The sequence below is a fragment of the Tenrec ecaudatus genome, chromosome 12 (genome assembly GCF_050624435.1).
Source record: "Tenrec ecaudatus isolate mTenEca1 chromosome 12, mTenEca1.hap1, whole genome shotgun sequence".
Lineage (NCBI taxonomy): Eukaryota > Metazoa > Chordata > Mammalia > Afrosoricida > Tenrecidae > Tenrec > Tenrec ecaudatus.
Genome location: NC_134541.1, coordinates 3,078,663 through 3,149,450, shown reverse-complemented (window position 1 = coordinate 3,149,450; position 70,788 = coordinate 3,078,663). Strand labels below are relative to the sequence as shown.

General features: G+C 53.5%; 1 protein-coding gene and 1 pseudogene across 1 annotated transcript; both read left to right on the top strand.

Annotated features, from left to right (window-relative positions):
* The first annotated feature begins 15,582 nt into the window (after positions 1-15,582).
* On the top strand, positions 15,583-16,393 carry LOC142422278 (small ribosomal subunit protein uS5 pseudogene; annotated as a pseudogene).
* Positions 16,394-41,366: 24,973 nt separating this feature from the next.
* Positions 41,367-63,426, top strand: EDN3 (endothelin 3). The gene is made up of 4 exons (XM_075527684.1): positions 41,367-41,418; positions 41,983-42,232; positions 62,447-62,623; positions 63,306-63,426. Exons 1-4 carry the CDS (start codon positions 41,367-41,369, stop codon positions 63,424-63,426), a joined length of 600 nt encoding a protein of 199 aa, XP_075383799.1.
* Positions 63,427-70,788: the final 7,362 nt, after the last annotated feature.

The following is a 70,788-nucleotide window of genomic DNA, read 5'->3' as shown; positions in this document are numbered from 1 at the left end:
TCACACTACACATGCTGGTGTGGGTCTCCATGTGGCTCCTCCACCTCCAGAGCTCTGGCTCCATCAGCCTCGCTCCTTGTGACTGGTCAGCAGGACTGCCTCGCAGGAGAGTGTGTCTGGCCTCCAGTGAGCTACTTATCTCCAACGCGCCTCCAAGGGAGGTCATCCAGCTGCGACCTGCTTGACAGGCTAGACTCCCCCCCTTCCTCAGGTTGAGAGTAGATTATGTGACTGCCACACAGTTGTCAGTGTCATACCTTATGGGATACCCGGGGCAAAACACTACTTTTCTGGCTTATTTGGGAGCACATGGTCAATGAGCTGGGTCCTGATGGCATTCTAGAAGCTGCCAGTCACCTCTGAAATGCCTCCCTTTCTCCCCAGCTCCTCATTCAGACAGGACGGCGGAGAAGAGTTTCAGGACACGTCTGCTGCATGCATCTCCGTTTTGGAAGACCAGGCTTTAGGAACGACCGGTCTTACTCAGAGAAGCCATGATGGAGTAGTGGTTACCCACATGGTTGCCGGTTCAAAACCACCAGCAGCTCCTATTTTCTATCCCCATAAACAGTTACATTCTCTAATCCCCGTGGGTGTTCGCTGGGAGTCAGCATGGACTTAAGGGCAGTGAGTTCGACTTGGTTCGATCTTGCCCGGGGCTCACCCAGAACCCCAGACCCACCCATGGGTGCTGCTTGACTTATGTGCGGGCCCGATCTTTGTTTAACATGAATGCAAAGTTTGAAAAGTTTAACCTTTCCAATTCATAGCTGGGCCTCCCCCCAGAGAGGTCATCTGAAGAGTTAGCCATGTCCTGCGTGGCCTTCATCTGGCCAGGAGCACGGACAGGGGGAAGCGCCCTTCAGGAACTACTGTGTGCAGGGCACTGGGAGAGAGCACCTCGGGGCTCAGAGCTGGGAGCAGAAGGTCCAACTTGGCCTTTAATTAAAGGGACTTGTTGAGAATGAGCAGCATTTAATGTGGAGGCAGCAGGAACCTCACGGGTAACAAGGGTGGCTTTGTTGGCCCAGATCTCCTGCACCTGTGCTGTGGCCTGTATGGCCGGCCCAGAGCTACCTGCTTCCCAGCAGGGGCCACTCCGTTTTGAGCAGTGGTAGACCCCTCCATTGGTCTCATCAGAGCTCGATGAGAAAGCCTCGGGGTGGGGGGTGGGGGGGGGAGAAATCCGTGGCTGTGGCAACGTTCAGGGTCCGAGGAGGGAGCAGAGCCGCTCCAAGCACATGTCATCACTAGTTCATCTAGGGAGAAGGGAGAGAAAAGTCCCGTCCGATTGCACTTTGATTTCATAACCAGATTGCTGGAGATTACTGACAGATGGAATGGATGGATATGCGCAGGGGCGGCAGAGAACGTGCAGGTGGAAATGTCATTGACTTTCTGCCCCAAGCCTATGGTCTCCACCACCCGCTAATTCTTCACTAGTGGGTGCTTTCAGAGGCAGGCCCAGGAAGTCATTTTCAATGGCGCACAGAGGAATGTCACACAGCTCCCTGGTGTCCCAGAGGGAGAACTGTAGACTGGGGGTTGCAAACTGTGTGCGCGTACCCTTAAGTAGGACCAGACCATGCAACCAGAGGATGCAATTCTAGAGCGCTGGGAGAGGGCCAGGGACGCGTGAGGGCCCGGCCTGCAGCTCCCCGCCCTGGCCGTTCTGTGCCCCAACCCTGCTTGCTCCCTGCGAAGCCCCAGCTGGCCTTGGCTGAGCGTGCAGTACGCCTTTGAATAGGCAATTGCTCCAGGGCCGCGGCCATCCTGGGAGATGGAAGTGAGCTAAGGTAGCTGGTATCTGCTGCCAATCAGATGTGAGGAATTCACCAGGATCCCGGATGGGGCTGTGGGCTGAGCACCTGGCTGCCAACGGAAAGGTCGGCCAGCCTCTCTGAGGATGGGGCCATCTGCTGCTCTAAAGACGGCCGCCTTGGGAATCCTACAGAGTGGTTCTACTGTCTGACGGGGTCCACTGGATGGCCGTGCCTGGGGGTGCCTGGGGTTCACCAAATGCAGAGGTCCCTTTGGGGTGACTTCTAATAAAGGTGGGCTCTTGGGGCTCCAGTATTGAAACACACCAATGACCTTTCAAAGTTTTCCTGATGTTTTGGGTATTGGAAGTTCAAAAGGCAGAGTTACTAAGATAGGCTTGAGTTGGAGAAAGTGTGGAGACGTGCTTGTGAATTAAGCAAACTTCTTTGTTTCACGGAGAAGAAAAGAGCCAGAGAGACCCAAACAAACCCCTTGTCCATGGAGTGGATCCCGAGACCCCTTGTGTTCCAGAGAAGTATGCCCCCTAGCATTTTCAATTGCTGTCGTCTATTGGAAGTATATGAGGGGGTAACCCCCAAACCGGAATTGAGCTAGGCAGAGCGGAGTTTTCATTGTACACATTTTTCCTGCTAGGAGAACTTTGAGCAACTCACTCTGAGTTAGTGCACCCAGTGGCGTCTCCTGAGAAGGTTCTCTCTGGTCACAGTGAATTTTTTTTGTAAAAGCAGTTTTGCTCGAACCTTGTTTTTTGTGATGGCCCATTAAGAGACCAGTGTGAGGCTGTGGAATTTTGTTTCTGCTTGGGGAAAATGCCGCAGAAGCTGTTGTGATGTTGAATACAGCTTCCAAGGACAGCGCTGTGGAAAAACTCAAGTGTACAAGTGGTTTTCTCGTTTCAAAAAAGATGAAATGTGGATTGATGACAAACCTCATCTGGATATCTGTCAACTTCCCGAACGGATGAAAATGTCCGCTCACAGTGCATTTGGAATTTGTTCCACCAGGTCAGACTGTTCATCAAGCTTTCTATTTGGAGGTTCTGAAAATCTTGTGTAACAGTGTGTGACCAAAAAGGCCTGATTTGTGGCAGACAGGGATCTGGTTTTGCCACCACAATGCACCTGCTCACACAGCCACCTCAGTGTGCCAGTTTGGGGGCAAAACCAGCATGGCTCTCTTGCCCCTCACACCTGACTCACCTGACTCGCTCTGTGCAACTTCTTTTTGTTTCCACAAAGAAGAGGGACAAGAACAGACAGCAATTTGATGAAGCGTCAGAGGTCAAGAAAAAAACTGAGGGAGGTGCTGTCAGCCATCCAAACAGATGAGTTTGAACAATGTTTCCAAGAATGGAATCACAGATTTGACAAACATATGAAGTGTCGTGGAGAGGAGATTGGGTTGTTTTGTAAAAAAAAAAAAAATTAGATTCATAGCTTGGGGGGATTCTGTTTTTTTGGGGGGGTACCCTGTGTAGGACCAGGCAATTCTTCTACTTAAGAGTCATCTGGGATGGTTTATTTTGCATGGAGTAGTTAGCAGGTCTAGTCTGTGCTGGGGAGTGGAAAGCACTGGAATTACAGAGAGGTGTCCCTGTGTTGGGGTAATGCCGTCTTAGCCACGGCACAAATACCATTTGTAGAACTGTGCTGTGTCTGCTGGAACTTCAACAAGCCTTCCTTCAGGGGCTTCCAACATGCAGAACTGCAATCAGCCAACCTGTAGAGGGAGCAAGGACTTGAGGGAGGCCAGCAGCTGGTCAAGTGCAGAGGCTGTGGGCCCACTGGACTGAGCTCTGACTCTGCTCAGGCTGGCTTTGGGGGAGGGGGGGTGCCTGCTGTGCCTCACTTTCCTCTTCTGTACAATGGGGACAGTCACCTCCCAGGCGCTGTGTGTGGAGTGGAACACCCACGGCTAGCCTCTGGGCCCATTCCGGAGCACTTTGTGATGTCGTTTCAGGATTCCTTGAGACCTGAAAAAGGATGGAGAACCCCAAAGATTCTGTTCCAGAACCCTGAGTACAAAATGCCGATCAGTATTTACCAAATTATAAGTGGAAACAGAGAAATAGAGAGCATGAATCCATCAGTTCATTGAAGCTGCACATAGTCATTACATGTGAACACAAAAAGCATATATATATATATATATATATATATATATATATATATATATATATATATATATATATATATATATATATATATATATTTCCAAACCAAAAGCTATGTATGAGAAGGGCCCCGGTTTTCTGGTTGGCACATCCATTTTGATAGCAGCAGCAATATCACGCCTCATGAGCCTCTGGAGGCTGGGCTGAAACCCAGGGTGCACTGGTAAGAGGAAGGGAGTTAAAATGGCCCATTAACAGTGTGAAGAGAATGTCAACCACCTCTGAGAGGGCCTAGTGGACCCCAGGAACCAAGATCTGCAGGCATCTCCTCTCCAGTCTCTGGGGTAAGTACAATCTGCATCCCCATTGTACGCATGAGGCAAGTGAGGCCCAGAAGGGCAAAGGCACGTGCCCCAGGCCACACAATTCAGAGCTGCAGAGCCAGCCTTTCAACCTGGAACCAGGTTGGGAGAGTCTACGACCTTCTGTGCAGAGGACCCAGGGCAGTGCCAGTCTCAGGGAGAAAAGCCAGGAGACACTCTTCCGCTAAGACCCCCCAGGGTCAGTTCATGTCCACCTGAGCCCCAGAGAGAGCCCTTGGAGAAACAGTTCATTAAGCATCTCCCCTGTTCTTGAAATTCCTCCTCTGCCAGGGACTAGAAATATCTGTGTCCCATCACCCGGCCGGCAGGGCGCTCTCCCCGACCCCACTCCCAACCTCTTCCCCAAGTGGCTAACCTGGTGGAAGACAAGCCCCCACGCCAGGCCCTCCTGTTTTCCTCTGGGATCCCAGAGACAGGTGTGGGATTCGACGGACCAGAGGCCAGGTCAAAAGCAAAGCAGCCGGGTGTATTTCCCCCTTTGTGGCTGCGCACCCTCCCCCAACCGTGGCCTCACCTGTTCCCACTTGGTGGCTACAGAGCCAAAGAGCAGAGGGGGGACGACACGCATTAGCATTCCTGGGATGGAATGAGATTGTGTCTGAGACACTGTCAATTGGATTTCTTTGTTTTATTAGCATAAGTGAATTATTAATGCAACACAGAAAACCCATAGATCTGTGTCACATAAAAACCCATCGATACCACCAGAGACCCTCAGCAAGCAGCCTGGTAATAATACCTCGCTGACATTTGCATAATGCTTTATAGTTTGCTCTGCCCTGCCGCAGACTCTGCGGGTTTGATTTTGATAGCGGTGTGGTGCGGGGCTTTGGCGCTGGCTGGAGGGAGCAGCCTGGCGGGAGCAGCCTGGCGCAGGCCTCATTCCTTTCCATCAGGGCCCCTCTCGTGCACGGCGGAGTCCTCCCGACTCAATTGGAAGCACCTGGAGGCGGGGGAGTCATTAATATTTAACTTTTATTATTAATCATGATCATTATCGCCTTCCCAAACTCTCAAACTTTTCTTCAAAGTTGCTTTAGAGAAACCGAGATGCCCAGGCTTAGTTGGGAAGAATTATCCAGTGAGAATTTCAGCAGAGCTATTTTCCACAGATAACCAGGTGAGATCATTTGCCAGGCAACACCTCCTACAGGTGTGCGAGCAATGAGCCCAGTTTTAGCACTGCAAGTCCAGTGCCCCTAGAACCTGCTCCATCCTGGACAGATTGGGAAGTGGCTTACCCCACCACTGGCCCAATGCTGGGACGTCCCACACAGGCCCATCACTGCTGCCTCACTCTCAATCTCTGCAGTGTGATGGCGGCGGCTGTTTGCTTTGGCAAGCTGTTGGACGGGGCAGGACGCACCGCCTGGACCGCTGGTCTGCTCCTGTCCACCCTTACCCATTCATCTACCAAAGCATTGAGGGCAGAAGTGGTGCCAGCCACCCAATGCCCTCCATCTGTGGGGCAAACCTCCTTTGTGTGGCCTTTGTCTGTCACCTCAGCCAAGGAGGGCACTTGATAGAGGTCCCTGTCCAGGCACTTTGACTCAGGTCTGCATCCTGACTTGGTTGATTTCATATGCCCACCCAGGACCCTGACACCCACTCCCGTCCCAGGGAGACCATCCGCACCCGCTCCTGGCATGGCAGTGGTTTCCTGTGATCAGGGTGCCAGGCCAGCTGCTTCGTCCCCACCTACAAGTTCTGCAGCAAGACCTGGAGGCTTCTCAGCTTCTCCTGGGGCTGGTCTTTTTCTTGAGACCAAGTCCACAGCAGTGCTGTCAGTTCTGTGAGCTAATCCGTGTCTTCTGAGACATGTCTTCTCTACCTAAGCTGGTTGGAGTCTGCTTCTCATGTCGACGATGTAGACCTCTGCCTGTGAGAGTGAGTCCAGAGTGGGAACATGTTTCCTTTTCCAACAGGCCTTAGCTGGCTATGTATCCAGCCCCCCCCCCCCATCTCTCCATCCACCTACCCATCCATCCATTCATCTACTTATCCATCCATCTTTCCATTCATCCATTTTCACATCCATCTACCCCTCTATTCATTCACCCCTCTACTCACCCACTCATCCTTACATCTATCCATCCATCCATCCATCCATCCATCCATCCATCCATCCATCCATCTATCCATTCATCCTTCCATTCATCTATTTAACTATCCATCCAGACCTCCATTCATCCATCCATCCACCCATTCACCTTTCCATTCCTTTTTATTGCCCTACTCCACACCCCTTCCTCCCTGCATCAAATTGACAAAATGCAAATGTATTTATAACACCTCTAAGTATGAGCCTCCCTAGACTGGACGACAGTGAGCTTTGTTCTTCTTAGATCCCCACTAAGAGGACAGTAGTGATTCTAGTGGGTTCCAAGCTGTCAGTTTGAAAGCAGTGAGCTGTAAGGGCACCCCTTTTGCACCACAAGAAATGCCTGATGCCTCTGTAAGTTTTTCTGAGGGACAGCCGGTCTAGATGTTCTAAGAGGATTCCTCTTTTGAGTGTGTGTGAAATTACACAAAACAAATTATCTACCCATTCAGCCATTTTTACATGGGCAGTTCATTGTCAATGGCTAAGTGCTTCATATTGTATCACAATTCTCCCTAACTCTGACCATATCATATCACCCCCTCAAAGCTCCCAAATCACTCTACTGTTGTCCATTCAGAAATCCCTGGAGGTGTAGTGGGCTGTGCGGGGGGCTACTAACCACAAGGTCAGCAGCTCTGTGGGAGAACAATGAGGCTTTCTATTCCCATACAGAGTTACAGTCTCAGAACCCACAGGGGCAGTTCTACTCCATCCTGCAGGGTCGCTGTGAGTTGATAGCTACTCAGTGGCAGTGAGTTTGGGCTTTTACTTTGGATGGCCCATTTAAGCTCATGTAGATAGCTTTTTCAAAGGGTGTCTCTGAGGGGTAGCTTTGGTTCATGACTTTGTCGTTGTTTATAGGCCATAGATTCAGGAGTTTCTCTAGTCTCAAGGTATCCAGAAAGTGTGGCTGCCATTAAAAACGTGAAGATCTGTTCCATAATTGTTCCTCCTGTGGATTGAGATCCAACTGTTGGCACCTTGGTCAAAATGGTCCGTAGCCAGGCACCATCTATTTCTTCCGGTCTCATGGTAACAGTATGCAGGCAGTTAAATCTGCAGCTCATTTCTTTCCCTGATTCCCGGGCCTTCCTCTTCTGCTCTTCCGGGGGAGTAGAGGCCAGTCTTGTGTCTTGGTAACGGGTTGTAAGCTGCTAAGATCTCGGGCACTGTTCACAGAACTGGGAGGTAGGACTCCCTGCCATCAAGTCGATTCCAATTCATGGTGACCCCATAAGAACAGAGTGGAATGGTCCCTGTGGGTTTCTGAGACTGCTGGCCTCTGGTTACCAAGCCAATGCATACCTCTAAAAGAACGTTGGACTATTTGATGGAACAGATCAACAAAACCATGACCCTAAGCTTTCAGCCCCAAACAACTAATTCCAGGAAGTGTTCCGTTGTACCGAAGTTGGATCGAAAGGCACAGGTCTCTTGTTTTTGTTTCTTGACTACTGTTGTAAAATTATATACAGCATTTTATTTTCCATGTCACTATTCCCCCCGCCCCAACCCCCAGGCCTTGGTAGACAACCTCACGGTAGCAGCTGCATTCGTCTTAGCGCGTAACTATTGGTGCAAACTTTCCCATCACCCTAGACAAAGCTCCACTACTTCTCGGCTCACCCATGTTGTAATGTGCATCCAGACTTCATTCTTCCTTTACAATCGAGTAGCACCCCATCACATGTAAGAACCACATTCTGCTTATCCAGCCAGCTGCTCCAGGGCCCTGGGCTCCCTCCACCTTGACACCACCCTGAATCGAGCCACAATGGACACGGAGGCACATATCACTGTGTTGACTTGCGTCCCTCCTTGTAAGTCCCTAGGGGTTATTCCTAAGGGTGGAATTGCTGGGTCACATGGTAGTTGCATTTCTTTCTTTCTTGCCTTGGTTTGTTGGCGAAATCGCCATACTCTGTCCCCCCTCAGTTGTACCTTTTCTCTTCCTACTGGGGTGGACAGGCATTCTGACTTCCCACGCCCTGCTCAGCATATGCTGTCTTCTGTTACTTCGACCACTGGTGTTCTCGAAGGAGTACAGTGGTGTAGCCTTGCAGCTGGGGTGGTCCGCACCCTGATGCTGGACGGGCAGCAGTATCTTTTTCTCCTTGGCTGCTTCCATCTGCTCTGAGGAGAAGCGTTAGTGAACTTTCCACCTTGTTTTGATTGGGCTGTCTTTGTGTTGTCAAGTTGTAGGAATCTGGTGTTTATTTTGGATATTAAGCCCTTGTCGGCCATGTGGTTCCAAAGGTTTTTCCCCGGTCTGATGATTGTCTTTCTATCCTGTCGATCGAGTAACTATTTAATGTTCATGAGGTCTCCAGGATCTATTTTTCCTCCTCCTGTCCACACAGTGGCTGTTGTATTTGATCATGTTTCACTGAAGAAAACTAGGTACCAACACATCATCCCTTTGCCCCTGTGGTGTTCTGTGTTGTTTTGTTTCAGCTGGATCTGTTCGGGAGGTGTTTTTGTGTATGGTGTGATGTATGGATCCTGCACTAGAAAATCACATTTTGCCACCAGCACTTGTTGAAGAGACTGGCCGTTCCGTCACTGAATGGATTTAGCTCTCTGGTGGGAGATCAATGGTCCATAGATGTGTGCTATGATTCCCGGGCTCTTGATTCTATGAGGTCGACTATTAAAACTGTACCAGGCTATTTTAATAACTGTAACTTTCTGGTATGTTTTTAAATTTGGGTAATGAGACCTCCTACTTTGTTCTTCTAAGAGGTGTCCTTTTAAAGGAAGCCACAAGGTGCAAAGCAGGCGTTAGAGACCCCCCCATGCTTGGTTTGTCTGGAGCATCTTCAGTGCTTTGTCACTAGGCTCCATGGTCACAACCCCTGGGCCCCAGGGGGACATGTGGCCTCAACGCTGGGAGGCATGATTTGGTCTTTTGTTTGGCTTCAGATGCATTCGATTTGTGAGTTTGTGGTTCTCTCACATGTGGCTGTCATGGAAACACACTTTCCCTGCAGACCCCAGAACTTCAGGGACAAAGCCGATCCCAAAGCAAAGGCCACAGAAGTGCCGCTCTGTCTGTAAGGCGCTGACCCACCCGAGAGCTGCCCGGCTGACTTCGGAAGCAGCAAATCCTCCTCCTCCTGGGCAATTTTGAGAAGATCAGGAAGGTTCTACTGAGGGGGATTAGAGCAGACGAAGTTGACAGAAAAAGAAAATAAATGAATAAAAGAAAATAGTCACGGTCCTCCGGGACACGGCAAGAAAGAGGCAAACATAATCCTGATTTCACAATAATGCAAACCAGATGGAAGAGGGCTTCGCAGGCAACCCCGGCCCGGTGCTTCTGCTCCCCAAATGATGAGGGTGCAGAGACAGAGCCACTGGTAGAGTGTGCCCGGCTCCGAGACACACGGCCGTGACGGGGGGAGGGCAGGAGCCCATGGGCAGCTCCCGGGTCTCTAGGGCAAGTCCAGACTTTGCATGATATGGGTTGGGGCACGTTGCTCATCTCCCTTGACCTTGCACTCTCTCCTCTTCAAAGTAGACGTACCAGTTGTCCCTGCGCCACAGGATAGAATGCGATCATCATGCCCACTGAGCTCTAGATACTAAGAGATGGGGAGAAACCCGGCAAGAGTGAGCGCTTGGCGCTGTGTTTATGGGTAGGTCTCCTCCAGGGCGGTGACCACAGGGAGCCTGGGTGTCACAGCCCATGAAGCCTACACATGTTGTGGTTATTGGTGACAGCAAATGACGTGTCCACCTCTGGACCTCTGTCCGCCACGACATTAGAATGCATCCTGGTTGGTACCGGTGACCTAGTGGGGACAGCCTCAGTCAGTATCCACCCACAGACCAAGGTCAAATAAAGCATAGCATGCCACGCCTGGGGAGCTGCTGTCTACCAAGGAGCGGGAGCGGGTTGTTGTGTGGGACAGGCAGTGCGTCGTGGCATGTACAGGCCGCTGCAGTTCTGTAAAGACGAGTAAGCAATGGCGGGTTTGAGCTGAGTGTAGAAGGGGAAGGGGGTAGGACACGCCCCAGACAGCTGTTGGCAAGTTTCTCAAGGGAAGTCGGCATCCTGAATGGTTATTTAGTGTTAGGTGCCACCAGGCCGGTTTTGACTCAGTGGCAGAGCATGACAGCCCCCACAGGGTCGGCCCAGTGGCCCAAGCGCCCCGTTGCTAACAGGAAGGCCACTTGCTGCTGTGCAGGTGAAACACAGGGCAGTCTGCTTTCTGAGCAGCAGTCAGCCTTAGAAACTCTGGGGGACAGCCCTGTTGCTCCGCTAGGGCCACGGTGGGCGGAAATGGATGCCCGGTCTGGGTTCGCCTTCACAGGAGCAGACTGCAGGTCTATTCTCTCACAGACCAGCTCTGTGGGCCTGAACCACTGGCCTTTAAGATAGCCGCTCCATCCTGACCCATCACACCACCAGGGCACCTTGTGTGTTCTGAATAACAGGCCTGGGTGATGAGCCCGAGGGGGGCATCTTGGAGCATGAAAGCAGGCAGGGTGCTTGACAACAGGTGCGCTAGGCCATGAGGTGTATATCACAGGGCGCCTTCCTGTTTACTGGGAAGTGGAGCTGGAGCTGCTAGTGACAAAGTCCAGGCCATGTCTGCTGGGCTCCTGTTCCCTTCTCTGAGCCCATTTCTGGGGCTCGGGTTACCCCAGGCCTGGAGGGGAAACAGGACGTCTCCTATCAGCACCCCAAAGTTGTGCATGCGCCTGGAGGGGAGGGGTGCTGCCCAGGCCATCCTCTGCGGAAGGCATGGGTGGCTGCACCCACTCCAGATTGGCGCAGCGCTCAAGGCTCACCCAGCTGAAGGGCGTGGCTCTTGTTGGGTGCTGGGAGTCCAATCTGACTCACAGGGTGATGTGTGGCACCTGCCATCTTCATGGGACCAGGGATCTGCAGGGCTTTCTCCCGTGGAGCTCCTGGCGGATTTGAACCCCCAGCCTATTGGCCAGCCACTGCATCTCAACCCCTCTACTCTCGGGGCCCCTTAACTGAATATGAGTAGGGGTTGGGGAAGTTGGTGGGTAGATGCTAGGGCTGGAGCAGAGTCTATTTCCTCCAGGGTGGTCCAAGGAGCTGCGCCCCCTCCCCTGACCCCCTCTAATCGGGTGGGTGAGGGGGAGAAGGAAAGAGGAGAGGCGGGGCTCCGGGCTCTTGACTGGGATGGACTGCCCTCCCATAGGGCAGGGACTCTCTGCTTTGAAGAGCAGAGTGGGGTCGGTTGACAACGAGGGAGTTCAGAGCCTGCCCCAGGGCGCGCGTCCCCTGATTGGAAGCAGCTGTGGGCCTTTGACTCCGGAGGGCAGAATGTTCAGTGACTCCTGACTATTTCCTGCTGCCCAGGCCCCACGGAATTAGGGCCATTTTTCAAAGTCCTCAGACATCTATGACTCGCCGAGGCTGGGAGGGGTCTGTGAACTCACCACTAAATCAACCTCGTGTCTTATCCCGGGCGTGAGTTGATGATCGCGGGAGACCTCCTGGCCTCAAGGTCTGTCTTCTCCTCGGGGCCATCTGGGTCACTGGGGCATCCAAGCTGAGACATGGCCCCTATGAGACTTTCTTTCATGATGGAATTCCCAGAGCACTGGAGGGTTTCTGGGGTGGAAACACACACCCGAGAGTAAGGGAAGAGAAGTTGCCAGAACGATAATCCACCCTGTTGGGAGACAATGATTTTTCTCACGCTTCCCAGTAGGCCCCTCACGTGCCAACTAGGGAAAATAGTAGGGCCTCAGAGAGCTACATGTTTCAGCAAATTTTACATCTAAATACATTTTCAACTTTAGACTCATTTTAGATTGACAGAGGACTTGGGAAGAGAGTCCAGAGAGGCCCTGTCTGCCCTTCATCCAACTTCCACTGTTGTGAACCACAAACATGGTTTCCTGGGTGTCTGATCTTCAGTGTGACCCTGGGTTTCTGTGGAGCGCCAACTGAGAAAATTTCACTGGGCAGGTGGCATCAGCTCCGGCTTCTTAGATATGGTGTTCTACCCTACGTCCAGCTATTACGTTATACGGCTTTGTGAATCTATCCTCCTCATTTTAAAAACGAGAAGGATTGGGACCCGCAAATGACAAGACGGGGCAAAAAAGGTAAGACATATTTGAAAAAGAACGAAGTGTTCAGAGACTTCCAAGGGAAGCTATATATGGACCCATAGTAGCTAGCTGGTGATGCATTGAGCTGGTAATCATCAGGTCAGTGGTTCGAAACCACCAGTCACTCTGCAGCCTCTCAAAGAGGTAAAGGTTTGAAACCCAAAGGGGCAGTTCACATTTGTTCTGTAGGTCACTGTGAGCTAGCATCCAGTTTTTTCCTTTTGGTCTGGAAGCCTGTGCAATATGAACAGGGACTACCGTTGGATACTGCAAAGGCAGCCGCAGCTTGAGAAGAGCGGACAATGGCCATTGAAAAGGCATGTCTACGGAAGAGGCAAGGGTAATTTAGAGTGTTGAAAGTGTAAGACTTCATCGCAATTTTCATAAATATTTTGAAGATCTAAATTTGTCTTCCAGTTATGCAGTAAACATTTCAGAATACATTTTCATGTGCACAAGTCAATGGATAATTCATGTTAACTGGTTCAGAGGTGAAATTGACTCCAAGCTTCTTTACACGAAAAATGCTGACTTTTGTTTTCAGAGTTTCTGCTCGACCCGTTTTGGGTTTCAGAACATTATAATCTCTGCTTCTTGTACCAAAGTCACTACCAGTCATTTGATTATAACCCACAGCAATCCTGTAGGGCAAAGTGGAACTTCTGTGGGTTCCTGAGGCTGGAGATAGACATTCATGGGAGAAGAAAGTCTTATCTTTCTCTGGCGGAGTGGCTGTGGTATCAAATAGCTGACCTTGTAGTTAGCAGCCACCCATGTGACCTACGACACCATCAGGCATCCTTACTATTGGACAGCAACTCCTATTTCTGACCCCTTTTAAGATAATGAATGATCAGTTTCTAATAAAGGTGAAAGGATACTTGGGGAGAATTCCAAGTTCATGTAATTTGCACCGTTTATATCTGTGGGTCAAAGTATAACTCAACCTCAATAGTCCGTGCAATACAAACTGCTTTAAATGGAAAGCCAGCGCGCACTTCCTCTAGCTCGGGCTAGCTAACGGGACCTTAAAATGGTCTCGTTTTTTCTGGGTGAGCAGAGTAAAGGGCAGTGCGTGTCATACGTTCTCTAGTTCAGGACCTAGAGTTGATAGGGGGGCAAGTTGGTGCCTTTTTTTTTTTAATACGGCAGGTCAAATAAACCCAGAAATAGTAGTAACTTGGAGACACCAAAATGTGTGTTGGCCCGTGTAGATCATTGATCTCAAGTCCAGAGCCAACTGGGGAGATGAGTGTGGACAAAACTCCAAAGTTTATTCAGATTGACTCACTTTTTCATATGCGTTCTTCTTCTGTCCCAGGCCACCACGCTGAATCTAGTCATCCTGTCTCCTTAGGTCCTTTGGGTTAAGCCAGTGGGCCAGATGGTCTTTGAACTTGATGGCTATTACGACAGTGTTGAGGGGCCAGGTGTTGTGTGCAATGTCCCTGTGTTCGGGTTGTCCGTCTGTATTTCTCAGTGTTAGACTATCGTCACGGGTTCTTGGGAGGTAGATGACAGAAATGAAGGGCTGTTCTCGTCAGATGATGCCAAAGGTACATACAGTCGATGCCAATATGAACCTTGATCAAAATGGGTTATCAAGGATGATGGTGATCGTGACCCCATAGGATTATCACAGGTGACGTTAACCTTGATCCGACAGCCTTATGCCTGAGGATGAACTTACTCCCAACGATTAGGATTATCAAGCTTGATGGTAACCATGAGCATGTATGAAGGAGATTCTAAAAGTTTGTCGGGAAAATGGAATGAAAAGATAGTGGAACTTCTCAAAACCCCCCCTGGAGTGCTCAGGGATCATGTTATTCTTGACCCTATAGGGCTGTTAACAGTGATCACGTAGAATGCTCAACAATGACAATAACCTAACCATGATGACAGAGGGTCATCATTCATGGCGGCAACTGCACCCTTGCAGCTTATCGCTGAAGCTGTGAGATATTAGTCATGATCCTATAAGGCTCGTGAGAATTTGATGATAGACTGCATGTAAGATGCTTAGAAGACTTCCATATCAAATCTAAGATGATTATACAAATAGATTCACTGAATGAAAGCTAATTGGGGGTTTTCATTGTGTTAGGTCACTGGGAAGATGAAAACGGATCAGATGTAGTTCTTGTCTTCCCGGAACCCAGAGTCTGGGGTGAAGATGGCCGCCTTCCACAGAGCCCAGTAGCCCATGTTAACGCAGCTTTGTTCAGCTACTTTGAGCAATGATTTCCTTGTTGACGTTACGGTTATAGCTGCTGGCAACTGGGATGGGGAGGGAACCTAGAATATAAACCTTACAGAAGTTTCTGGAACAGGGATTAACAGTCGAGGAGACAAAGGGACAGAGTCCGACAGGGCAAGGGGCTCAGCGTGAAGTGGAGACGTGGAACCACAACAAGAGAGCCCATTCTTTCCGTGATGGCTCTCAGGAGAGCAGTGCGGGTAAAAGGCAAACCCACTTTGGCGCGTTTTCATTGTTCTTGTAACCAGCAAACAATCCCTCCAAACTGCTGTCTGCACGGTCTCCTTGTTTCACCAAGTGCTGTGAAACCTAAGCTGCGTGTAACGTCATGGGGCACACGGAGGCATACAGGACAGAGACCCAGCCCCAGGGAGCTCAAGCAAGGCTCCGAGGGCCACACTAAGTAACATAAGTCAGTCACCAGTGTAACTTGCTCCCACTAAAGCTTTGGAGGCACTGTTTCTGTCCTTCTAGTGGCCTTTTCTTACCAGGATGGTGACACTGTCAACATCCTCTCGGAATGTAAATAACACTGTGGTGGAATCTCTTGCCTCCTAGAGGTCAGCCATGCTGAACTTGGGAGAAAGATCTCCTTCAGCTTTTTCAGGGACTAGGTCATTTTCAAATGATGAGCTTTCCCCCCAAGAACACAGTATGTTTCATGTGACACCTTGAAATTCAGATCCATCGTTTCTTCATCACTTCGCAGTTGAAAAATCTCAAGCAGCAGCAGTTCAGGAACTTTGTTCCAAGTCAGAAAACCTTATGGTTTTCAAAGAGGCATCTGATAAGCCTTGTCCCAGAAGGTCCCAGTCTTCTTCTCTGAAAAAAACACCAAATGGCTGATGACGCTGGTACAGCGGGAGGGCCTGGAGGCCCTGGGGACCCGGGAGCCGGAGCTCATGGTGGGGAGCTCATGGGGGCAAAACCGAAGACAAGGAGTGGCTCCCTGTCACCAAGCTGGGTCATCTGGTCAAGGACATGAAGATCAAGTCCCTGGAGGGGATCGATCTGTTCTCCCTGCCCATCAAGGAGTCTGAGATCATTGACTACCCCTTGGGGATGGCTCTCAAGGACGAGGTCCTAAAGATCCTGCCTGTGCAGAAGCAGACCTGAGCCGGCCAGCGGACCAGGTTCAAGGCCTTTGTTGCCATTGGGGACTACAATGGCCACGTTGGCCTGGGTGTCAAGTGCTCCAAGGAAGTTGCCACCGCCATCCGAGGGGCCATCATCCTGGACCAAGCTGTCCATTGTCCCCGTGCGGCGAGGCTACTGGGGCAACAAGATCGGCAAGCCCCACATGGTCCTCCCCTGCAAGGTGACCGGCCACTGTGGGTCTGTGCTGGTGTGACTCATCCCTGCCCCCAGGGGCACTGGCAGTGTCTCAGCCCCTGTGCCCAAGAAGCTGCTGATGATGGCAGAGATCGATGACTGCTATACGTCGGCTAGGGGCTACACAGCCACCCTGGGCAACTTCGCCAAAGCCACCTTTGATGCCAGCTCCAAGACCTACAGCTGTCTGACCCCTGGCCTCTGGAAAGAGACCATGTTTACCAAGTCTCCCTATCAGGAATTCACTGCCCATCTTGTAAAGACCCATACCAGTCTCCGTGCAGAGGACCCAGGCTCCAGTTGTGGCTACCATATAGTCAATTTTATACACAATGTAATAAAGTGAATTGAGTCTGAAAAAAAAAAGATGCACCTTTGTCTTGATGGGGGTCTTAAAGGCTCATGAGCAGCCAGCTAAGGTGCAGCCATCTCTTGATCTCTCCATCCAGAGGCGAGACGGGTGATGGAGATTGAAAGGCATGGGGAGGCGGAAACTGACGGCCAGCAGAACTGGGTGAGGCCAGCTTCATCTCATTAGAAGGACAGAGTGCGATTTCCTACTGGACAGAGGGGAGAAAATGCCAAACAAATCTTCAACTCATGAAAGACCAGGCTTCCTGGTCGTACAGCGTCTGGGGGAGCCCACCAGACTATGACCCTTAAGTACCCTCCAGGCCCGGCCTGAGCTCACCTTAGTGCCTCCTGCCGCGGCCGCAAAAGGCAAGAGTGGAAGGGGAGCAGGTACAACAGTGAGGTACCAGCCGCTGAAGATCAAAGGGGCAGCATTTACCCAAGAAAAAATGTTTAGAAGGCTCGAGAAAGAGAGAAGCAATGGAAGCGGGAGGCGCAGGAGGGAGTGGGGTGTGTGATTGGTGCATCGAGGGGGGGTTAGAGTGATTAAGGTGAAAACAAAACCTATGTGAATGATTGAATGTGAGATTGATCCCCACTCGGTACCTCTTCACCCCATTCACAGTTGAAACAAGCAATCACTTATGACATTCCCACAGTAAGGCCAAGATGCTTCTCCAACAGCCCCGGAACCTTGGACGGTGTCTTCTCAAGCTCCCATGGGTGTTCACTTGGAAACTCAAATCAATCTTCTCCTCTGGCTCTTCCCAGTTAAAACCAAACCAAAGACCAGTTGTTGCCCAGGAGGTTCTGCCTTGTGGCACCCACATGGGTGCTGAGGGGAACTGCGCTTCACAGAGTGGCCGCAGCTGTGAGCTGTAGAAAGTCCGCTGCCAGGCCTTTCTCCGGAGGTTTCTCTGGGAGGGCTCAAAGACCTCCAATCTTAGGTCGGGAGTTTTGCACTTACCTGCTGTGCCACACGGGGACTTAGAGAGATGTCCTCTGGGGGAGGGGAAGGTGGCAAAATCTTTCTGGTTGCGAACCACGGATGGAAGCAAACCTGCAATGCCTCGTGCTGAAGAGTTTGTTGAACATTTCCGATTAAAAGGGCCGTGTGGACTTGATGGGAACGTGGAAAATGGAACAGGACGGACAGGGCAAAACCAACCCCTGCTCTTGGAGGAGCCCCGGGCTTAGGGAGGTTCGACATCTCCAAGGCAGATGGTGGAGCTGATCTGAGCCATTCACATCGCAGCAGATTAATTGGTTCCATCCATCCGGGTCTCTAGTCACCATCCCCCGCTGGTCTGCTTGGAGTCATTTAATTTCTTACGGAGCACTTCCCGTCTTGCTCAGATTTGCACCGCGTCTCCGTCGGTCGCTGTCTCTCGCTCTCTTCCTCATGAAGGAGTTTCAAGTAGGGAGAAGTCTGTTCATCGGCCTCATCTCACCTCTTTCTTTGGAGCGCCTCAGTCCTCTAGAGTTGGCGCATTTGCTTTGTGCCAAAGTTTGGTAGCTGGATGCTTATGCCAACCGGGTGTGTGGTCATTGATCAGCATACATTCCTCCCCTTCCATCGACAGGTGTGAAAATCTCCAACATGACCCCACAAGGGTGAAGCTTCAGACCTTGCGACCCAGGGGCCTGGACCTTTTCGATCCACCCTTCAGCACCTTCATCCCTTAATTGGCTTGTGGCCTTGGGAATTTTCTTCTTTTTATTTTTTTTATAACTTCTTGGCCATCTCCTCTGTTGAATCTGGAAAGCTTTGAGCCTTCACTACACCCCAGAATTGGTTTCAGCTTATTTCAGAATGATTATTTCTCAAAGCTTATTTAGACAACCCCTGGCCCCTCTCTCGGTTTATGTAAGTATTTTCTCATGAGAAACATGTCTTGTTGCACTGTCTGCCGCTACTGCTAACCATGAAATCGTACTCATAACTTGATTGTGAGACAGGACAAAAGCACTCAGCCCACATAACCTAATTAGAGGTCGAAAGCGACACTTCCCTCGACTGACCTTTCTTCCCACCACGCTCTTCTGTTTCCCAGAAAGAGCAGTAGAGTCCTCTGCTCCTGGCAGAAGGTCGCCCACGACAAAGAGCCCAGTCTAAGCCTCCTAGAGCCAATAGTGAGCACCTTCACTATTGTGTTCTGTGTTTTCATGACCCGGCTTTGCTCGGACTCTTGTTTCCCCCCTGGGATACGTTTCCAAGGGTGTCCTCTGCCTCCACCCCAGTCCACGGACGCACACTTTGGAGGATGGACGCAGGCATGGTGAGAGACACACAACAGGGTGGGGTGAACATGAACGAAGGCAGCAACATCAATTCCTTGCTCGAGCTGGAAGGTTTCTTCACGGATTTGATGAAATGGGTTGAGAGACACTACCCCAAGGAGGCTGTGTGAATTTAAAAACAGACTTTTCAAGAAAGTCTAAGATCAATAAATATGTAAGGCAAGGGGGTGGGGAGTGCAAACAGCAGACAACTTTCCCCCCGTCCCTGATAACTACATGGAGCAATCTACTTTTCATGTATGTGAACACGGGAACCCAGAAGGCCGACTGCCCATGAGCCCCTTCTGACCCCCACGGACCCAGAAGGACAGAGCAGACCTACTTCGCAGGGTTTCCAAGGCCGCCGTCTTAACGGAACGCACTTTCCACATCTTTCTCCCGGGGAGCCATTGGCAGCTTCCACCTACCCACCTTTCACTTGACGGCCAAGCGCTGAACCGACAGAACCACTTCATTTGAAAGACTTACCCAAACGACTTGATGACCCATTTCTGCCACGCCACACGCGGACTTCCATGAAAGATTTCCTTTCCGTAGCCGGTGGTGTGGAAAGTTGCCTGTTGAATTTAAACTCAAGGAGACTGGGTTCTGTTCAGAGGCCTAGTGAGTTGAAGAACCATGGTCCAGGTGATGCCCAGGGAAGAAGGCACTGTAGCGGCACCTCAGCCACCAGATCAACACCGATCCCTCTCCGGTTTCCAACGCCACAGAGGAGAATGGAAACACGCTCTTGCGTGGACAGAGAACTCATGCTTCCCAGGAGATCTGCGCCGGTCCATCTGCCGAAGCAGCACGACCCAGTCATCAGCATTCCCCCCATCGAAAGAGTTGATGCTGTAACATGTGAGTCTCTGGACCACAAACACATCTGAGGGAGGCTGCTGGTCCTTTGCAGAGAGCAGCCCCAGGACTGAAAGGACAAATGCAGGCCGCACTGGGCCTGGGTCCTCCCATCTCATTACCAGGTAACCTTCTTTCCCTCTCCTCCCTGGAGAGGATTTTTAGGAGACTTAGGGATATGTCTATGACTCGAAACTTTTATGACCTGTAAAACCTGGTCCCTCTCACCCACCTGAATCTCCCTAAGTTTGCCTTTGGGAGAGCCACAGCTAACCCTGAAGTTGTCGCTCAAGCAGCCTTTGATTGATTGCATTCCAAGCCCCCCCCCCCCCACCCCACCCCCGTGACCGCTGTCATGTGGCCAAATGACACTGGCTGTGGGACCAGGATCCCACTTCAGGGCCCCTGCCAGGGTCACAGACTTGGCCTCACCTCTCTTTTCAAGAGTCGGCAGGAACAAACTTTGGAGCAAGGTCAATGCAGACTAGTTATGCTTTGTAGAAGGGCAGGGGAGAAAGCCATGAATTGCTTTAATTACATTTTCCAAGAGTCACAGGCTCTCCCTTTATGCTCTTCTGGAGTGCTCTCAAAAGTCAACTCCCTTGACCTCGGTTATCATCAGGAACCTGGGCTGCATCTGTGAGTGTCTTCAATACGCTGAGCACCCGTGACCGCTACGCATGCTCTGCGCCTGCCTGGCTGGCTCTTCCACTAAATCGTAAAGTCGTTGAAAACAGGGTCCAGATCTCCTTTCTGTGTTGTGCCCTGATGTTGCCTACTGGCTTTCTTTACATGTTTTCTGAGGTCCAGTCAGCATAACGGGGCACAGCCATCTGCATGCAAGTGGTCCGGTCAGTGTCTACATTGATCATGATTTGGAACTTGGCCTTCCTCCTGTGTTGGGGCAGACGGCAGTGTCTTCTCATGATTTTGACCTGTCAGTCGTCTCTTCTTGTCCGGGAACTCCTCGGTGGTGCCTGTCTAGCCCTCCACTCAATTCTCAATAGATGCTGTGCAGACCATCCAATGACTGAAGGGCTACTGGGTGTGGGGGAGTGACTACTGACTCTGATGGGCCCACTCCCCTTATTGTGGCCTCAGGGCTTGACCACAAGTGAATTTCCCTTTTTAGCGCCCCTTTCTGCAGCTTTCTTTTTCCAAGCTCTATGCTTGGAGTCACCCCAGGGCTCCGCCTCCAAACATCTTCTTGACCCCCATTTATTTTCAAGGTAAGGTTATCCTGAAATCTTTGCATACCGCCCATCTGCTGACAACTTCCAAGTGTAAATGTCCAAACCCACCCTCTCCCTTTCAGAAATGTGGTTAAATCAATGGGTCTTCCTGACCTTCCAATTGCTCATCTGTGAATCAGGACCAATATTATCTTGGGCTGTGAATGAAATTGTGTCCACCCCAAAACATGTGTTGATTCCTAACCTCTCTACGTGTGGATGTGATCCCATTTGAGAATCGGCTTTCTTTTGTTATTTTCATGTCATCCTCCTTGCAGGACATGTCTTAAGCTCATGGCTTCTGAGATGTAGCGTGAAGAGCGGACATGTGACACCAATGTGCCCATGAAGACAGTAGCTCATACAGAGGGCAGAGCTATGAAAACTTCTGAGTCACAGGAAACACCTTGAGGGATGAGTCTCAGGGGCTGGGAGCTAGAAACCATAGCATCGGGGACATCCTGGGCAAGTGGCATAGTATAATTCACAAAGACGATGATCAACACACAACTTTGCTGAATATAGACTGGAGTCTTAAAAGCTTGTGGGCAGCTATCTGAGGCACAACTGTTGGTCTCTCTCAGTTGGGATCAAAGAGCATAAACCATCAAAGACACATGGAACTAATTAGTCCAAAGGGCTAATGGACCACAAAACCCCCGTTTCCATGACACTGGGTTCAGAAACACTGCATGGTGCTTGGCTATTACTGCTGAGCATTCTAAAAAAGGACACTTGTACCAGGAGGTCCTGGTAAGAGTAATAAAATTCAAATTATTTTTAAAAGGCTTCTTGCTCTGGTGGAGACAAGTGGAATCCTTCAGACTATGGCCCCTTCAGACTCTTCACACCTGGAGCTGAACTCAAGGAGGCCCCTAAAGTGAACACACACCTGGATGGCACGGGTCCCTTAGGACAATCCACCATGAAGATTGAAGAGCAGCATTGGCTCATGGAGGAAGCGGGCAGGAAGGGTTTGGAAAGAAGAGGAACAGATTGGGGAGACGCAGGGAAGAAGTAGGAAAGGTGCTGATAGATTGTGGGGATTGCTATCGATGTCGTGAATCAACAAGTGCGTGAGCCGGTGAGCGGAAAACCAGTTTGCTCTGTACGTGTTCACTGGAATCAGAGAGGGATAAGGAGGGGGAGAAGATGGTAAAGAGAAGGGGGGATGTGGAGAGAGGAGATAAGCAAGCAGACCCCGAGAGGAGAAAGACACTATGTGAAGATGAAGATTAGGAAACGCTCAAAGAAGCCCTGGGGGGCACAGTAGTGTTATCCACACAAGGTCGGTGCTATAGACCTGTCACCCACTCCCTGGGAGGGAGTCGTGGTGGTCCACGCGGGTAAAAAGACAGCCTTTGGAGCCCTGTAGGGAGACCTGGGAGCACAATGTTTCCGGGAGAACTGTCCCCGGAGAGGTCCCTTGGTAGGCAAAGTGGGCTACTTGGGCTCAGTGGTTTGAACCCACCAGCTGCTTCGAGGGGGAAAGGGGAGGCTGTCAGCTCCCGTAAAGATGTGCCATTTTGGAAACCCCAAGGGCTGCTCTGTCACATGGGTTGCTTTGAGTCCGGACGGATTGGTGGCAAACAGCAAACACCAACAACCGCTGCTGAAGCTGAAGCAGATGAGAAAGGGCCTCAAGCCACTGCTGGTTTAAGCCGTGCAGCCTGCTCAACAGGAGACTCAACTTTCAGAGTTTTAAATCCACCCTTATTGTGGCTTCGGTGTTAATGCTGGCCGAGGAGACCAGAGACTTCGCTGGCCACACGACCCTCCAGGGACAGCATGTCCGTGACCAGAGATGATAGTTTCTATTTTATTAAGGGCCATCGGCCCCAAGTCCCCCAAGATCCTTCGGCGATCGGATGCTCCCTCATCAAGGGCATTTGGGGGTAAAAGGAAAGTGAGAATTCAGAGATGATGGGTCCAGGCACATGGACCACCACTCAAAGGACCCAGGGGGGCTGTTGGCAGTGTCCTGGTGGACCTGCTTTTCCAACAGAGGTTCATTTGTCACTGCCTCTGGTCTTCAGCCCTTTCAGAGCAAACTTGCGCAAGGACGCCAAGATAACTCATGCTGCAAATGATGGTGCGGAGAGAGGGAGGCGTGCTGAAAAGAGTGGGTCGTGCCCCCAAAGCCTGGAGTCAGCCCGGTGAGCAGATGGGAGAGGGCTGAGGGTGACGTATGAGGAGGGGTGCCTGGAGAACTGCCAGCTGGGCAGAGGTCTTCTCAGCTGGGTCGTGGCTTGCCCTCTTCCCTGGCCTCTCCTGCTACAGACTACTTTCTGGAACCCAGAAGTCTCTTCTTCTTGGTCTCTGACCTCCATGGGAAGCCGTGGTGCTCAGCTGTCCCCGTCGGCTCCTGGGACTTGTAGCTGCCCTGGATCTTGGCACTATGCAGACCTGACTCTGGACCTAGGCGTCATGTTTCCAGCTTTGTGACCCAAGGGCAGCTCATGTTTTGGCGTCGGATGGAATTGCGTCCCCCAGAAATATGTGTTATACATCCTAGCCCCTCTCTCCCTATCCATGATTTGTGACTGGACCTTCTTTGTTGGGGTCGCCGGGCAGCCTGAGGGTAGGGTGTGTTTTAAGCCAGTCTTGTTCTCTCTTAAAAAAAGAGTTGTAGTTTGGGTTGAACGTTTACAGATTTGTTTCCCACTCGGGGATTGAAAAGAGGTTAAAATATGCAAGCAAGGGGGGGAAGAGTGGGGGAGAGGCCATGCCACATGGAGATCACCCAGGAGCAGCTCAGAAAAGACAAGGACCTTCCCCCAGGGCTGACGGAGAATAAGCCTTCCTCTAGGGCAGAGGTCTCAACCTGCCTCATGCCCCGGCTCCTTCATACGGTTCCTCATGTGGTGGGGACCCCCAACCACAACATTATTTTGGTTGCTACTTCATCGCTGTCATTTTGCTACTGTGACAAATCGGGCGACCCCTGTGAAAGGGTCGTTTGACCCCCAAAGGGGTTGTGACCCACAGGTAGAGAACCGCTGCCTTAGAGCCAGTGCCCTGACTTCAGACTTCGTCTTACACATTTTGGGCGAGTTTGTCAGGAGAACCCGTCCCTGGAGAAGTGCGCCATGCTCGGGCAGGGAGGGGGGCAGGAAGGGGAGGAAGACCCTTGAGGAGTGGGGACGCCGTGGCTGTAACAGTGAGCTCAGGGCAGAAAGGAAAGTGAGGAGGGCATGGGGCTGGGCGGTATTTCCTTCTGCAGGTGCTATGGGTTGGCACTGACTTGATGGAACCTAACAATAGCCTCCTAAACCGAGAGCGAAAAAAATGCCTGTTCTTGAAGGTCCCCCCCCACCCTTGCAGTGGTGTTCCCATGACGTCTGCAGCAGTAGAAAACTCAGAACTTGGTCTCCCTCCAGAACCTGGTCTTGCTCCTGTCCTGAGGATTCCATGAGAGGAGGGGCGGGAACATCGAGGAGCCCAAGTTCCCACGTCTGCAGCCAGATGGAAACCCACTGTCACGTGGAGGTCACCTGCAGCTCCGCGCCCTCTGTGCATGCACCCGAGAGAGAGAGAGAGAGAGAGAGAGAGAGAGAGAGAGAGAGAGAGAGAGAGAGAGAGAGAGAGAGAGAGAACCGCTCTGCGGGGGCGTCGGGGACTCGGTGTCGGAGACAGCCGTCTTCGGGGAAGCGGCAGCTGCCACTGCAGAGGTTCTCCATTGAGGACCTCAACACCGTGACCCATGTCTATCCTGGCGCACACATGGGACCAGGTGGCTGGAGTTCTCAGGGGGTGGTGCCTGACCTCGGGGTCTGTTGTGGAGGGCGAAGAGGCTTGCTGGTCATCTGTGGCAGCAAGGGTCCCTAGGTCGTGGGAATGAGGAGCACCGGCAGCCCTTTAGAATGGCCCCATCCTCTCCTGGATGGACAGGGGCGTCAGGGTGGGGCTGGGAAGGATGGCTTTCACCTTCACCCAGGACGGAGAACCTGAGGGCCAAGGGTGAGCCCAGCCTCTGCTCCCTGTTGGCTGCCCAGAGCTGTTCCTCCCCACCTCCCTGGGGAACTGTCACGGCTGTCAGGTCACTTTGGTGGCTCTTGTGTCCGAGCTGAAGGCAGGAAGGAGGGGAAGTGCCTGTGTGAGCAGGCTGTGGGCAGCTCGGTGGTGCGATGGCTATGTGACCAGTTTGAAGGCAGCCAGCAGCTCTGTGCAAGAAAGGCACGGCCATCTATCTGCCTGGGGGGCAACGATAGTCCTGTGGGGGCAGCTCTCCCCGGCCACACATGCCCGTGGACTTTGGTCACCTTGATAAGGAGGCCTGGTGGTGCAGTGTTTACAGCATTTGACTGCTCACTAGCTGAAAGGTTGGCACTTCAAACCCTCCAGCGCTCATGCCTTCATGGATAATTGCCTTGGGAGCCCGTGGGGCCAGCTCCACCCTGTCCTAAACGTCCCCGTGAGCCAAGATCAATTCACTGGCAGTGGTGAGCGCTTCATGGACCTGCGGTGCGTCCCGGTTAGATGAGCCGGTGATGTCGTTGTGGGGTGCCATTAAGCTGGTCCTCACCAGTAAACACAGCACGAGGACATGCTGTCCAGTCCTGCGCCGGCCTCGCCATCCTGCCTGCGCCCGAGCCCACCACTGCAGCCACAGTGTCGCTCCGTCCCGGGGGGGCTGCCCTTCTAATTCACCAAGCATGATGTCCTTCTCTGCGGACATGGTTGCTCCTGGCAACGTGTCCAAATTATGTGAGATGAAGTCTTGCCATGCTTGCCTCTAAGGAGCGCACTGACTGTGTTTTCTTCCAAGACAGATTGGTCTGTCCTTCTGATAGCCCGTGGTCCTTTCCCTATCCGTCTCCGGCGCTACAATTGGAATGCACCGATTCTTCTTCAGTCCAACTGGCCGTGCATCGGGAGTAATTGAAAAACACCGTGGCTCGAGTGCAGCACCCCTAAGTACTCACAGCAACGTGCTTGCTTTCCAAAACTCTGCGGAGGCCTTGTGCAGCCGATGTACCCACTGTCATGCGCCCCTCCATGTCTTGGCTGCGGCGTCCATGAGCCTGTGGGTCCCCAAGATGTCACCATCATGGTTGGGATAGCCGAACAGCAGCAGCAGCAGCTCCAACAATGTGCGCCACAGGTGTGCTGCCCCCTGAAGCCCCTCCCACCAATGTTGCGAGCGGGAAGTGGTGTGTGCTGCGAGGGCTACCAGCCTTGGGTCCCAGGGGAAACAGGCTTACGGCCTTAACAGCGCCCACAGCCAATGTGCTGATCCTAGCTGATTGCTTCAGGACAGCATTATGCATTGGATGGGTTTGCCCAAATCTGCCTTGCAGCCCTAACCCGTACATTGTAAATACAGCCCTGGTTTGAGCCCACTGAACTCTGGGAGAAAGACGGGCTGTCTGCTTCTGGGGAACTTTACAGCCTTAGAGGCACTGGAGGGTCAGAATCCACTTGACCTGTGCTCCCCAAATATTTAGGATGAAGCTCGAGTCCCTGGTATCGATGATGGTGACCGTGTTTGGAAATCAGGTCTTTGAGGTTGGCATCTGTTCTCATAAGGTCATGCCGAGTCCGATAGGTCTTTCTTAATCCCTCCTGATGAAGAGCAAGAACCACAACCTGTGGTGTGGATGACAATTCACTGTGAGGAGGCCCCACGTCCCAAATCCTCACACCTGGACCAACAGGTCACCTGACGATCCACGGAGAAACGGTTGACCTGGTGAAGGACTTTGGCTTCCTTGCACCCACCGCCAGGGCTCGCGGGAGCAGCCGAAGACCTAGTGTGCGCCGTCCCTCTGTGCACAAGACCTCGGTAAAGCACTGACGAGCAAGGACTGGGGTGTGCCCGACTCAAGCCACGGCGCTCTCCCTCGCATCCTGTGCGTGTGAAAGTTGGGCTTTGAAAGCGGACGGCTGGAGAGGAGCGGCTGCATTGGAGTGGCGGTGCTGGGGAAGAATACGGAAAGCCACAGGGACAAACTCATCCGTCTCAGCAGGAAGGCCAGGGCGCTGACATACGTTGGACGGGTTGTCAGGAGAGACCAGTTCGTGGAGAAGGACGTCATGTTTGGTTGTAAAGTGAAGGGGCGGCCAAAAAGAGGAAGGCCCACAAGGAGATGGATGGACACAATAGCTGCATCAATGTGAGAGCGGGCAGGGCTTCATTCTGCTGTGCAGACGGTCGCCGTGGGTCGGAGCCCGCGCAATGGCATCTAACAACAACCACCCCTCCTGCAAGATGTTTTTATAAAAGGTGAAAACAAACGACAGGCAGGGAGGGGAAGGGTACCACCTGGGATGCTGCAGCAAAAAGCAAGCACGGCCTGGAGCCACCAGAAGCAGGAAGGGAGACCCGGAACAGACTCCTGGGAGGCTCAGGCGGGATCTACAGGGCTGACACCCTGACCTCCCTCCCAGCTTCCACCTGGGCCACGAGACCACTCACTGCTGTAGTTTAACGTCACCAGTCTTTTGTTAGGAGGCCTGAGAATGGACACGCGACCTTTGTCCTGAAGAGAGAGCACCAGCCGAGAGCGGAGAGGCTGTGAACGTGCAGCAATACCTGGTTCGATGCTCAACGGTCTCCTGATGGGGTTCTCGGCTGCCGTCGTCGTATTTAATCCCATAGTTACTTTCTGTTTTCAGCACATGGGACCGATTTCCATCTGCATCCCCAGCTTTTTCTTTTTTTCCCTAAAGCAAAAATTTCCAAAGGGAAAGAATAGTTATCAACTTTGAGAAAAATATTAAGTGACTAATGAGACAGGGAGAGCCCTCTATGCAAAAAATCACAGTGATCACCATTGAGTGGCGGTGGTCTTGAGGCCCCCCGCTGTGCGGGGGATGGTCTTTCCCCTTCTGATTGCCCACCGCCTGATTGCCCACCGGACACCATTCAGTGTCTGATTGGGGCTTGTCTTGCATTGTGCTCAATAGCAGCAATTCTCTGCCTTTCCTCTCATCTCCTCGGCAAATCACGGGCTCTTAAAGTGCAAAGCATGTCACCCCCGTATGCCTGTGGTGCCAAGCGCAAGGCTCCATGTCCCGGGGGAGGGATGGGACCATCTCCCGCAGGCTTGACACGTGACCCAACATTAGGCCTTGTCTGGAATTAGTCCTTGATTCCTGGTCTGGAGGAAGAAGGTAGACTATTTTTCTTACAAGCACCAGGGGTGCCTACTCCTTTGGGTTCGATTTAGGCGTCGGTGGCTCCAGCAGGGGTCAGGGGGATGACCCACCAGGAGGGTCTTGGTGTGGCTGAGAAGGTGGGAGAGAATTTTATAGAAAGGTTGATATGTGGTCGACTCTGGTAAAAAACTTCATGGTATCTTAGTTGCTTCTACAAAAGAGCCACGGGAAGTGGTGCAGATGACAACCTTTATGCACTCGTTACCTCAATTAGAAAATACTCGTACTGAAAGTGGAAGACACAAACTCAATCTGGTGTAGGCATAAAGACTTGATCGGACGCTGGTCTGCTTCAGGAGAGGCTCAGTCCAGGGCCTCAAACGATATCCCCATAGACCCGGTTCTTCCCATCTTGCCCTTCTGTCTTCAGTGGTGCCCCCTTCACCCGGAGGCCTCGCCAGAGAAAGATGGCGAGAACCCCGAGCAACTGCAGACGGGGGTGCCAACTGTTTCTGATTGGTGAGGACCCCATTTCTGAACCGATCACACTGTCCAGAAGATGGGGTATGCTGGTTGGGCTTTGGAGTCAAACAGATGTAGGATTAAGCTCTGAATCCCCCTTTACCTAGCCGTGTGACCGGGAGGCCCAATATAGCCTAAGAGGCCAGAGACATGGTCCTCAAAGATGAGCCTTTGTCTTAGACCTAAAAGAAGAGCATGGAGGTAACCATTGTCTCTGACTTGTTGTCAGTTGGTGCCCAGTGGACCCCTCCTCCTGGTGCCCCACCTACGAGAGGACCTCCCACTGCCTGCCAGTCCTGGGCTGCCGTCACCATCACTGCGTACCTAGAGTCCATGATTGTGGCTGCCTTGCAATTTCTGTTCCATGCAATCTCAGGGGCTCGGCTTCCACTGTAGTTTGGGAAATACTTGATGTGATCCATCGGGCTTTCACTGGCTAGGTTTGGGATTGCCAACCCTCTCTTCCTAGTCAGTCTCAGTTTGGAGGCTTTGCTGAAAACCTTTTACCCTCGGTGAACCTGCTGGCGTACGAAGTACTGATTCTGTTGTGTTATGGGTCGAACTGTGTCCCTAACACAATATATGTCCTCTTGGACAGGCCACAATTACCCTCCCTTGTGTGATCTGACACCGTTATCCTCTGTGTTGCAAGAACAAATACCGAGTCACTCTACCAGATACACGGTCACTCTACCAGGAAGGACTGGATGGCACTCACCAGGCCAAGAGGTAGCATATGATAAAGAACCAATGGCGTTCAAGGAAGGAATCCAGGCTGCACTGAAGCATTAGCTAAAAACAAGGCTCCAGGAATTAATGGGTGTGGTAGTTACATAATCTGGTGTCAATGGGACTTGAGAGGATTCAGAGTGAAAGGGTGGAGTCTAGCCTGTCAATTGGGTCATAGCCAATGAGGCCTCTGTGTGGGCATGGCCTTCTCCTGAGAATTCTGGGAAATCCTGTATTTCCTCCTTGGAGGCAGGACACCCCCCTCCTCTCTCTCTGCTCCCTCTCTGGGAGACATTGCCGCTGACAAGACACATGGAACTACACTAGTGCCCAGAGCTGGAGAAGCCACATGGACCTATCCTGATGCAACCAGACCTCTGAAGCCGGAGAAGCCACATAGAGACCCTGGCAACCCTGAGATGCTTAAAACCCCACTGGATCCCACAACTTTCTACCCACTGGCCTGTGATCATCCTGCATTCGGCGTTATTGCATGTGTTTCGTGAGTTTGAAGAGGACTTTATGGATTGATATTGGACATATGGGCTAATATTGGACTTACGGACTTGGATAGGACTGGGTTGGGATGCTTTCTTAATGTACAATTGCCCTTTATATAAAACTCTGTCTTATGCACATAAGAGTTTCTGCGGATTTGTTTTTCCAGACTAACACAATGGGTTATCAGTCAACATGTTTCCACAGGCCAATAAAGCACTAGAAGCCTTCATTTGCTTCATCTAAGGAAGCTGGAAGACAACTTCCTGGCCAGCCTACCATAAGAGATCCAAATGCGTACCCATGCCAAAGAACGGTGACCACACAGCATGCACATATTTTAGAGCCGTGCCACTGACACTGTACGAAAGTCTCGCTGAAGGTCAAAGAAAAGATTGACATTGTCCAGAACTTTCATTTACTTCAATCCACAACCAATGATCATGGCGGGAGCAATTAAGAAATCAAGTGCCTGTCATAATGAAGAAAACATTCTAAAGTGGGTGGTGGCTGTGGTTATACAACTGTTCTTGCTTTGAGCTATTGAATTAGATGATTTGTGAATTATATGCCAATAAAACTGTTTTTGTTTTTAAAGAAGCGATCAAATGCTATATTGCGTTGGGCAAATCTGCTGCAAATTATCTCTTTAAAGTGTTTAAAAAAAAAAAAAGCCAAGATGTTCCTTTGAAGGCTAAAGTATGCCTGACCCAAGCCATGGTGTTTTCAATCATCTCATGTGCAGCTCAAAGCTGGATAAGGAATAAGGGAGACAAAGGAGTGATTTATGACTTTAAATTACTGGTTGGAAAACAATGTTAAATACATTTTGTACTGCCAGAAGAACTCACAACACTGTCTTGGAAGAAGTACAGCCATTCCCCTTAGGAGTGAGGATGGAGAGACTTCATCTCCCTTATATCAGACGCGTCATCAGGAGGGACACGCACCTAGAGAAAAGCAGTGTGCTTGGTGCGTAGCCGGGCAGCTTTCCTGAGGAAAGACTCTTAATGAGATGGGCCGACTCGCAGGCTGCAACAATGGCATTCAACATGACACCGAGCGGCGTGTTGTTCTCTTGGACATAGATAGGGCCACTACTATGAGCTGGAACCAACTTGACAGCAACAATAGCCGACGATGTTCAACATCTTTTAATGTGCTTATTTATCGTTTGTGCTTATTCTCTGAAATAATGTCTATACAAGTCCCTGCCTTCAAAAAAAAAAGTGTTTGGCTTTTAGTGTTGGGTTCTAGGAGTTCTAAGTGAAGTCTGGAGCATGCCCTCCGCAGATAAGGGTCCCCAATATTTTGTCCCATTCTCTAAATTGTCTACTTGTCGATCAAGATCTCTTTGATGTACACATTTCACTTTTTAAACTTAGGTTTACATTCTGATGGATCCAATGTATATGCTTTTAATTTTGTCGTTTGTGCTGCTTTGGGTCTCCTATCTCAGGACTCCATTGTCTTGAAGTCTCCCCTCCTTTATTTTGTCCTCAGTTGTATGGTTTTAGTCCCACAGAGCCATTGTTGCAGCCAGTGTCTATCGATCTTGTCCAGGGTCTTCCTCTTTTTTGCTGCCCTTCTACTTTACCACGCGTGATGTCCTTCTCCAGGGATTGGTCTTTCCTGACACCATGTCAAAGTACTCGAGACAAAGTCTCGCCATCCTTACCTTTCAGGAACACTCTGGCCGTGGCAACCGATGCACCACAGAATGCAGCATGGCGCAGTCCCGTGCCACAGAACGCAGCACGGCGTGGTCCCGTGGCAGCCCCACTGTTGTTCCTGTGATTGAGCCCATTGTTGCAGCCACGGGGTCAACCTAACTCTTGGAGGGATTTTTGCTTGTTCGCTGCCCCTTTACTTTACTAGACATGCTGTCCTTCTCCAGGGACTGGTCTCTCCTAACAACATGTCCAACGTACTTAAGACGAAGTCTCCCCGTCCTTGCCTCCAAGGAGCACTCTGGTTGGACTTCTTTTGTGACAGACTTGTTTGTTCGTTTAGCAGTTCACGGTACTCTCAATAGACTTCCCCAGCACCACAGTTCAAATGCACTGCTGCTGCTTCTCTGGTCTTCCTTGCTCGGTGTTCAACTTTCATTTGCATACGAGGCAACTGAAAATACCAGGGTTGGACCAGGTGCACCCGGAGTCCCCAAAGTAGCATACGGCTATGAAGAGGGTGCAGGACGGAGAAGTAGTTCATTCTGCTGTGCATGAGGTAACTGTGGGTCAGAATTGACTAGACGGCACCTTACAACAACAATGGCACACAGGCCATTGATTCATTTTCACTTCATGCTGTCAAGTCGGGAGGAGAGAGCCGTCTAACATCATTTCTGCTTGTGGAGATGCAGAATGTTCCATACAAATTCCCCAGCTTTCCACCTTGAATTCTGTTGTTTCATCCTGGAAGCTTAGCTCTGGTGCTCAAGTTCATTTTCAGCTCGGTCAGGATTTACAAACACAAGGCTGAGGATCGAGGTGGCGACTTGGACGTGTGTGAGGATCCCAACTTCTGCCTGTGGTCATTTTCAAATGACCCCGACTCTTTCTCTTCCGTGCACGTAACTCTGGCCACATAACCTTGAGGGCCTTTCCAAGTCACAGGGACTTGACCAGAACTTACTTTGGCCAATGAGATGTTCATAGATTGTGGGACCAACCCGAACCAAACCAAACCCACTGCCATCAAATCGATTCTGACTCATAGAGACGCTGTGGGACAGACTGGGATTGTTCCCTTGATTTTCTGAGGCTGAAAGTCTTTACGGGAGCAGAAAGCCATGTCTTTCTCCCGCAGAGCCCCCAGTAGATTGGAACTGGTCCCCGTAGTTAGCAGGCCAACGTGTTTGGAAACAGGGTGTAGCTGAACATTGGGCGTCTCTCTGAAACGCCTCCCTAGCCATGGATGTGCATGCCTGGGCTGCTCTGCTGAAAACTGAGACCCAAGAAGCACAGCTAAGTCCGTCTTGTTGCTCAGCCAAGGTCAACCAGGCTCCTCCGGTCCCTGGATGCACGTGTGGGCCCAGCCAAGATGACAGAGCTGCTTCACCAGCAAATGTCCTGGTGAGCATTCTGAGGGCATGGGAGGCATATGGGAGACATTAGTGTGGCAGTAAAGAGCTGATGCCCCACGCTCAATGTATATCCATCCGGGTGGGTAAAAAGGTCACACACAGCTGAAATGCCTTCACCATTCCTGCCTTGGACGCCTAGCACTCTGTGCTCACTTAGTCTGCGCCAGGCTCCGTGTTCAGGTCTGTATCTATGCTTTCTCCCGGAATCCTCACGGTGATACGACTAGGAGGTAGTGCGTACTGTGACCCCATTTCAGAGATGAAGAAATGGAGACAGGAGAGGTGACTTGGTTGGCGAAGGTCCCCTTGGTTGGTGATCTGTCAAGCTCTGAGGTCAGTCTGTGTGTCCATCGTAGTTTACAGCGAGTCTACACGGTTTAGGTGGTGCGAGAGACTATCATGCCTTTCATACAAATGCCTCCTATGGACTGTTCCAACAAGGGTTACGTTTGAGCCAGGTTTGGAGGTGGCTTGGGACAGGATGTTACCAGGTGAGGGGAAGGGAATGGGAGAGTGCTTGTGTGACTCTTTCTCTTCCACCACCAGGTCGCGGCACTTGCATTTAACAGCTGTGGACTCGAATCTCCCAGATGGAGTAGGTGGTTGTGTTTGTCAGACACAGGGACACACCCTTGTCAGGGCTTAGGAATCATGCCATTTCTGCAAAAGTCCTCTGGTGAAAGTCAAGGCTACTTCAAGGGAAGTAAGACAGGCAGGTGTGTTTGTTTACAGCATGTTGATTAAATTTGCTCCAAAGTGTCTCTCCCATTAGCCCAGTGGCTTCCTGAAATTTCCACTTTTGCCAAGGCCTTAAAGGGGTCAATCAAGATGCACACGGGCGGTTTGAGAGAAGCTGAGAGTATATGGCATGGCGTTGGTCTGGGTTCCAGGGGGAGATGGGCACGGGATGAATGGAGGCAGTCCTGAAGGGTAATGCATACCAAATGGTAGAGCAGGCTCCATAAACAAATCCGCCTCCAACTTTTCTGACACCCATGCTGATGACAAAAGGCATTTCTGTGTTCCTCACACCAGCAAGCCTCTATCTAGGGATGGATAGACGACCATCCGACAGCCCTCGTCCGTCCTAGTGGGAGGGAGGTGGCATTTCACTGTGATTTTCATTAGCAGTTTCCTGATAACTGACAGTGACTCCTATTGAATGTCCCATGGGGCTGCCAAGAAGAATGGACAAATCTGTCTTGGAGGAAGGACAGCCAGAATGCTCCTTCAGAGGGAGGATGCTGGGACTTCATCTCTGGCTCGGTGGACACGGCCTCGAGCTGAGTCGGTCCCTGGAGAAGGACAGCATGCTGGGTAAAGCAGCCGGTCAGCAAAAGAGAAGAAGACCCTGCGGGAGATGGATGCTCACAGCGGCTGTGCCGATGGGCTCAGACAGAGGACGATTGTGGAGCTGGCGCAGAGCTGGGCAGTGTGTTCTGTTGTGCAGAACCGACTCGACAGAACCTCACAACCCCAGCACAGCGGTTGTCTGGCAGACAACAACGGAGGAACAGTCTCACAAGGACGGGAGGAGCCAGTCGGGGTGCAGGATAGCACCGACGAAACACACAACATTCCTCTAGCTCTTTAATGCCTCCTCCTCCCCAGCTCTGCCTTACAGATCCGGCTAGACCAGAGCATGTGCACTGGGACAGATAGGAGTTCTCGACACTCAGAATCCCCTTGACACCAATAAACCCCTCAGGACCAATAATGGCAGAAGCGATACTATGGGGGTAGGTGGAAGGTGGGAGATGAGAGGGGGAACCGATTACAATGATTGACGTATAACCCCACCCCAGCCCCACTGAGGGGGACAAACAATGGAAATGTGGGTGAAGGGAGACAGCGGATAGTGTAAGATAGGGAAAGAATAATAATATACAGTTATGGGATCTTACATCTAGACTTGGCTTCCTCCATGTTGGTTTCCCGGGATAGACTTTCCCCTTATGGTTCCAACACAGCTGTCAGCCTCTTCAGGCTCCCATCTGTCAATCATAGAAACAGAAGTGCTTCAACCCAAAGTAGTTAACTGAAGCTCATTAGGTCCGAAGGGCCTGGCATGGCTAAATGGCTTACTCCTGAACCCATCCCTGGGTCCAAGGCTGAATCCGTTTCCCACGTCTGCTACAGCTAAGGATCACACACGTGTGGCTATTGTTGTGACATGCCATCAAGCTGGTTCTGACTCACAGCCACTCGATGGACAACAGAAAGAAACGCTGTCCAGTCCTGGCCCGTCCTCACATCTGTCCTGGTCTGCGCTCACTGCTGCAGCCACCGGGGTCAGTCCGTCTCGCTGAGTGCTTCCTCTTTGTTCGCTGACCCTTTCTTTACTGAACACGATTATTTTCCTGCAGGGACTGGTCCTTTCCAATAATGTTCAAAGCCAGAGTGCTCCCTAGAGGCGAGGATGGCAAGACTTTGCCTTACGTACTTTGGTCAGGAAAGACTAGTCCCTGGAGAGGGACATCATGTCTGGGCAAGTGAAGGGGCAGCGGACAAGAGGAAGGCTCTCAAGGAGATGGGTTGCATCAATGGGCTCGGGCAGAGGGAGAAACAAGGTGGCGCAGGACCATGCAGTGTGTCCTTCTCCTGTCTATAAGGTTGCTGTGGGCTGGACCCAACTCAATGCACCGCACCACGACCAACATGGTATTTTCAGTCGTCTCCACCAACACCATCATTTCCACGTGTCGATTCCTCTCTGGTCTTCTGCATGCTTCACTCAGTCGCCTGAGACACAGGAAGGGATGGAAAAGATCACAACTTGGGCCAAACCTAGAAGCTGCCAAGAGGACACAGCTCTCTACAGTTCCGGAGGGCAGATGGCCAAAAGGGTTGGTAGGGCTGCATTCTTTCTGGAAATCCCAGGGGAGAGAATCCGTTCCCCTGCTTCCCCCAGCGTCTTAGAAGCTGCTTTCCTTGGCGTATGGCCCCACCACCCTCTGACCTCAGCTGACTCTGACCTTCCTGCCTCCTGACCGCAAGGACTCTTGTGATGAGATGGGGCTCACTTGGAGAGTCTCTGGGTAGAGCGAGTGGTGAAGCTGCTTGGCTGCCCGTAGAAAGTTGGAAGTCGTCCACCCAGAGAAGCGTCGGAAGAGAGGCCTGCTGGTGTTGTCATCGAGAGCCCTGTGGAGGACAGGTTTTGTGACACGGGGTGGGGGTTCTCATGCATCAGGATCCACTTTTCAGCACGTGGTGACCCAAGACAACATCCCATCCGAAGGCCCTTACCTGCACCACTGCAGCGGTCCTCTTTTCACCGTGTGTCTCAGCTCTCTGGTTGCTGTCAGAACAGAAACACCAAGAGGGGCCAGCTTTAACAAACAGTAAGTTATTTTTCCACAGTTCTGGAGCTCAGTTGTGCAAATTCAGGGCTTTGAAGGGAGGTCCTTGGCTCCTTCCAGCTTCTCTTCCTGGACTCCTTTCCTTTGTGCTTGTTTGCCTGCTTGTGCCATCTGCTGTCTCTTTGATCTCAGAGAGGGCTGCAAGCAGGCACACCCTACATGCTCCTTGGCTCATTAACCTGACAAAGAACCCCCATTCCCAAACAGGATGAGAACCACAGGGATAAAACTCACACACTCCAAATTCCCTGCCATGACTTGATTCTGACTCCCAGAGACCCAATAGGATAGAGTTGAACTACTCCGGTGCTTTACTGAGACTGCAACTTTCAATGGGAGCAGACAGCCTCCTCTTTCACCCACGGAGCGACTGGTGGTTTCGAACTGCTAACCTTGGGATTAGCAGCCCAACACAGGACCCACTATTGCCACCAGGACTCTAACCACAGGTGCAGGGGGTTAGGATGTACCACACACATTTGGGGAGGACACAATTCAATCCAGGACACCATGCATCATGACATATTCACAGGTGCCAGCCATTAGGACATGAACCTTGGAAGGGAGTCACCAAGACAATATGAGACTCAAGCCAGGCCCTAGAACCCCATCCAGACCCCCTGGACTGGGTGTGAGGAGGCCCTGGAGGAGGGAGACACAAAGTTGTCAACAGCAGCAAACACCCACAACAGCCTGAAACTTGGGACCCTCTTCAAACATTTTTGTTAGACTGGCTGCCAGGTTTCTTTGGGGGGTCAGTCTGATTTTGTTTGCTCCCTTGATGAGGCATGAATAATTGGCTGGGCTAGAGTTAAGAATGTACTTCCCTGGCACTTGAATGTCAACTTTATGTTGCTTTTAAAGCCAGGACATGGGGGTAACCCCCCACCCCCACCCACCCACCCACACACACACACACATGCGGTGAGGAGGGAGAGCCACCTCCAGCCCTTGGATTACAAAGAAACGTGCTCCCTTCTCTGCCTTCTGAGTCCGTTCTGAGGTTGGGATTGGGGTGGGTGGGAAGCAGAAACCATGGGATCACAGACAGCTACTTCGTGTGTTATGTTAGGCCTGTTCCAATCCCCTGCATGGAAGGAAAAACAATCTTCAAAAGGACCAGGAAGCGCACAAAGAGGCAACTTGAGGGGATGCTAATCTGAGATCAATCACAAGCTCCTCCACAGCCGGGCTCTGAGTCCACGTGCAAGGGTAAAGGGGCCTGGCTCAGAGACACAGCCACACATCTGCTGGCTCGGGGTGGGGGAAAGCCATTGATGAAAAATAAACAGGATGACCTAGCCATGCCCTTGGCCTGCGCCCCACTTGCCTGCAGAGAAAGCATCTCCAAGAGGCATGTGTGGTGGCAGGGGAAGCAAGCCCAAGGGATCCTGGCAGCTCCAGCGGAGGACAGGGCCATCCAGGAGCATCCTCCTGAATAGGAGACTATCTTCCCCCACATGACCTTTCACCAGCGACCAGGCAGTGGGGTGACAGTGCCCTGCCTATGATGCACAGAAGAGAAATGAGGACCATTTGAGACCCAGGAAATCGGCTCATGCCCCCTTTTGTCTTTTTACCCTATTAGCTTGTCTGTTCTTCCAGCTACCCGCTCTCTCCCAGCTCTAAACTCCAAACCCACTGCCATCGAATCCACGCAGACTCAGAGCAACCCTATAGGACAGGGTAGAACTGCCCCTGAGTTTCCAAGACTGAACTCCTTCCAGTCTCTGAACTCACTGCCATTGAGTTGATGCTGACTCAGTGACCCTATGGGGCAGGGTAAAACTGCCCCTGAGAGTTCTGAAGAGTTTAACTCTTTACCGGTGTAGAAAGCCCTGTCTTTCTCTTGCGAAGTGGCTGGTGGCGTTGAACCCTGAACCTTGTAGATCACAGCTGTGGTAGTTACATAATCTGGTACCAACTTGAGATGGCTAAGAGGGAAGGGGTGGAGTTTAGTCTGTCAATCAGATCCCTGCTTGATGACTTCATTTGGAGATCAATAGCTCGCTGGAGGAGGGACACAGACCCTCTCTGCTTGGCATTCCTGATGACAAGACGCCTGGAGCGATGCTAGAGCCCTGGAGCTAGAGGAACCACGTGGAGACCCACGTGGAGACCCTTGCCAGAGCTGAGAGGCTTACATTGCCACTGGATCCACAAGGCTTGCCACCTGCATTTGGTGTCTTTGCATGTGTTCTGTGAGTCTAAAGAGGACTTTATAGATTGATATCAGACACATGGGCTAAGATCTGACTTATGGACTTGATCTGGAAAGTAAGATATTCCTAGTCTTCATTCAAAAAAATATACATTTAAAACGTACATTTTTTTCAAAACACACACAGACACACACACAAGCAAAAGCTCCCCCATGTTGTTTAACTGACTGGGAACAAATGTCCTTAAAACCCGTGTCCTGGGCTGGTGGAGGAGGGAGGGGTCGTGGAGAAACGTAAGTGTTCACTTCAGTTCTGAGAACATGCATGCTTGTCTGGGTGCTACGGCTCGGGAGTGCATGATGCAGACGACCTCCTCCCTGCCAGGTGCCGTTCCTGACTCATGGCAGTTCTATAGGACTGACTAGGACTCGGCCCTGTGGGTTTCCCAGACTGTCGATCTTCATATTTCCCCCGGAGTGGCCAGTGCCTTCGAATGGCTGATCTTGCAGACAGCAGTCCAATCCATGGCCCACTATGCCCCAGGGCTTCTTAGCCAAACGCCAGTGGCGTGCAAGAACCATAGGCCGGTGCTCAAGGGTCCTGGGGGTTGGTAATGGGGACTGGGCACAAAAGAGACAACCAGTCCTCTGTTGGGCAGCTGGGAGGCTGGGAACTGAAGGCTCCTTCACTCCCATGTGGATGCTTGAAGGGGACTGTGGGCTGGGAGGTCTCCGTTTCTTCCCGCACTCCCCTGCACTGAGCACGACGTCCTAAATATCCTTGCTTTTTTATGAAGCAGATTCTTAAGCTCAGAAGAACAAAGGCAGGGTTCGGGCTGGTTCCTGGCCTCAGCTTTAATTGGGAGGTGTGTCAAAGAAAGTGCAGACAGGTTTTAAGTCTACCCAATGGCCACGAGCAATGAGAAGGGGTGAGTCTAGGGCCAGGGGCCTCTTTGTCTTTCTCTGCGCTGTGTGTGCCACAGGGAGGGCTCCCAGGGAGCACGGATCGACTCAAGTTGAGAGGCAGAGGGTGGCTGGAAGCTTGGAGAGTCACCTGCCTCGGCCTTGACTCCCTCCCCATCTACTCAGCGAGCCCTGGTGAAAGAGGAGCTGTGAGAGCTGATGGGCATCTCCACACATCAGTGGTCCAGGGCCTAATCCCCAGGATGCATTGGCTCATTCATTCATTCATTCCACAAGTCTTTCTAAAGTACCCCCGAGGTGCCAGGACTTGCATACTGGAGCGCAAATGGGTAAGGCATCAGCCTGTTCAGCTGTGGGCAACAAGTCCAGAGGTTGGTGGTTAGAAGTCCGCCAGAGGCACTGGGAAAGGAAGACTTGGTGTTTGACTTCCACAAGGTCGCAGCCCTGGTTCTGTTATGACGCACACGTAGTCCGTTGCTGCGACTAGGGATTGACTGGCCTGGCACCTATGGTGGCGGGTTATTTTAAGGGCTGTCATGATGTTCTCCCCACCCCCAAACCTGCGTCAACTTGCCAAGGCCATGTGTCTGAACATTGTGAGGTTGGCCTCCACTTTGTGATATGTAGCGTAAATCCAAAGGAGCCCTGGTGACAGAGTGGTTGGCTGATGCATTACATTGCTCACCACAAAGTCAGTGGTTTGAGCCCACCAGTTGCTCCTCAGGAGAAAGATGGGGCTGTTACTTCCTATGAAGGATGAAATCTCCCAAACCCACAGTGCCAGTTCTACCCCATCCCACAAAGTCACTGTGAGAAGGATTCCACTGGTGGCCACTGAGTTGGTTTTATGCACGTTTAACAGCCTTCGAAGAGAGCTCAAAGAGCCCACGGGGCACAGTAGCTATGCCTTGGGCTGCCCCTACAAGGTCAGCAGTTCGAAACCACCAGCCACCCCTGTAGGAGAAACCTGAAGCTTTCTGCTCCCACCAAGAGTTACCGTCTCCAAAACCCACAGCGGCAGTTCTACCTTGCCTTAAAGATTGCGGTGAGTCAGCATCAATTTAGAAGAACGAGCCCAAGTCCCACTCAAGTCACTCTCCTTACTCAGCTACTCACACCACGCCTTTACCCAAGTCACAGCCTTGCCCGACACGACATACCCGTCATCCTGTCAGAGAAAAAGGGAGAGCCCAGAAGTGGGACCTGACTGCCACCTAGGAAGAAGAGCCTGGAGGGGGATGCATCCTTTGCACCTGGACTGAGAACCTCCTAAACCTTGGGAATGAGTGAGGCCCAGCACCATGGAGCTCCCCAAGGGAGTAGGAAGCAGAAGGTGAGGAGACCAGGTTCTCCCGCCTGCATTGGTGGAGGGAGAGACGCGTACCTTCCAGCCAGGCTCTGAGCTCCGCCGTGTGGCCTTCTAAACTGTGAGATGTGATTCTGTCACTAAGGCCATCCACTGGATGACTGAGGCAGGTGCCAAGAACCAGTGCTCAGTACAGAGGGTGCCAGTGCTCAGGTGGCCAACCTGTTGAATAGATGAACTTTGCCCTCCAGGGAGAGGATGACCCCACTAAGGCCACCCCACCTGGGTAGGACCACTAAACCTCCCTCTGCAACTCAACACCTCGGGAGAGGTGGGGAGAGGCAGTGCTGCCCTGAGTCACTAGTGGAAAGTCCACCCAGCGCTGGGGAGGCGGGGCGCAAGGGCTCTCCTGCAAGGGGAAGTGGCCCTGGAGAAAAGTCCCTACCTCGGGCCCTGAGATCAAAAGGAGCACCCAGCCCACAGAGGCTTGTTCGCATCTCCGGCTGCAAGTCAGAGCGAAGCGAGTGCGCGCGCGCGTGGCCTTCCCCAGCTGTCCCGGCCCCCACGGCACCCCACCCCACTCCACCCTACCCTCCCACCGCCCCGCCCGTCCTGCGCGCTGGCTGGCTGCCGGCGCCTGGGAGGACCCCCCGCGAGTCCCGGGTTCAAAGGCCCGCGCAGCTCCGGCCCGGGGGCGGGGAGCTGAGGGTGCGGGCCAGCAGGAGAGCCGAGCGCACTGAAGCCTGTGCAGGGACACCAGAGAGCTGCAAGCGCCGCCGTCCCGCCACTCCGCCCTCCAGTCCGCGGTGCCCGAGCTGCGCCCCTGCGAGGCCCCCAGCGCTCTGCCCCGGCCAGGGGCTCCGGTCTGACGGGGGTTCATGGAGCTGGGGCTGTGGCTGCTGCTGGGCCTCACGGTGCCCTCCGCTGCAGGTAAGCGTGCGCGCGCGGATCGGAGTCGCCCCGCTCCAGGCCAGAGCGCACACAAAAGGCCCGGGATTGGAGGCGGGTGGGGTGGGGTGTGGGGGAGAGCTCAGGGACCCCTGCCGGGCAGGGAGCCACCACTCGCCTGGGCAGACCAAGCTGGGAGGTGCCTGGGCAGAGGCGGAGGGCACAGAGGACCTGGGAGCTGGGGAGTGGCAGTCTGCTCAGGCTCTGGAGACTTGGATGAAGTTTTCAAGAAGTTGGAAACTTTTTCAGAAATTTAGCAAAGCACTTCCAAAGTGGGTACAGAGTGCAAACGATTCCTGAGCGCCCTGCCCAATGAGCCCCCTCCTCCCTGGCTTTTCAGAAACTAGCAGAGTTTGACACTTTGTCCAAATGTGCGCTCCCCCACCCCCCCACCGCCCCAACTTGGAGACTCTGCAGAAAATGCCACTTGGTTTGCATATTTTTCAGGAAGTTTGGTGGCAGCCCCTCCCCCCAGGTGTTTGGGGATAAACGCCTGAGGAGGGGGTGGTCTGTGTTCTCAGGAACCTCTCCATCTCCCCCCTGCAGGATTTGTCCATCTCCCTCAACTGGGGGGCGCCAGCAGGAGTGATGAACCAGGGGGCCCCCCTGCTGCAGCTGACTCTGAGGTCACCATGGCTGCGAGGCGGGGTCCCAACCCTGGCAGCCCTGGTCCTGAGCAGATGGCCACCGGGGCTTTTGCACGACCCCGGGCACGCCGCTGCACGTGCCTCACCTACAAGGACAAGGAGTGCGTGTACTATTGCCACCTGGACATCATCTGGATCAATACTCCGGAGTGAGTGGGGGCAGGGGCATGGCTCTCCAGCATGGTAATGAGGAGGGCCTGAGCTCACCCACCCTGCAGGGCCCAGAGCCTGCCCTGGCTCTTGCTTGGGTCCCCTGCCTGCTCGGATCTTGTCTGCCATTGGGAGGTGGGACATTTGTCTCTAGCCATACCCAGAAGTAACTCAATCCAGGAGTTTCTGATTGGGGGAGGGGGAAAGAATTGAGCCAGGCTGGGGGATTAGATACCTGAGAGTCCCAGGAGCCTCCAAGGGAGACCAGGAAGTTCATTTTGCTGGGGCAGAGGGAGGGGTCCCTCTACTGCAGGGTCCCCTCTGAGGAGGAGGGGCTAACATCCCTTGAGAACACAGGGCTCTCCAGAGAGTGAGGGGTCTGCCCCACAGGTGGACACGCCACCTGGACCAGCCCTTTCCAGCCCCAGTGCCCCTGGCATGGCCTACCCACACAGTACCCATGATGCCAGCTGAGAAGGGTCCAGAAACCCCCTCACCCCAGCCTTCCCCCTTCCAGATCACGGAGGATGACTCTGTGTGGGCAGGGTCACTGGGCATCCCCAGTCCCTCCCTCAGCAGGCAAGGGCCCCTTGCTCCAGGCCACCAGCCCAATATGCTCTAGTTGCTGGGTCCCTAAAATCCTAGCATCAGACCACCCTCAGAAGCAGGGTGATCTGCAGGTCTCTTAGGGCTGGTTCCCGGGACCTAAGGTGCAGTTTCTAGTTAGGCTTCTATGCCAGCAGGCAGCTTTGCTCAGGAGTCAAGCCCCCTCCCTGTCTTCTTTCCCCTGTGGTCCCCCACGTGGGGCCAGTGGTGGTGGTGGGTCCTAGACAGGGCTGTGATTGATGGCTATCTAATCTCAGACAGTCATCAGGTCACCTTTTATTAGCACGTCCATCACCTTGACACTTGTCCCTGCCAGGCAGGCATCTTATCTCTTTGCATGTGTGATGGGAGCAGATTCAACGGTGCCCGAGTCACTGGGTAGCTGCCCTAGACGGAGCTCTTGCCTTGGCTAGAGTCCCAGTCAATGAGCCAGAAGGAAACAGAAGAGAGGACACAAAATTCAGGGCAGAGGGTCTGGAGCCAGGGAAGGCAGCGGGTGGGGAAGGTGTGCCAATCCCTCGAGCCCTGGCTGGATGGGCAGCACTGGCTGGAGATGAGACCGTGAGGCTGAACGCACGCGGCCTGACTGCAATCCCGCTCCTTGACCTGTTGTCTTGTCTGGGCCGGAACAGAGCCAAGAGCTCTGACTTTTTCCAGGATAGCCAACTTGCTAACTCCCCCCCCCCCCCCCCAAAGTTTGATTTACTTCTTCCCTTCCTCCGTGGACTGAGGCTGGTTTTAAACACTGGAGAAGAATGATTAAATGCGGTGTGTGTGTGAGCCCCGGCTGCTACCCGGGGAAAGAGATGACACTAGCCAGATGTACGTGTTTGGAGGTGGATGAGCGAACTCATCTCGGTCTGCATGGGTTTTCAGACGGGCCTGGGCTGGCCTGGCCCCTCCGTTCCTTCTTCCCCACCGCCTTCCTTCTCTGTGGGACTGTTGACACCCACAACCATCTGCTCCCTTGGAAATATTTCCAGCCAGGTGGGCATCAGGGGCAGTGGGCTCAGCGACAAGTGTGTGGTCTCTGACCAACCATCGGAGCTGCTGGGTAATCAGTTTTTCTCACGGTTCCCACATGTGCCCTAACCCTGGAGGTGGGGGTTTGACTAATTACTGTCTTAAGAACCTGCCAGGTTGTGTCGAGAAGATCCTCCAGTCCAACCCCGGGCTCAGTCCTCTGGGACTTGAGAGTGGTCACTCCTCTCTGGGCCACCAGCGCCTATGGCCGTCCTTCCATGTGACGTGAATTTAGGGCTCCCCTCCCACTCTGTGGCTTTCTCCAACTTCTCCTTAGCAGACCCTTCTGGTACCTTTTCCAAGACCTCTCCTCCATGGCGAGACTGACTCTGGTCCCTGCCGCCAGAAAGTCAGTGAGCCTGGAGGAGTCCGTATCCTTGAAAACGAGCATCTTGGACTTTGGGGAAGGACCCAGTGGTGCAGCTGTGAGAGCGCCTACTGCTGATGGGAAGGCTGGTGGTTTGAAGATGCCGCGGTCTGCTTCCATGACGGCGGAGAATGCCTGGAGCAGTTCTACTCTGCCCCGTGGGTCACTCGGAGTCAGAGATGACTTGCCCGCCATGGAGTTGGCTTTTCACTTGGTTGGTGGATTTGAAGTTGGAGTGGTTTCCAGCACTGGGAGTCTTTCATCCCACCGACTCCTAGGCCCCACGGAGCTGGAGTCTACAGTCCTTTGAAGGGCCCTGCGGGGCTGCAGGCGTGTGTGGGTAAGCGCCTCCTCTGAGCTGTGCTTAAGGACCCAGGGAACTGCAGGGCTGGTGCTGGGCTTCTTGTGTGGATGCTCCTGGTCAAGACTTCCGGGATGAGCAGGTCTCAGATTCTGCAGCCCCCACCACATATCCGGTCCTCTGGGACTTGAGTATGGCCCCTGCTCTCAGAGTCACATAGCACCCAGGGGCCATCAGTCATGCTCGGTGGACTGGGAGGGGGAGTCCAATTCCCTGGCTTCTTCCTATGTTTTACCGTCAGTGTGGTTCTAGCCCACCATCTCCCTCCCCCAGGTGAGGGCTCCTCTTCCCGGGAGCACGGGCACCCTTCCCTGCACCATTCTGGGGGCATGTGTGTTTCCCAGGGGATTCCGGGCATAACCTCTCACCTCTCCTGCAAAGGAACCACTGTGCCCTTTGGCAGCTGTATTCTTATCCCTGTGGCGGGTGGTCGAGACCACGGTGTGATTCCTGACTGTCCTTGGCCTTAGTGGGCTGCTCTGGTCCTTCTCTACCCCCTCAAACCCTACCACTGCCAACCGAAGCACCCAAAGCCTAAAGCAGAGGCGACCTTCTGTCTGATGAGCCTGGGCACTTGGTGCCGAAGGAGACGGAGAGCATGGAGGTGGCAGAGCCAGGAGAGCCCGTGTCTCCATCCTGTGCGAGGCAGGCTGCTCTCAGGATTGTTGTTCCTGGCTGCTGGAGGGTTGCCACTCCACTCATGGGGGGCCCCACTGCCTGGCCCAGGCCCTCCCCATGGCTGCTTGCAGACTGGACCCATGAGGTTTCCATGGGCTGATTTTTGGAATTAAATGGCGGCCTTCCTAATCTGTCTTAGTCTGGAAGCTCTGCTGAGACCTGTTCCCATCACACAAGCCTTCATGGGCACACAGCCATGGCTGCACCTGAGCTGGGCTGGCTGGGGCTCTAATCCAGGACTCCCAAGTGGCCACTGGGCAAGACTTCTACCGCTGAGCCAGCCCTGCCCTACACACCATGAGCTTCTTCCCAAACAGAAGTGTCCAATGAGGCTGTTGGGGACATGAGTTCTAGCCACCCCTGCCATCCCGGTGGGGCTGCAGGCATGCCTGTGCATGGAAGGGCCCTGCCCCTGTGGCCGTCCAGGGGACCAGAGGGAAGCATTTGGTGTGATGGTGACGGTGCTTGTTATGCAAACACAGAACAGAGACACATGGGCTGACAAGTAGGGAGGTGGTTGTGGAGGGGCGGGCTCAGTGGGGAAATCTGGGACCAATCATCTCCTTGAGAACTGACAAGGTCAGCTCTGTGCCTGGCCCTCCTTAGCCATGTGACCCCAGGGTCGCTGTAGGGCGACCTCCATGGCTGTTTTGAAAGATGGAGGTGTCAACTCAAGGAGTGGGGGCCTGTGGGCGGGGCTCCCTGTAGCACAGCGGCTGCCTGCGTCCCCCTGGACGGCCAAGGCCGGCTTCCATGTGCGGTGAGGCGTGCCAGGCTTGCTTAACCCACACAAGCAGCATTTGTCCTGCGCACTTCCCCTCGGCCACCTCCCCATCCCCCAAAGGAGTAAAGGGGGGGGGAAGGGAATTACGGGAGGAACGTTTGCAGTGGCACTGGGTGGATTCTACCATGAACATCAACATCCTGGCGGAGCCTGGCGGAGCCTTCTGTGTTCTTCAAGGAAGATCCGTCCCAGGTTTCCAGGCAAAGAAGGAACGTTCCACATTTCAGAATGCCCCGGTGGAACAGGCTGGCTCGCGAGCCAATTCCTATTTATGGGGCATTCGCGGGAAGACTGAGGAGCCCTAATGGCCCAGTGGGTTAATTTTCGGGTGATGTGTCATGCTCCAAAGCTTTTACGGTGCCCTGATGGTGAAGTGGGTTAAGCATGCAACCTTGAACATCGGTGGTTCAAGACCACCAGCCACACCAAGAGAAGACCATGAAGCTGTCTGCTCCCATAATGATATACAGCCCTGGAAGCTCTATGGGGCAGTTCCACCCCATCCTACGGTGTCCCTGTGGGTCGGAACGGCCTCAATGGCCATGGAATGGTGTCCTCCCTGCTGTGTGTCTCAGCCTGGAAGTGTCCATGTGGGAAATTGTTGAGGGCAGAGGGGAGGCTCTTTCTGCACCCCTTTGGAAGAGCCATGAGTTTCAGGAGGAGGACGGACATGGGGACGGGTGTGCAGTCCACCAGTGCTGCCCAGACAGCGTCCCCTGAGCTCTTAGCTGGGTACCATCATCCTCTCTGGCGACCCCATAGCAGAAGGCCCTCGTGTGTGGCCACCACCCTGCTGTGGGCAGAGTCTTGTGTGTCTCTAGGACGCTGGGCATGTTTTACCACATGGAGCTTCCTGAATAAGACCAGCTGGAAAGGAAGGCCTAGCAAACACTGCCCAAAATAAGACTGCAGAAGCCCTGTGGGTGACTGGGTCCCGATCCTGCGGTGCATGGGGTCCCCAGGGCCTAGGCTCAGTGACCGGGAGTAGCTGAGGCAACCTTCCTGAGCCTGGGAGGGTGCGTCGCTCACAGAGATGACTGGGCTTTAGGGAGGGAAGCAGGCTGGAAGTCTGGTCCCTGCCCTGGCTGCTCCCGGAGGCATTTTCTGGAGACCTGCTCACAGGGGCTTCAGTGCCGCCTCAGTCTGGGGGGCTCCGAGCTCACTCATCCAGCCCGTGTTCACTGGGCACCCTCTAAGGCAGCACTTGGTGGGCCCTGGGGACACTGCGGTGGGGGCTGAAAGACCAGTCTCTTCCATCCACAACACCCCTGTGCTTTCCGATAGTGACGCTCCTTGTGAGTGCCTGCTGCCTGTCAACACACTTGCCCTTCTCAGCATGCTCAGCATCACGTGTGAGAACAAGCTGAACTCTTTGGGTGACTGGGTTGTCATTGGGTGACATGCAGCTGATTCCTGGGGGTTTCCAGGCTGTCACCCCACAGGGGAAGGCCTCTGGCCTTTTCTCCCCAAGAACCAGCCAGAGGATTCGAACTGATAACCTTTAGGTTAGCAGCCAAGCACTTAACTGTTGTCCATCTAAGAGCAACACCGAGCCAAAGGATCCTGACTCATGGGGACAGGGCATAGAGTTGCTGAGACTGTCCATCTTTACGGGAGCAGACAGCTGCTTCTTTTTTCTCCCTCGGAGCAGCTGGTGGGTTTGAACCGTCAATCTGTGATGAGTGACCCAATGCCTAACCCACCACGACACCAGCAGGGCTCCTGGAAAGCAGAAATCCTTGGGTCACCACCTGCTGGTAGTTCTGTTCTAGAGACACGACCAGAGCAGCAGGGTTCCATGAACTCCTGCTTGGCTCCCCGTCCGTCGCGGGCTTGCTCCTTCACTGTGCCTGCTGTGTTACCTCTGGGAAGTCGGCCGTCCTTGCTGGAATCTCGGCAGAGCAGGGGTGTTTGTGCGTGTGTGTGTGTGTGTAAACACGTGTGCAATTAGAGGGGCCCTGTCTCTCACTCGGTCCCTAATGCGTGGTTTTTCCTCTTCCTGGGCACTGTCCCATACCTCAAGTCTGTCCGGCAGCTTGGTGCCCAAGACAGGTGATGAACCTGTTCAGACCCACCCCCAGCTGCAAGCTGGTGCTGACCCCAGAGACTGGTGGTAATTACAGAGAAATGGGCCCCGGATTGTGGCATCCACATTCCCACCCAGAGGTGGGGCAGAGTCTGGGCGGGGATCCTGCATCTGTGCTAAGGGGAATCAGCTCCCCGATCCGCTGCCAACTGAGGTGAGAGGAATCTGTTGATCACGTGAGAAATTACTGCCTGGGAGCCAGTCTGCACCGGAGGCTTGAAGGCAGGGCTGCGTTAGCAATTGCCCATGATGTTGGGACAGAACTGTGCTCACAGGACTGTCCATGTCTGGTTTTTGGAAAGGAGGGTACAGGATGTTCTTCTGAGGTGCCTGTGGCCAGCCTCAAACAGAAAACCTTATGTTTACCAGCCAAGTGGGTTGACTGTTTGCCCCACTGGGGCCTGGAAGCAGCTTCTCTTGAGTCGGTGCCATTGCGTTGGTTCCGACTCACAGTGACCCACAGGGCAGAGCCTGGCTGTCCTTGGGTCCCCAAGGCTGCACCAGAGCAGATGGGCACGTCCTTACTCCCACACAGCTTCGGCCTGGCTGACCCGCAGTCTTCCTGTGACCAGCCAGGCACTTAGTCATTGACTCCTAGCAATCTCCAAGTCAAGGAGACCCAAACTACGACCACAAGTCCATTCCGGTGCTTAGGGCTTATCGGTAGAGTTTCTAAGGCTGTACACTGCAATGGAAGCAAACAGCCTCGTCTTTGTCCAAGGACCTGTGGAGCTTTGAACCACCAACCATGAGGTCAGTGGCCCAACACCTAATCCATAGGGTACTGTGGGTGGAGAGAGAGAGAGAGAGAGAGAGAGAGAGAGAGAGAGAGAGAGAGAGAGAGAGAGAGAGAGAGAGAGAGAGAGAGAGAGCTTTACTTTCTTGCAGCTCAGAAGGGCTGGAAGTCCAAATTGAGGGCTGAGCTCTGGGCGGCTGCCAGGGGTCCTGCCGCCAGTGTGAGCAGTCTCTCCTCTTTGGCAGTTTCGTTCCCTGTGAAAATCCTTCCTGGGCCCGAGCGCCTTCGCCAGCAGTACCTCTTTCCATGGTGAGCGAACAGGAAGTGGTTTCCAGGTGATGGGAGCATCCCACTCTTGGTCTAACTCAGAGCCAGTCTGCACTCTCTGTGGCACAAGCCCCACTGACTGCCGGAAGTTGATTCTGATTCCTGGCGACCCCTTAGGACAGAGTAGACCTTTGTTATGGAAGCAGACAGTCTCCTCTTTCTCCGGAGGGGGTGGGGGGACCGCCAACCTTGAGGTATGCCGAGTAGACAGTGTAGATGTTTTCAAGAGGCACTGCATCTTTGGGGGGAACAAATGGCTCCCTCTTTCTCCCATGGAACGAGCGCCTGGTGGGCTTGAACTGTCAGCCTTGCACTTTGCGGCCCAACGTGTAACCCACTGAGCCACCAGCACCCCTCATTCTAATCCACCCATCCCTCCAGGATGTGACGACAGCCTGGGGCCTTCAGGGAGTGAGTCCCAGGCCCAGGGAAGGTGTGCCTGGCCACCTCTCCGTTGCTGATAAGCAGCTAGATAGAGCCACTTGTGGGCAAAGGTCAATGCCAGGCTGGGGCAAGGGCTGGCCCCTCCCTGTCTGTCCTGCCCAGCTTATTCTCTGCCTGGCCCTGCCTGGAGGCAGAGGCTGGAGTTCAGAGGAGCCGTCACCCGAACTTAGGAAACTACAGGACCGAGTTTGAGAAAAACAAGTCCAGGATCTTCCTCTGAGAAGGATGCTGGCCACACTCAAAGTTGCGTTGGCCCCACGGTTCTGGTTGGTGGTGGTCGAAGCCACTGTGAGTGGTCCTTTCCCCGTGGTGTGTGGTGGGCCCTCGGATTTGAAACGGGTGGTCTGCGTCTTCGTTCTGAGCTCTGGGCGGCTGCCAGGGGTCCTGCCGCCAGTGTGAGCAGTCTCTCCTCTTTGGCAGTTTCGTTCCCTGTGAAAACCCTCTCAGTATTCTGACATTGCTCTGAGGATGTGTGGAGGGCATGGCTCTTCTGAGGCTCCTCTGGGACCTTGGGCCCAGAGGCGGGTTGGTTTGCAGGGCAGCCTGGCCCAGTGGTGGTGGTGTCCTATGGTGGCCCTGGAGGGAGTGTGTGGACTCTCTGGAGGAAAGAGCCGGGGGGGGGGGGGGGGGAGAGGCACTTGGCCTTGAGACTGGAGGAGATGAAAGTTCAGGCATCTTTGCTCTATGCAGCTCATAGGAATTCCAAACAGAGGAAACAGCGGCAGCAGCGGCAGGCACAGCTCCTCTGAGGAGGCACCTGGGTGGCCGGAGATGGCCCTGCTCTCCGTGCCCATCCAGGCCTGGGCCCACTGGGGCTCAAGTGTCCCAGGTGCTGCTCACCATCTTGCCTTCGGGAGCCCTGCATCACCCACTGTCCACCTGGGCAGGACACACTCTTCGGCTCTGCTCACTGCAAGTCAGGGCTCGGTGGAAGGGGTAAAGTGGCAAAGACACACAGACATGTCCACGCACGCAGGAACACACTTACATAGAGACCAGCTTACACACCCATAACATGCAATGCCACACAGACACACACACTCACACAGTTGCATTCACACACAGACACGGGCATACACAACATATTTACACTCACACAGGCACTCTTACACACAGATGCACACTCAACACTCACATAGACACGGGCACATATTCTCCCACATGGACACACTCACACACTAGCACATACTTCCCTGCTCATACACAAACACACCCAATTCAGACACACAGATGCACACACATACACAGTCTCACATAGACACATACAATCTAGTCACACACAGATGAGTGTTCACACAGACACACTAGCACATTCACACAGATACACACAACATGCTCACAGACACACACTAGCATGCACTCAACACAGTCACACACCACACACTCACAAACACACACCAGCACACACTCAGACACAGGCAGACACACTCACATAGATATACACACACCACACTCTCACACAGACACACTACACACAGACACAGGTATGTACCTGCATTCACCACACATAGCCACATAGATGCCACCTGTCCAAACACACTTGTTCACACAAGGTGACCCACAGAGACACAGGTATACATGCAGTCTTGGGTACACACACACACACACACACACACACACACACTTTCCCCTTCTGGGACACAGGCGTCAGTCTCGTTCATCAGGGAAATCATCGGGAAAGTGGAGGAGTGGGGTGGGACACCCTGGAGGAGTCCCTTGTCTAGATGCTGCTCTGGGGGCCCCCACCCTTGTGTCTCCCAAGCCCTCTCGTCTGCCGCACCAGCCTGGGCTCTCAGTGGACCCCAGAGTGTTAGGAGACCCTCAGAGAGGCTTGGAGATACCCATGTTCTCTTTGGTGTCATCTACTCAGGCAGATGTGCAAGAAACTGTCGTCATCAGTAGCCCAGAGTCCTGCCCCTCATCTGGACTAGAGTCCCCTTCCCAGAAGTCCGTGAGAAGATTTGAAGGCTGTCCAGGCTGGGCCGCTTGGTCCTTTCTTTCTCTGCAAGGACACAGAGTCCCTCGCTGTGTGCTCTCGGCTCCTGCGACTTGGGGAGGGTGACATGGCTCTGCCCCCAACCCATTGGGCCAGAGAGATGATACACGCCCGAGGAAACAAAGATGACCGTGAGAATCCCACATGAGCATGTTCACTGAAGACCAGGTCCCTCCACAGCCCGGCTCTGGCCCCCGCCCCCCTGCTTCCCGATGGAGAAGACTGGTTCCTCTAGTGGGGGCTCCGGTAGGCTGTGCCTTTACAAGCCCCCGTCGGCTCGGTGGCAGGGAGCATGGTGTTTTTGAGTTTGTATGCCAGAGAACATCTGCCTGGGCAGACCTCTTCCCTCACCGGGCCTGTCCCACTACTCACCCATCGCCCATTAGTACCTACGAAACACCCCCAAGTCAACGATCTCCCTCTGCATGAACGGTCTAGGGACATTAGTCCCAAGCTTGGACAAGACTTTCAGAATGACTTCAGCAGCAGGAACACCAGCTCACCGCCCTCCCCTCCCCCGAGTGTTCCCTCTCTCCTTCAAGGGTGCCCCTCCTGGTCCTATGGAGACTCAGCTGTGCCTGGGTTCCAAGACAACTTTCTGGTTCCAGGCTTAAAGAGTCCCCTGGGGTGACCGCACCCGAGGGTCCCCCGGCCTCGATGGGGGTGTTGTAGTTGTCTGGTGCCCCTAGTTCTGATGGTAGGGACCCTAACTTCACACAGCAGAAGCACTGCAGACCCATCTCACCACTACCCCTACCCCCCCGTTGTTAGCATTGAGCCCACCCTTGCAGCCTGCCCACCTCGCCGAGGGCCTTCTCTGCGCCCCTTCCTCCCTCCACGTTACCCAGCACGGGGTCCTTCCCCAGGAACTGGTCTCTCCTGGCCACATGTCCACAGCATGTGAGCTGAAGTCTCGCCATCCTTGCTTCCAAAGAGCCCTCAGGCTACCCTTCCTCCACCAGGTCTCTCCGTGCTCCTGGAAGTCCGTGGTGCTAGACTCCAGGGCCCCCTGGACCCCATGAGGAATCCCAGTCTGCTCAGTTTTGAGACAAGTGGCCCATCTAGTGAAACTCACCCAGGAGACACCCCAGCTGTGATCCCACCCTGTCCTCTTTGTCACGTTGGGTCGAGTCCTTGTCCGATTGTGCCCTGTCTGTTCTTTATGTGAGATCTGCATGCTGGCATGTGTGTCTCCTTTTTTTATTTAAAGGGGTTCAAAAGGTGTCTGCCTCTCCTGGGCTCCCTCACATGTTAAAAACACTCCTCCCTCCGTGGCTTCCCTCCAGCTTGCTCCTGGACTGGGCACTGTCTTGAGCCACGTCAGTCTGCAGCTTCGCATGGAGTTGTAATGCGGCCTGGGCGGGCAGACCCGGGATCTGCCCTGGAATGCGCGGGGCCCGGGGGGCAGGGGGAAACCCTAGCCCAGCTCCTAAGAGCATGTGTGTTGAACCATATGTGGGGGAAACAGTGAGTCTGCAGAGTCCCCCAGATGGCCACCTCATGCGCCCCCACGTGCCAGAGGCCTCTGTGTCCCTAACATTTGGTGTTGGGCCACAGCTCTGGAAAATCCCATGGTGAAAACAGATGCATTTCCCACTGACCTCAAGTGCATCTCTGCATCTGACCTCAAGTGCCCTTCAGGGCTGGTGGCCTGAGCTGGGGAGCGGTGGCTGTCAAACGGGGTGCATGCACACACACTGGGGCTCTGGAGTTTTGGTGTGAGAAGATGGTTTAAGAGCGCACACAGTTCAGGGAACACCTTCCAAATGCAGTGGAGTGGATCCTGGGGACCTCAGAGCTGCCTGGAGTGGGGCAGGCCCCGCCCCCAGCTCTCGGTGCTCCCCAAAGTAGCTGTTTCCTGTGGAGAGACCCAAGGTCAAGTGCTGCCCTGGTCTCCACTGCTCTGACAAAAGTACCAGATGTGAGTGCCTTTAATACTCAGGAATTTATTTGTGTTCACAGGACAGGGTTTTTTTAAGAGCAGAACCCCCCATGAAACTCATGACCAGCGAGTCTGGCCTGACTCACAGGGACCCAGCAGGGCCGGTGGAAGTGCCTCACTGGGTCACCAAGACTTCCCACCCTTCCTAGTGGGGAGGCTATGGGCTCAGGTCCTGGCTTGATCTTCTTTCCGGTGAGCAGCCAACAGTGCTTACTGCCTCGCCGGGGCTCCTGGAAGTTTCAGGAATAAGCATGGGGGGGGGGGGGTGGTCTAGAAGTCTAGATTCAGGGTGCTGGCTCTAAAGGAAGGGTCTTTCCATCCAAACTGGGATAGGGGGTGGGGAGTCTTCCCCCCAGATTCTCCACCTTCTCTTGGGCATTTCTGGGAGATGTGCACGTGACACCTGGCTTTCCCCATTTCATGCTCAAATGACAGCGGGGAACTGGAGGTGGAGCTGGGTGCTGGATGGGCCTTGAAGAGACCAGAGAGAGGGCTGCCTGGGGACTCCTGTGCTGGGGGTTCCTCTGGAGCCAATGTCTCATAGCTTCCACCCTTGTGAGGAGGCCTGGTAGCATCTCTACTGACTCTAGTCTGCTGTCTGGATCCTCACAGGCGGGGGCGGTGTGGCCAGCGGGGCCCACTACCACGAGCGGGCCCTTCCGCTTCATCTCAGTAGAGCCCATGGTCCTTCTAGGGCAGCGGTCTTCAACCGTCCTCATGCCGCAACCCTTTAATACAGTTCCACATGTTCTGGTGACCACCCCAACATAAAACTATTTTTGTTGTTACTTCACAACTGTCATTTTGCTACTGTTATGAATTGAGTGACCCCTGGGAAAGGGTTGTTCGACCCCCAAAGGGGTTGAGACAGGTTGAGAGCCACTGTTTAGAGGAAACCTTCGAAGTCGGGCCTATTGCAGGACCCAGGAAGCTGAAACCCATTACATGCACCAGGAATGCTATGTCTTTAAGTGACCAGGTAAGGTCACAAGGAGCCCGGGGGTACAGTCATTACATTGCGTGACTGCTACCTGAGAGGTCGGCGATTGGGTCCCACCGTCCAGGTGTGTGGGGGAAAGATGTGTCCGCCAGCGTCTGTAAAGCTTACAGCCTTTGGAGCCCTGCAGGGCTCTAGGGCTGCTGGGTGTCAGAATCGACCCCGTGGCCTTGGGTCGGGTTTTGATTGGTCTTGCCTAGAAGTCATGGATCCCGACGACTTCACGCATCCATTTCTTTTTTTTTTTTTAAACGTTTTATTAGGGGCTCATACAACTCTTATCACAGTCCATACATATACATACATCAATTGTATAAAGCACATCTGTACATTCTTTGCCCTAATCATTTTCTTTTCTTTCTTTTTTTTCTTCCCTTTTCTCTTTTTACATTTTATTAGGGACTCATACAACTCTTATCACAATCCATACATATACATACATCAATTGTGTAAAGCTCATCCATACATTCCCCGCCCCAATCATTCTCAAAGCATTTGCTCTCCACTTAAGCCCTTTGCATCAGGTCCTCTTTTTTTCCCCCTACCTCCCCGCTCCCCCCTCCCTTGTGCCCTTTGTAATTTATACATCGTTATTTTGTCGTATCTTGCTCTATCCGGAGTCTCCCTTCCCCCCCTTCTCTGCCGTCCCTCTCCCAGGGAGGAGGTCACATGTGGATCCCTGTAATCAGTTCCCCCTTTCCAACCCACTCACCCTACACTCTCCCAGCATCGCCCCTCACACCCTTGGTCCTGAAGGTATCATCCACCCTGGATTCCCTGTACCTCCAACCCTCATATGTACCAGTGTACAGCCTCTGTCCTATCCAGCCCTGCAAGGTAGAATTCGGATCATGGTAGTTGGGGGGAGGAAGCATCCAGGATCTGGGGGAAAGCTGTGCTCTTCGTCGGTACTACTTTGCACCCTGACTGACCCATCTCCTCTCCTAAACCCCTCTATGAGGGGATCTCCAGTGGCCGACACTTGGGCCTTGGGTCTCCACTCTGCACTTCCCCCTTCATTCAATGTGGTATATATATATATATATATATATATATATATATATATATATATATATATATACACACACACACACATATTCTTTTTTTTTTTTGCATGATGCCTTATACCTGGTCCCTTTGGCACCTCTGATCGCACTGGCTGGTGTGCTTCTTCCATGTGGGCTTTTTTGCTTCTGAGCTAGATGGCCGCTTGTTTATCTTCAAGCCTTTAAGACCCCAGACACTATCTCTTTTGATAGCCGGGCACCCTCAGCTTTCTTCGCCACATTTGCTTATGCACCCATTTGGCTTCAGCGATCCTATCACACGCATCCATTTCTTCAGCAGGTATTATTGGGCTTTACTCTGAGCTGGACGCAGTCAGTTGTCCTGTGTGCAGGCATGAGGGAGCAGGCAGACCCTTGGATTTAATTGTCCCTTATGCTACCAGGCCTCTGCAGAGAACTGGTTGCCACTAGATGCTTGTCCATTACTTTAAGTACCCAGCCACTTCCTGTCGTTCGTTAGTTCAGTGTTTCTAGCCTGCTGGAAGGAAGCTCTGAGCTAGTCTTTACGAGAGTAAATTCAAGTCACTAACCCTTTATTTCCTCGCCCAACAAGATAGCCCTAAGCCCGGGAGAGGGGATGAATGACTTCTACGGAAGGAATTTAATAAAACCTGAAATCGAGCCGTCTTTAGAAAGCATGTGAGCGTCTAGCAATGATTTCTCTGGGGGATGCTGGGAGGTGGTATCTGGTGACCGCTGGTGCCTGGCAGCTGGGGCCTACAGTTGTTTCTTCCCTTCTCGGTCACAGGGCAGGTCAGCAGTGATGGGCCTCCTGTACATATGTCCCCTGGGCCCAGAGGCAATATGACTTTGGCGTTCTCATTTCAGAAGGAACAATATGAACTGACAGAGGTGGGTCACCAGCTCCTCACGTCTGACAGTTGTGACATGCATGTGTTCTATCATCAGGGACTTAAAAAACAACCTGAAAATCCCAACTGTGCTTGCCACCGAAATGGAGCCTGGGTGGTGCGTGGTGAAGCACTTGGCTATGAACCGAAAGGTTGGCGGATCGACCCCCAGCCGCTCAGAGGGAAACGAGGGAGAGGCGCCCCACTGGCCATCTGGGAAGCCCCCTCGGACAGTTCTCCTGTGTAACAGGGTCCGCAGGACTGGGAGCCCATGCAAGGGCGGTAGGTTTTATGGTTGTGGGGAGAGAGGTAATGCCGGGTCCTACGCTGGTCACTGTGACGTAGGTCTTATTCCCTGATTTATGGGACAAGCCACTGGACCTGAGGATTTAAGTTCATGTGTAGCAAAAGGAAAGGTGTCGAGCTATGGGGGGGGGGGCGACTAGGGCAAAAGGGGTCGGTGTGCCCGGGCTGCAGGAGCCATCGCCAGACTGCGTGGTGGCTGCCATGGTGGAGTAGAGGCTTTGTTGTCAGTAGCCCGTCCTCCGGCTTTCTAAGGGAAATCTAGAAATCGGAATGTTCGTGTGACATTTCCTGATGAAGAAAGCAAGCACGATCGATTGGAGGGATCCATAAAGGGCCACGATGTCAATTCCGTTCTGGAACTTTCTGGGCACAACTCATTTGCTATCCGTGACCAAAGAGCGGCAAAACTGAAACCAATCCCACTGTCACCGAGGCAAGTCGGATGCAGAGTGGCCCTTGGGGGCAGAGCGGCTCCATGGCTGCAAACCTTTAAGGCAGCACACAGTCTCAGCGTCCTCCCTTGGCGTGGCTGGTGGGTCTGAACCACTCACCTTGAAGTGAGCAGTCCCAGGCTCACCCCACACTGCCACCAGGGCCCCTTGACCAAAGAGCAGCAGTGCTCATTGACTTCATGTGATCACATGGCGGAGTATTTTCTACACAGGGTCTCGCTCCATTTGCCCAATGACCCCTTTTGTAGATCAGGCTTAGTGGAGACGTTGGGGGCGTTGTCAAGTGAGAGGTTTACTACATAGCAATGGGAACAGGGGGGCTTTCTTTCTGCTCCCTTGGCGCCTTCCACGCACCTCTCTGTTGCCTGTCGAACCCATCGCTCCACGTGTGCACCAAGAGCAGGTGTGCTCGCGGCTAAGTTGACTGTGACTCACAGCAGGCCCGAAGGACAGAGTGGAGCTACTCCAAAGGGTCCCCAAGGTCGTCATCTCTACCAGGGTCAGTGGAGTGGCCGAGCTGGAGTGGCCCAGGAGCTGCAGCAGTGGGCTTCAGCCTAGTCTGAGGGACGCTGGCACGGGACCAGAGCAGACATGCTTCTTGTGACCCTTTGTACAGTAGAAGACGATACCAGTTAAACTAACACAAGATCATGACAGTGTGGTGGGGAGGGTGGGGAGGGTGCTTAATCCAGTCCTAGTGGAGTCCTGAAAACCGTCAAAGCCAACTCAACTCAACCGGACAATCTGTCCAGAAGCCCGCCGCTACCCTTCTCGGTGGGTTTGAACTGCCGGCCTTTTGGCTAACTGGCCCAGCTCCTTGGCCACTGCTCCACCAAGGCTCCTGATCTATCTCAGAGGCAAAGCATTGCCCACTCCACAGCGAGAGCGTCACCATGGCTGGATCCATGGTTTCCGTGACAATGTCAGTCCATCTCCGTGAGGCCTGACATCACCACCACTGGTTCTCCATGTCTTCACACGGTGTCCTTTGGCAGTGGGAGGTATTTCTTGGGTCCAAAGCAAGTGAGGTGAGGTCTTGCCACCTTTGCTTCAAAGGAGCCTTCTGGCTGTCGTTCTCCTTACCCAGATCTGTATGTCCTTCTGGAAGTCCTTGGTATACCCAAGAGCCTTTGCCAACACCACAGTTGTCAGCTAGTGCACCAGCTTCTGTGTCTGTATGGTTTGCCCTTGACCTGTTCTCAGAGCTCACGGGCATGTGAGTGCCTGAGGACAGCCATCTATTGATGCAGTTCTGTTCCCCCATCACTCTCAACCCAACACCTAGGTTGACTGCAGGTGCGTGGCACTCATTGAAGATGCTTTGTAATGAGCTTTTGGTTATTGAACTCTAAGGAATTCAGACCTCCTGGACCAGGATCATCTCCTTGTGAGCAGCCAGGTGCAGAGTTAACTGTTCTGATTTGCTCAGCCTGGAGCGAGGCTTATGGCGGGCACAGAAGGGGTGGGAGGCCCATCTACTCTGGAGGTGCTCAGAATACCTTTGCAGACTGGGGTCCTGATTCACCTCTGGCCACAGCCGTGAGGAGTTGATGGGACTTAGAGACACATGCCTGCTCTTCTAGACCTTGTGACAAGTCCAGGGCCCCAGAATACCTTATACAATGTCCCTGAGCCTAACCCCAGGGCCAGTAAATGAATCTTCCACAATCTGGCATGCAAGACCGGAACAGACATCTAGGTATGTGTCCGCCGACCCACAGAGTGGCCAGGGGGTGGTAGATGGAGCTAGAACATGTAGGCTGGGGCACCGACATGCAACAGAAGTGGCCCCTTGAGGTGTGGGATGGAGCAGGGACCAATAAAAAGATACTGCATTTTCCTGGGCTGCCATAGTACAGCATGGAATTCAAGGATTCTGGGAATTCCATTTTCCATCCTGACCTTCCAGGCTGATTTGAAGTTCTACGAGGGGGCTTCCAGAAGTTCATGGAGAATGACATTCAAAGAAGACAGAATCTTTCCATGGACTTTTGGACACCTCCTTGCATTCGTCCAGGTATAAGGAGAGCTCTTATCAGTTGATGTGGACCCTTAAAATGTTAAGCCTATGGGATGCGGGTCTCCATTTGTACTCCCGCCCCAGACCCTGCAAACTATCGGGTGGGCCTGCTGGATCGGGATCATATTTGAGAACACCACGTTGACGTAATCCCCGCATGCCGATAGATCCTGATATACTTTTAAGACATTCCTTTTGGTTGGGCATTGTTGCGATCTGTTTCAGGGGGGTTATTGGAAATATCCTTGCAAAGATCATCCTGATACATTTTTGTGCAAAGTTACAACTGTTTCCTTCAAACCAATGGTAGACGTGGACGTGCGCGCTCATAGGCAACGACTCTCTTCATCACTTTATGTAAGAAATTGCCAACCAGATCCGGCATCCCCATAGTGAGCATCGACAGCGTATGAGAAATGTCCCCCTGGCCTCGGGTCCCTGAGAGTTTATGTTGCAGCACTAACTTGTGACCGTGATCTTGTGCTATCAGACTTTTAAACTCAAGATCATGACAGAGCGGTGGGGAGGGTCCTAGTCCAATCTAAGCGGTGTCCTGAGAACCAAGGACAACCACACACACTCCATAGAGTCCGCTCCCATGCATACTGACCTTGTAGGTCAGAGTTTCCAAGGCTGTTGGCTTTATGGACGCAGACGGGCTCCTCTTTCTCCCATGGAGTAACTGGTGAGTTTGAACCACTGACCTTACGAGGTGCAGCTAAGTTCATCGCTGGGGCATCCCCAGGGCTCCTTCGAAGCAGGTTACCCAAGCCCACTTCTTTTGAGCCCATTCTGACTCACTGCAATTCTGCAGAGCAGGTAGAACTGCCCCATGGGGCTGCCAAGGCTAAACGTCTCGACAGAAACCGACTGCCACGTGGCGGGTCTGAACCATGGACCTTTGGGTCAGCAGCTGAGCATTTTAACCACTTGGCTGGCAGAAATCCCTGTCGTGTCCCCCACAGAGACAGCACTGTGGTCAGAGCTAGGCCATAGCTGTAAGTCGGAGTACCTGAGACCACCAGAACCCAAAGAGAATGGAAAGACACTTCCCAGAACCCCTGGAGGGAAGGTGGCCCGACCATACCCTGAACACAGGCTCCTGACCACCAGAATGGGGAGACAAGTCTGTCCCCCTGGAAAGCACTGACCAAGCCTCCTACTTACTGGGCTTCCACACTCGCTCTCAGGTCAGGGTGGTGGGGAAGGCGCAGGGGCTGGCTCCCCAGGAAACACTCTTTGGGAGTTTCTGAAGCCCCCTTGGCACCTGGCTCTTTGAGTCGGGCAACAGGAAAGGTGAGCATTTTCTACCAATCAGTCCCTCTCGGCCTTGTTCCTGCACCTGTACCTGTCAGACCAGGGAGGAGGCTGGCTTCAGTGCACCGCCCACCAAGGCCTCGCAGACCCGCAGGCCTGCGTGGTGATGGGAAACTCAGATCGCACTCCTGTCGCTGCATAATCAACACTGAGACCTGGAAGGACCAAGTTCAGTGTCAAAGGGTAGAGATCTGATGTGACCTTGGTACTTGAAATGTACATCTTTCACCAGATCCGCCCACACAGCCATGCTGACCCAGTGTCCTTCGCCGCAGCCCTGCTTGCTTTCTCTAGTGGGTGTGGTTTGCTCCCCTCAGTGGTTCTGCCTAGGATGGGATAGAGCTCACCAGGACACCACAAGAACTGGGCAAGGAGGACGACAGAGACAATGGGGGGAATGCCTCTGCCTGGGCATCAGGTCACTGTGGGGAGTCCCCCCGCCCCTGCTTCTTTGGCCCTCACCCCAAAGTCTCTACGGAGAGTGTTTTTCAAATTAAAACAAATTCAATTTGGTTTTCTTTTGAAACCCCACAGCCAACGTGTGGCTGCCCGTTGAGGTGGGAGACTGGCATGTTGATGGGCAGTCTCAGAGAGAGACGCTCACGTGGTTCATCTCCGGGCCAGCCCCACGGGAGAACTTCCTGAAAAGGCAGCTTGGGTCGCCCTGGGGTGCTTCCCCAAGTAGTCAGCAGAGACCCCCACCCAGTCCTGCTCAGGAGCGCTGATGACTTAAGCATCTGTGTTTCACTTCAAGTCCCCCCGATCGCTCTCTCTCCTCCCCACCCCAATCCGGGCCATGTAAAAAATTGAATGGTTTGAGACTCTTCTTCCTCCTCTGACTTTCCCGAGGCCACTTCCGGGGCAGCCTTGGATCCTGGGTGCCCCATCCCCTAAGAGCAGTGTGGTTTTATCCAGTGGGGAAGCTGGGACTGTGTTTGTCTCAGTGCTATTGGGCCTGGAGTGAAAGCAACAGAAACTCACTTCTAGGGATAAGCCAGAGTAGGGCTCTCACTATGGTGGGTGGCCAGGCCAGGATTGGGGTACGGGCAGGGTTGGGGACCAGCAGTTTCCCTCAAGTGACCTCATCAGGTGCTGGAGGCACAGGACAGGATGGGAGGATCTGGGCAGGGTGTGGCCCCCGTTCTCAGAATGATTACTGGTCCTGAGGAAGCCAGGCAGAGCTCCGAGCTGGGGGGCTGAGCCTGCTCCTATGAGGCGCAGGGCTTGGGGTCTCTGCAGAAAGCCCATCACACGTCAAGCTGGGGTGGGGCAGGCCAGCTGGTACTTGAATACGTGTATTTGCTCCCAAACAGACCCACATGCGCATACCTCCATGCACACAAGCACACGGATATATGCACACATGCAGTGAACATGTGTGCACATTAACCCATGCAAACACAGGCATGTGCACACACACAGCTGTGAACACTCATACCCATGCACGCATGTGTGCCTACAAGTGTGCATGTAAAAATCCAGAATACACATGTGACCATGTGTTCACATATACGCACATATATGTGCACTCTCACACATACCTGTGCACACAGGTGTGTCCACCCACACCCTGCACGTACATACACGCACACTGATGTGACCCCCTCCCACATTGTACATATCCATGCGTGCGCACACACCATGGCTGCTGGCTCCTCGGAAAGGCTGAGGTTTCATACTTTCCAGCACTCAGCCCCAACCTGGTCTTTAGAGGATGGGGTGGGGCCAGGGCGGAACAAATCTCTCCAGGGGCTGCAGGGTTTTTTTGGGGGGGTGGGTGTCTCCCCAGGTCCTGGGTGTCACTGCAGCCTTCCTGGGTGCTGTGGGGCTCTGACACACTCTGCTCCTTGCAGACGCACTGTGCCCTACGGGCTGTCCAACCGCGGGGGACGCCTCAGGGGCAGGAGGTCGGCACAGCACGCCCCAGGGAGCCTCCCGCCTTCCACACAGACACACCTGCGCTGTACCTGTGCCCAGAGAGGCGACAAGGCCTGCACGCTCTTCTGCACCCGAGCCCAGGATGGCAGCAGGTACGTCAGCCTCTCCCCAAGCCCCGATCCCTGGCCACCCCCCACCCTTCCAGGGCTTCCTGGGTGCTCCCCTTGCCCATCACGGTGGGGGTTAAGCTTTTAGAAGGAAGTGTCTGACTATCCTGGGCAGGTGCAGCTGGCTCACTCAGACTGTCCTGACTCCGTGACCAGTGTCCCGGGCTTCGGAAGGTGGGTGGTGGCAGTGTCCCCTCTGCTGCCCATTCTCGTCCTAGGTTCTGGTCCAGACCTATCTCCTCTGCCGACATGGCCCTTCATCAAAATCAGAGTAAGCCCCAACATTGGAAATTGAACAATTTGCACCCCCCCCCCCAACAGACACAAACCCGCTTTCAGCGTGCTTCAAGCTTCTCCTCGATGCACAGGGAGCAGCGTGGCACCCCGGTGGCGGAGTGGGCATGAGCTGGCTGCCAGCCACAAGGTCAGCAGTTTGAAACCGCCAGCTGCTCCTCAGGAGAAAGACAGGGCTTTCAGCTCCCACTAACAGTTACCAGTTTCAGAAACTCAGGCGCAGTTCTACTCTGTCCTCTACGCTGGGCTGTCCTCGGCATCGACTAGATGGCAGTGAGTTCGTGTTGTTTAAAGAGAGGGCCCTCCAGGCTTCCTGCCTCCCACTCCCCCGGGCGGAACCAGGTGAAGCCCCTCTGTCTGAGTACGTCCACAGCTGCCTGATCCCTGTTTCTTACTTGATGGCCCCTCGGCCCTCACCATCTATTGCCGCTGCCTGCGAGAAGCCAGTGAGAAGCTGTGAATTCGTGAACATGCAGACCCTGCATGCGGTGTAGTCGGGGATGCCAGTTCCTGCCGAACCAGGCTCCGGAACGTTCCCAGTGGCAGATGTTTCGATAGCAGATCACCAGAACTTTCTTCCAAGACACCTCAGCACGGGTTCCAAGTGCTAACCCTCCAGGCAGCAGCCAGGCACGGGGGTTTGCCCTCGTAGCTGTGATCACTAGCATGTGCCCTTGTGAATGTGAGCCAGCAGGGGTGTGCCTACACCTCTTTCTCTTTACTCTGGAGCAAGACTCATTCACCCAGCCCAGCTCAGGCGCCCTTCAGTGGGGAAGACGCCATCACTGCTCACCTTGGCACCTGCAGAAAACAAAGGCAGACAGGTGCACACGCACAGCAGGAGCGATGGGGGAAGGTGCCAGCACGGGCTGCCTGGGAAACCCCGAGTGACACACTGCTCCTTTGCCCGCTCGGCTCTTCAACACCTGCTGACGGTCATAGCAGTGAGGACGGACTGACCTCGGGGACCCCATGTGTGTGAGTCCGGTCAACTAGGAAAACAAATCCAGGGAGACACTCACATGTATGTCAGTGAGAACTTTATATCAAAGAGCAATTGTATATTGAGAGAAACATCCCAGCCCAGTCCAGATTAAGCCCATAATTCCAATGTTAGCCCATCTGTCCGATACCGGTCTATAAAGTCCTCTTCTGATTCATGCAATGACACTGGATGCAGGAATATCATGAGCCAGTGGGTGGAAAGCCTTGTAGATCCAGTGGTGTGGAAGCATCTCGGCGCTGGCGTGGGTCTCCACGTGGCTTCTCCAGTTCCCAGGTTCTGGGCCCATCAGCGTAGCTCCATGTGTCTTGCCAGCAGGAAGATGAAGCAGAGAGTGTGTCTGCCCTCCAGTGAGCTATTTATCTCTCACGTGCCTCCAAATGAGGTCATGAAGCTGCGACCTGACTGACAGGCTAGACTCTGCCCCTTTGCAAGTTGACAGACGATGTAAACTGCCACACTGTGAGTTTAGTTCCAGACCACCACAGGACAGCAAGTGTCTCCACATACATTGCCCAGTTTCCCTGTGCGCGGAAAACTGATGTCTGGCGTTGTCCTCAGGAGGATGAAAGGACCCCTGGAGGCAGCGTGGGACTGCTCCCCACGAAATTGGGGAGCCCCAGCCGCCCTGAGGGAGCAAGCAGAAGCTGTCCGCTTCCATAAAGATGGACAGTCGCGGAGGCCTGGGGAGCAGGTTGGATCTGTCCTCGCGCAGGCTGGCTGCGAGTTCGACCTGACGCGGTGGCAGTGGGCTAGGCTTGGGTTCTGGTGATGTGTGAAGTGTGATCACAGGCTGGACGAGTCTGAAATCCTGTGAGAATGGCCCGAGTGGGACGGAGACGGGAAGGGAGCGGAGGCTGCAGGGAACATGGCACCCAGAGACCTCCTGTGCTGCACCCAGCATCTGCAACACCTGCTCAAGCTGAGGAGAACACTGGGCGATCCCTGTCCAGGCCACCGCTGGATCCACAAACTCAGCCACCACCGCCACTACCTCCTCCAGAAATGCAGGATGGCTCAGTACAGCCCTCACGGCACTCCCAGGGCAACAGGAAGCCCTGCAGAGGAGAGGGATTAACTGTCTGAGGCTTATTTTGGGTGGGGGGATGCCTAGGGATCAGCATCTGGCTAAAGAAGGTGCCCAGTGGGAACCCCACCAATGTCAGGGTCAGGAGCATTGCACCCCCAGGTGACCATGATCCTGGTTCATTATTCTGTAGGCAAAAGGCTGGAGCTGCGGACAGACAGATGGACACCCCGTCTCCTGCTCTGACTGCCCCCACCCCCCGCTTACACCCCTTCCAGCCTCAGGCTCTGGGCCTGGGCAGGCTGGTCAAGGCAGGGCCACCCACACAAGCCCATGTCCCCACTCTGCCCCCAGCAACCCTTGGTGTTTGTGAGAGCACCTATCTTCTGGAACCTAGCAGTGTGGGCAGAGGGGAATGACAGCCCCGTGGCAGCAGACTCCCCCAGGCCCCCAGTTTGTTTTATGATTATTACTCTTATTTGTCACCAGCTCCGCTCTTGGCCGGAGAGGTCCTGGGGGTCTCCTGCAGCCGAGGCGGGCGCATTCGTCATTCCACCCATTAGAGACGGGCATTCACAGCCCATCCATCCGTGGCTCTGCACTGCGTCAGTAATTTATGTCCATAATCATCGCCGGGAGGCGGCTTACATTCCTGCAGGGACGGATCAGGAGAACAGGCCTCCCTCAGGATCCAGGAAGCTTTCCAAATTGGTGGCAGATTGCTTCTAGTGGTCCTGAGAGGGGCCCGCCAACACCTGTAAAGAACACAGAGAGGGCGGGGGCGGGGGCGGGCGAGGCGTCAGGGAGGGGTCCCGGGAGAGCGTGAGTCAGGCCACAGCTGCTCCTCCACTCGCCTGGCCGTCCTGTCTCCATCTCTCTCTTCCGCACCCAAATCCCAGCTCCTTTCAGGGAGGATGGAATTTGATTAAAGCCATCCATCCATCCCACCATCTACTCATCGCTCATGCATTCATTCAGCGCGGAGCTGCCGAGCATCTGTGACGTACCGGGCGTCCTTCCAGAAGCTGAGGGCCCTACAGGGACCTTGGCAAAGGGTTTGCCTTAGAGGGGATGTGGGCAGCATGCAGAGGGGGGGCACACCAAGAGAAACAGGGGTGACCTCGGGTTCCTAGACAGTGCAAGCGGGGGACATAGGGGAGGTCCAAGCTGCTAAGTGAAAAGTAAGTCATTCATGTCCACCCAGCAATGCCTCACCCGATGACCTACCTCCTAGAAATAAGCCATTAAAAACGATGGGCTGCAGGGGCCCTGGTGGAGCCGCGCTTAAGCACTGGGCTGCCAACCAAATGGTCAGCAGTTCAAGTCCACCAGCTGCTCCGAGGGAGAAAGACGAGGCTCCACAAAGATGAAAGTCCCGGAAAGCCTACGGGGCAGGTCCCCTCTGTCTTAGCGTGGTCCATTGAGGAGGAATCTACTCAGCTGCAGGAGATGTGTTTGGTTCCTGTTATCACGCCCAAAACAATGAAATAGGACTGGTCTGTGTATTATGTGCACACGACCTGCCCACCACCCACCACCCCTGGAGTCAGCTCCACCCCGACACACCTGGGCTGGTGGGAGACAGGATCCACGTGGCCACCTGGTCAGTGTCTGCTGCTGTGAATAGCATCCTTCTGTTGAGTGTGAGGAAGATGAGGCTGGGGGAGCCCAGGCCACCCAACCATAAGGCTCAGCCAGACAGCACCCCACCATCTCCTGGTTCCCCCCAGGTCTGTCTGATTTACGCAGGTGAAGCTCCCACACAAAGTGTTCCTGGGGAAGCAGAATAGCTAATGTATTCAACCATGATGTTTGCTTTCATGGCAATTCCCCGGAGTGGCCTCCCATCCTCCGAGCGAGACCCGTGCAGATGAGGCCATGCTCTGAGCGGGCTCCAGCGCCAAGCCTGCTTGTGGGAGAGCCACACCTGCGAAGGTGGTCCGCAACTCTGGAGTAACTGAGACACCCTGGAATTGCCCAGGCATCCTGGCATCACCCAGGTGCTCTGATGATGAGTCCCGGGGTGACCCTCGGCTCCTCTTCCAGCCAGACCATAATAGGCAGAACCATCACATCAACACTGCCACCAGGGAGGTAGGTCGATGGCCAAACAATCAACCAGGGGAGACCCACAGGGCTGCATTTGTGCGAAGGGACTGGAGAGAAGGTGGGACAGATCAGGAACACAGCGAGGAAGTGGGGGGGGGGGTGCACTGTAGGGACTACAGTCGTGACACAGCGCTAAATGTGTGTGGATTGCCAAAAGGAAAACCGGTTTGCTCTGTAAGCTTCCTCCCAAATCACCATGGAGTGCTAAACACATCTGCGAGAGAGGCAGACCGCAGTCAAGACGACCCTTGGGCAAAGAGCTACCTGGTAACTCACCCCTTCTCTTCTCTGCCCCTCAGGTGGGTTGGCGTCCAGGAGGGACAGCGCCAGTGGGCTGTCGAGTGACACCCTCCCTGCTTGCCTAACAGGGACCTCCACTTCCCCCGCCTGCTGGTGTCACTCTCTCAGGAGCCCTCCGGAGAACGAGGCCTTGGCGTCTTGTCCCAAGAGGCTCCAGCTCTGGACATCCACGGGTCAAATGTCCGCCTTCCTGGAAAAAAGGGACAACTTGTGCCTGGGGAGGAAAACCCCACCAAAGAGCACTACATTCTGACATACCACCACCCCAAATGTGGCCGGCCTGTGGAGCCCGTGTCCCCAACTGGGTACACTGATCCTAAGAGTGCCTGGGAGCACTGGTGTCCTGGAGGACATTGTTTCGGGGAGAGGGGCAGTGTGTTGGATAGTCCACATGCTGGCTAGTGGTGTGGATTCTTTTTGAGAATTACTGGACCCCAGGGTGAAAGTCTTGCCAGTGTTCACAGGTGTATGTCATATGGTCAAGGGGAGGGACCTGGTGGGAGACCAGGCCATCACTGGTGCATGCCAGTGTCCTAGAACAGAGAAGGCCAGCGGGCTGGACAGGGGCACAGCAGCTGTAAAGGACTTACCAGTCTAGTGCTCCCAGAAAGTCGGCAGAAATCAAAGGATCCATCTCAAAATCAGTCACAGAGACGAAGATAGGAGGCATCAATGTTGGCGTGCCCCACCGCATCCTGGGTGTGAACTGCAGGGCACAGCACCCAAGGCTCTGTCCTGGACCAGCTGGCCAACTTCTAGTATCTTGAGTAGGCACCCAGCCCCTCAGGCTGACACCAGTCATGTCCTGGGCCCTGTTGGAAGGAAACCACCAGAAAGACAACCCTCCCACCCCCACCTCACGGGCACGCCTTAACAAAGCTAGGAGTCACTTACTTACCTTCTCACGCCCATGTGGGTCTCTGGGGAGCAGCTTCCAACCCCCCAGGAACACAAACTCTCTGTAGATTATATAAATTCCTATTTATCGAGATGATGGGTAACCACGGGAGATTGTGCCTCTTGATGGTTCGGTCTCTTTTAGCTGAGCCTGGGCCACCCAGATGGTTCAGCTCCATGGGCTGGCATTGGCCCATCTACTGGGGAGAAGACCCTCTGCTCGCCACCCACTGGGAGGGGGCTGAGAACATCGGAAGGCACGCCCAGGTCGCAGCATAGCTAAATCTAAGAGGCTGAACCACTGAGCCTGGGCCTGCACCAAGGGCCAGACTCCATCTGTACATTTCCAAAGGTATGCCAGGTGTCTGAGCCAATGTGGACCCGAGGAACTGGGAATGTCTGGTTTGCCGGTGGGCGTTTGTACAGTTCAGAGAAGCGATTATTTATTGGGAGAGCTGTTCTCAACTTCATGCCCTTCTTCACGTGACCCGGGTCGAAGTGAAGCCAACCCTGTGTGTGTGTGTGTGTGTGTGTGTGTGTGTGTGTGTGTGTGTGTGTGTGTGTGTACCTGTCTACTGGTGTAGTGGCTTAAGCATCAGGCTGCTAACCGATCGATCAGCAAGATGAGGCCACCGGTCTCTGAAATCCCTTGGTGTGGTTCTGCTCTGTCTTGTAGGGTCAACGTGAGTTGGGAGCTACTCAATGTAGGTGAGTCTGGCACATGCGTGCACACGCATGTGTATATACATGTATGTATAATGTATGTGTGTGCACATATATACACACCCATATTTCTTTTTTTTCCAATTTTTTAATTGTGTTCTGAGTTCAAACTCTTCTCCCTCAGAGTCGGAATGGCCTTGTTCAAGCGCATCTGCACCATGTGACTCTAGCAAGGTGCTGTCTCGGAGAGAAACTCATTCACTGCGCTGACACTCAAAGTACTAACTGTCAAATGCATAATAAAAAACCAAAGAGTTTGCTCTGATGTGTGGCTCCTTCCCCTGGCTGTTGGCGAGTGCATCCACAGTGATCCGTCCACCCGGTGGGACCTCTTGAGGGACTGGGTGGATGCTCCGTTGGGAGGAAGTGTGGGCTCTTCCTAAAGGTACTTTCAGGATGAGGTAAGGGGCTGCGGGAATACGGACCGTGAAAAGGTGGCTGGGCCATCCAAAGGAGATCAAGCACTCAAGGAGGCTGGGAAGGCTTCAGTTTGGGGAGAGAGCCGGTTCTCGGTTGTGGTCACGCAGAAGGTTCTCTGCCAGCCACTGCCCCGCCGCCCCCGCCAACCCTCTCCAGACCACCACCACTCCGGAGAGGGAGTGGCAGCTCCAGCATCAGAAGGTGGCTTTTGTCACTCCTTCGGGGAATTGTGTTTTCTGCACGGACGTTGTGCCAACTCCTTAATCCCTGGGGGCCAAAAGCGAGCACACATTTTCTTAGACCATTTCTTTTCTATCAACGACTCTTATTGCATCTGACTTCTTTCCTTCTCAGTGCACCAAGAAGCATCGTTGTGCGCCGTAATTTTATTGTGGTGAAATATAGGCAGCAGATCATGCGAAACATCAGCTACAATGACCTTTCCTTGCCATTGGTTCCCTTCACCATGTGCAAAATGCCCCACTCTCCACTTCCAAATGTCAGAAAAGTCCTACAAGCAATGCTCCCCTCCCCCTCCCCCATATCGCAACATGCAAACCTTCAGGAGTTATAAGGCAGCAGTGGGGCCTGGGTGTCAGGGAGAGTGTGGGTTCTCCTCATTCTCTTACATCACTCCCCTTCCTTTCAAGAGAATTGAAGTCTGTCAGAGGCAGGGAATCGAGCCAAGAGTGAGGACCGGCTGAAGAGCAGAGAGAAATCCAATATTCCAATCAGGCTTGGTCACTATCGAATCTGAGAAAACCCAAGAGCCCATTTTTAAGAGCATTGGCTCTGACGATTGATGGGGCTGGGTCCTGATGCCGTCTTCAGGACACTGGGCAGCACACCCAAGTCTTAGCTGGTGCACACCAGTTGTTCTCACAGAGGCCGGGCCCCTTCAGAGGCTCTGGGACCCTAGAGAAAGGAAGGGAGCGCCCCAGGAGCTGCCACCTCATGTATGAGCTCCGGACACAGGGATGGGCCTGGGGTCTGGTCCGCGAGGAGCCCTGGCCTGGGACATCAGCATTTCAAGATTGTGGCGATGGGGTGTTGAATCCTGTGTCCAGGTCAATGCCTAACACCGGCTACAGTGGGGAGTCTGCCTGGTGTCAGCTTAGGAGCATCGTGGATCCCCACAGCATGGGGTGCCGCCGCCAACCAGCTGAGAGGGATGGCCCTGCACCCCTGTGTGATTCAGTGTCCTCACGTACATGCGTAGGGACAGACACGCCGGACTGCGTCTACCTCCAAGCTTGATGGGGAGTTTGAGTCACACGAAACAAGACATGCAGCCCCTGCCAGGGGAGCCGTGCTTTGGAAGGGTGCTGCAGGTCTGGTTTCAGACCACTGCAGTATAGTGACTATTGGGCGGGAAAC

Bases quoted from the DNA above. Each gene is read 5' to 3' on its own strand.
- EDN3 (XM_075527684.1), top strand. From the start codon at position 41,367: ATGGAGCTGGGGCTGTGGCTGCTGCTGGGCCTCACGGTGCCCTCCGCT. The intron at 41,419-41,982 runs GTAAGCGTGCGC...TCCCCCCTGCAG, and splicing joins CACGGTGCCCTCCGCTGCAG to GATTTGTCCATCTCCCTCAA. The intron at 42,233-62,446 runs GTGAGTGGGGGC...TGCTCCTTGCAG, and splicing joins ATCTGGATCAATACTCCGGA to ACGCACTGTGCCCTACGGGC.